Below are 72089 nucleotides of genomic sequence, written 5' to 3' on the forward strand. Positions count from 1 at the left end.
TCAGAAGCTTGGATCATATTTACAGTGAACATGCCAACTGCATTAAATGTCAAATAATGTGTTTAGTTTGTTTAATTTATTTATATTTATTTCTTCAAGTACATGTCGTGACAACATAGTATACAATAACGTTTGTTTAATTGTTTTTAAATTCTAATTTTTAATGTAATTATGTATAATTTGCAACCATAGCACATCTTCTTTTTTATATGGCCAAAAATATGTCACTTTCATCCGGTATCATTATTTTTCAAATTAAAAAAAATGACTTTCAAGACTAGTATAAATTGCTTTTACAGTTTTATGTTATTTTAGATATAAGCAAATTAATGGCAACTGTGGTACAATGAACGTATATTTCATATTGTTTCTGGGATTTTTTGCTTTTATAGAGGTATTTTTAGTTATGATAGTTCAAATTTATTTTAGAATCGGATACTTATTAATTGCAATGATACAGAATATATGTCTACCCGATATCAAAGAAACATGAAAACATTTATTATGATGCAACACAAATAAAACAATACAATTTTATTTTTTTTTTAAATTTCGTTTTGATTTGATTTGCTATTCAATACTAACTATGCAATTAAAATGTGACCACAATGTTTTCATACAATTTCTGTCAATACAAAAACAGCATCAATTTAAATGACTAAAAACATTGTATATTCTACGATAAGATATTTTTCTTATTTAAAATGAAATAGGTTTAACTGTATGTATTAATGAATACGAGTATCCACTACGTAGATACATGTAAGATCGATGTTTTTGTTGAATGATTTACTTTTCCTGTTGGAAATTTATTATGAATTAACAGAAGTTCAGCATCAGGGTTGAGTATTATGATATAGAATTTTTAACACATCTGAAAAAAGTAATGTAGCTGTCTGAAATTGGTGCAAACTTGAATGATATGAGGATAACATTATATCACGATATTAACAAAGACATACATTCTGTTTAAAAAGATATCGCGGCTATTATGATTATACATAAAGGGACACAATTAAGGTGACGTACATTCATAATTATTAATCTGTCCGTGCTTTCGATCAACTTAAGATCATTCATAGTTTTTGATAGAGATCTTGTTAATCAGTTTTAGTTGAGGAGTTTAGTGTGATGTCCATTTTTACTGAACTCATACTTATGCCTCCGGTGCGGGATTGTCTCACTGCGTCGAAGACCCATCGATTCCCTTCGACTATTACTACCCTCCGGTCGGGTTGCTGCCTCTTTGACACATTCTCAATTTTATTTGGTTTCCTATGTTGTGTTTTGTATACTGATTTTTTTTATAGCCATGGCAAATACCTTGCAACGTCCAATCTATATTTTTGTAGATGCGATTTTTTTTGTTTCGATCTGACATGCTGAGCCAATTTCAACTTAATTGTATTGTTTGTTCTTATTTTGTGTTGTATAACACCACTGTCCCATGTTAAAAGCAGGATTGAGCGTTCACAAACATGTTTAACCACGTTACATTCTGAATTTAGTTTAAACATATTTGTTTATAGTGGATTGGGAAACAAGTTTTGCAACTTATGTTAATCCCTTTCCACTTTGCGGGTGCGAGTGCTGCCTTGAATGTTCCTGACCGATGTCAGGAGCATGTAGTTCAGTGGTTGTCGTTGGACTTCTTATGTTTCTTTTTGTAAATTGTTTTGTTTTAAATTATGCTGTTAATTTTTCTCAATTTGATTGTTTCATATTTTTCGTGACGGAGTATTTTATAATTATCTCATTATGAATTATACATGTACCACATCTTATTTTCATAATCAGTCCATTTATTTTCCCACGACCTGTTTTCCTGACGACATCTTTTTATGGACCGTCCTTTTGTTATTATTGTTAGTTTGTTCTCTTCTGGATGAAAATGCATGAAATATTTGCCACTTGACGTTAAGAAACTATCATAATCATTAGAAGTATATTGACTGTGATTAATATTTTTGTTATTAGGTGAACTGTAAAAGCCGTAACAGTAAAAGCCTAGGCACTTGTCCTAAGTTGGACATTAGTTCAGTATGTGTCGTCGATTATAAATTCAATTGTTTGTTCCAAAAACAATGTCCAACGGGTAAGTCTTTCGTTTAATTTCTAGATTTATGAACATATTACATTGCCAAAATTCAATCATGCGTTTTTCTTTATTTTCGTGCGGTACACATTGCAGTAGGGTATGAGTAAAGTCTTATGGCGATGTTTGTTTTTATTGGCTTTATTATTTGTGTGTGCGATATTACTTTTGCGTAGATACATGCAAGTTCAATTAACCGAAATGCATTCCAATCTTATATACACTGAGTTTATGTATGGTAAAGGAACTGCATAACCATTATCATTACTGCAATAGATAATTAAATGTTCGGAAAATATTTCTCAAATAATAATTGCGTTGCAATAACAGTGATGGCAAATTATTTAACCATTAACAAATTCAGCATTTGATTTTTTTGTTACTTAAATACATTTCTATATATAAGAAATACTGTATCGATTCTTTTTGGGGTAATTTGCAAGCTCAAAGTTTTAAATAAACTGACATAAATGGTAACAGTCATCATTTTAATTCTAGAGGCACTAGACTGCTGTTTAGTAACACTAAAATTGAGATAGGAAATGGGATATGGGTATGCCGAACATCATTATAAGCCTAGTATCTATGATACATTTTTATGATTATATTTTCAAATAATATTCAAAACTGAAAATAGAAACCAATTGTAGTATAATTACTACAACATTAGACGTGTATGAGTATATACATATAATATTCAACATATTTTTTAGGATATCGATGTTGTACCTATGGTTGCAATAGACGGTGTGCAGCAGTCACAGTCAATAAAAATCACTTAGGTATGTTTCTTGTAAACCAACTTATCATAGCTTACTATGTGGTACGGGTTTTTTACTTATTGAAGAAAACGGTATGGTTACCTAAAGTTGTTAATTTCCGTGTCATTTGGACCCTGGTGGAGAGTTGTCTCATTGGCAAAGACAAGACAAAAGACAAAATATTTTATTTCCTCAGACACGAACGTGTACAAGAGGTCAAAACATAATAAAGTATACATATAAATCGACAGCAGAGTAGTGTACGATAATAGCACGTGATTTTCATGACATTGAGACGTATATACAATTTATATATTACCTATTGAGTTTAAAGGATTACATATGTACAGAATTCTTTCTTATTTATCAGTGATTGTGAGTACATAAATATATATAAATGTATAAAAATTGCATCTACAAAAAATAAGTAATCTTTCTAAGGAAAGTACATACTTTCCTATACACCTTTATGTTGCAAAATGAGAGTAAACCGATCAATTTTTGCCTTGAGGGATATTGTAGGTAATAATTAGGTACAAGATTTTGTCTAAGAAGTGATATACTAGGATGTGAACAAACACACAAATAGTGATATTCGTCGCCAATATTTTGATTACATAGATGACATATCCTATTTTCTTTTAAAATATTTTTCCATCTTCCCGTTTCAATTGGGAATTTAAGATTTGAGCATCTAAATTTAGCCATATACAATCTATCAGTATTTCCCAATCGAAGTAGATAGGGTTCTAATTCAAATATACTTTTGAATTTACCATAGAATTCTCCTCTGGAAGAATTGTTAATTACAGAAAACCATTGTTGTATAAACTGATCAACAAGTTTTTGTTTGACAAGAGATTTCAATATTTCTCTATTCATAGGTATTTGATCATTCCATATAAAAGTAAGACCACATTCATCAAAAATGGATTTAATGTACGTAACCCATTTAAAATGTGTGGGTTTACTCTGGTGAAGTTGTATCATAAGTCTATATAATGTATTAGATAATTTATTCTCACTTGAGAGCATATCATTCCAAAACATAACCATACGTAGCTTAATAGTAATATCAATGGGATAACGACCCAGTTCCCCGTAAACCATGAAATTTGGCGTACTTTTCCTCACGTGCAGAATATTTTTACAAAACTGCAAGTGCATCCGTTCCAATCCCTGCTTATTTTCAAATCCCCATACTTCACTAGAGTAAATCATTATAGGTAAGATAAGACAATCAAAAAGCTTAAGCTGTATATCTACGGGTATTGCAATATTTCTAATCTTTCTATATAGTGCATACAATGCTTTATTGGACTGTTCCAATAATTTCTTTCTAGCTGAACAAAAAGAGCCGTTATAATTAAATACAATACCCAGATAAGTATATGAGTCTAATACATCAATATTTTTACCATAGATTTCAAAATCTGCTTTAACCTTGAATTTCTTTTTGCTGAAAATTACAATTTTTGTTTTACTTGTATTAACTGTGAGTTTCCACTCATTACAATATTGCTCAAAAACTTTCAATGCATGTTGCAGATCCTCCTCTGACTCAGATAAAATAACTGTGTCATCTGCATATAATATTATAAATATTTTTACATAACATAATAAGGTTTCTTTGCATTTATCAGATATATTTTCAAGGTCTTTAACATCATTATCTAGTAAAAATTTCTCCAGATCATTCAAAAAGAGAGAAAACAGAAAGGGAGATAAATTCTCCCCTTGTTTCACTCCTATATTACAACTAAAAAATGCAGAAATATCCTTTCCCATTCTAATACATGTCTGGATATTCTGATACATATTATGTATACTCTCAATATTTTGCCTTGAATATTATATTGTAGCATCTTTTGCCAAAGTCCAGCTCTCCAAACTGTATCAAATGCACTTTTGAAATCAATGAACGAGCAAAATATTTTTTTACCAAATGAAAAATATAGAGAAATAAGTGAATGTAAAATAAAAATATTATCCATAGTAGAAAACCCTTTTCTGAACCCAGCCTGTGCTCCTGTAATTAAGCCTATTTCATCTGACAATTTATTCAATCTATTGTTGAGCACAGCAGTGAATGTTTTACTAAGACATGAATTGAGAGTAATACCTCTGTAAGAATTCGGGTCAGATTTGGAACCCTTGTTCTTGAAAATTGGAACCATTATTCCTTTGGTCCAACATTCTGGTATAATACCTGTATCTAACACAATGTTAAATAACATTACATACACATTAATCATATCATCTAATGTACATTTAATATATTCATTTAATATATTATCATATCCAGCAGATTTATTATTCTTTAATTTTTTTACAGCACATTTTATTTCTTCTACTGTTATTGGAGAATTTAACAATTCTTCTATATCTGGTGGTAAATTATTAACAGCAATATCTATATCAATTTCATCATGTACATTATTTTCATTCATGGATTTAAAATAATCATGTAATGTTTCTACAGATATTTCAGATTTCTGATCTTTATTTTTAACAAATTTATTCAAAATTTTCCAAAACTCTTTCCCTTGTTTTTTTGATGTATTTCTCAATTTTTGTTCAAAGTCAAATTGATAGTTTTTGTATGCTTGGTTTGTAACCATCTTGTATGATTTACTTGTCTCTAGTAGTTGTTTGCGTGTTATTTCATTTTTATGAATGTTATAACGTTTTCTGGCTTTATGAAAATTTTTTCTCGAAGTGAGACATTTATTTGTGTACCAGGGTTTTGAGTTCGGTTTTTTTTCTTGATTTGTAGTGCGGTTTTGAAAGTGTCGCCTTTGCAGTATTTTGGAAAAGCTCATTTATTTCTCTCAAATTCATATACTAAAGAAAACAATTTGGATGATAAAAGCAAATAATCAATAACACTGATATCTTTACAAGTAGTACGTCCAATACCTATATCAGAACCAAGTCTGGAGTTAGCTATATAAACATTGAGTTTTTTACACATATCCAACAGTTTATGACCATAATTATTAATATTGCAATGACACTCTGACATTCGAGATAACGGTATATTTTGAAGCTTCAATTGTTCATAATCTAACATGTATGACAAAATTTCATCATCACTTTCTAACTCAAAAATACCAATCAATGACTCATCAGGAACAATAAAATCATCTCGTGTTCCCGTTTTTGCATTAAAATCTCCAATAAGAGAGACATATGAATCAAATTTATCAGCAAATGTCAATAATTCAATTTCAATTTCTTCAAATGCATCAGTATTTGCATATTTAGAATTTTCCGGTGGTATATAAACAGCACCAAATAAAACATCTTTTTCACAGTTTAGTAGACATTTTTGGAATTTAAACCAATGTACATATTGACTTTCACTTTCAATAAAACTGATGAACTGTTTCAAAATATTTTTGTATATAATTACAATTCCACCTGACTTTTTAGTTGCACCCTTTCTATTCTTTGTTACATATGAAAAACCATCAGGAAGATCAATTATATCTAAATCATCTAATTTAGTTTCAACAAAAACTAATACATCATATGTTTGAAATATGTTTGAAAATTCAGTAAATTTTAGTTTAGACTGTAAACCACATACATTAAGATAGTAAACATTCAGTCCAGATAAGTGTTTATTTTGATTCAATACAATATTGTTTCGTTTCCTTTGTCCTCTTGTACGCCTGTCCTAGTGTCCTGTGGTGTTCTGTGGTGGTATAGACTTATATAGGGTTGATCGGCATGGTCCTGTTGTTGTTCCCAGGTACAGACATCGGAGTGTGTTGGTCAGATGGTGGCTGTTGAGGTCCATGATCAGATGGTGGTTGTCGGGGTCCTTGTTGATGTTGTTGGTTTATCTGAGGCACACATTGACGTGGATCGAAACGCCTTTTATTGATAAACAATTTATCCTCTACCAATACTGCTTCATGTCCCTTTTCACGAGCATCTTTCAGAATTGGTATAAGTTCACGCCTCCTTTCTATTATTTCTACTGGAAATTGTTCATGAACATAATATTGGGGTTTTTGTTTAAGTTCTTTTTTTGCTGCTTCCAAAACTCTATTTCTGTCTTTTCTCCTTTCAAACTTTGCAAGTATATTGCGTGGACCTCTGTCCTGTCTGGGCCTAAGCCTGTGCACAACATGAAAATTTATATCTTTACTTTCAAGTCCCAGTTCTGTTTTAATAAAGTTTTTTACTGTTTCTTCTGTGTTTTCTGTTGGATCATGATCATCATAAATGCCTTTAAATATAAGATTGTCTCTCATAGACCTTTTTTGCTGATCAATGATTTTTTCCTGTAGTTTATAATTTTCATCAGTTAATGTTATATTTTGTGTTTCAATTTCTTGTAGTTTTGAATGTAGACCACCAAGACCCTTGTCTAATGACACAATATTTGATGTTTGTGCTTTTAAATTAGTTTTGATGCCACAAATTTCACTGTCCAGCTTATTACAATGTTCTTCCATATCTACTAGCCTTGATAGTATATCTTCCAAAATGTCAAGTTTTTGCAATTTTTCTCTAACTTCATGCATAAACATTACTAAATCAGGATGAGGTGGAGTTGATATAGGGTGCATCATAGGGATTGGCATTGACGGTGTCTGATGTCCCATCTGAGCTGGTGTTGTATGTGGGGCTTGTAAGTGATATGGGGTGAATGCATAGCCATTGTCTGCTCCATAAAGAATTTGTCTAGATGTGGAAATTACATTACTAGATAGCGGAGTATCATTTAAGTTCGGTGTTGAATATTGATTATTACATGCTTGCATTAGTGTTGGAGGTAAGGAGTACTGTTTTGAACCTGAGTCGTTCAGGTCGGCCATCTTGTTTGGTTTGTTTGGGGACGTTGTATCTGTTGTTTTTCGTTTATTATGATTCATACCAGATAAAGTTCTTCATAATATAGTTGGATCATTAGTTCGATCAATGTTTCACACAAAATAACTGATCATTGTGTTATAACACCACTTATAACTTCTTTATATTACTTTTAGTCTCTACACAATATTTCACAACTCCTACCCCTGCCGCCATCTTTTCTTTTCTATTATTTGAAATACAATTAGATTCCGTCTTTGACAATTCCAATACTCGTTTAAACAACCAGCTTTTACCGTAAATTGTTCACAAAGGTCTGATCTTTACGAATCTATTTCATGGCAGTAATACTAAGTAACAGTCTATTATTTGAACTTTGAATTATTTTGAATTATCTAATTTGTATAATTTCTTGTGCTTGAAAGTTTTGATAAATTTCATGTTTATTTTGTGTACTTTTATGTTCTGTGCTGCACACAACACTTTCTATTTTAAAGAAGATAGTACCTTTTCAATAGAATGCTCTGTGCCGCGCACAACACTATCTATACAAAATACATTGTATGGAAAGTTTGTTTAACCGCTCAAACCATTTTATTACCAAATAAACATGGAATTTATTACAAAAGTGCAAATTCCATAATCCAAAATAATTCAAAATTCAATTAATAGCCTGTTAAGTATTCTTATCATTTATTACATGGTGCTGAATTTCTTATTTCTATTCAGAATACAACAACAATTTTATCATTACAAGATTTTTTGTTTTATTTAAGTTTTGTATACTTCAGTTTTTATTCAAACACAAATTTAGTCAAATGTTCCCTTTTTAAGTAGAATCAGATTCAAAACAGTGTGGCTGTGGCAATTGATTGACGACCTAAATTAGTCCATTGACTGTGACAGATTAGGTGAACGTTTGTCTGTAACGATCACTGCTCACTATGTACTTGTTAAAGACACTTAAACTGGGGGGGGGCACCGAAGGTTCTCAACACCTAAATAAAGTAATTCGAAAAACTAATCAGGAATAATACAATGTTTTGATTTATATCAATAATATAAATCAAAACTTTAAGGTTATTCCTGATTATTTTTCTCGAATTATTTTATTATTAAATGCGTTATGAACCTTTGGTGATCTCATAGTTTAAATGCTATAATAAGCAAGTAGTGAGCAGTGGTAGTTACAGACAAACGTTCACCTAATCTGTCCGAGTCATTGGACTAATTTAGGTCGTCAATCAATTGCCACAGCCACACTGTTTTGAATCTGATCCTATATAATTCCATAATCTCATTCTGCAACAACATTACCACAATCTGCACACTTACATAATTTATGCTAATCATACATGAGAAAATATTCTTTGGGTTGTTTGATTATTTTGATCTGTATAAACAAAAGTCGAATGTTGTTTTATGGCAATACACAAATGGATAAAAAAAAAATGTTTTCACACAAGTCAACGGTCAATAGCTTATTGAAGTTTTCTACTTAAGTCTATATATAGTTTCTCTTAACTAACATGTTGATATATTATGTTGATTCACATTTTTTGTATTTAACAACGGCATGAACTCAGGACTCTCAACAGTCCTTCCTCTCCATATTATAACTAGATCATAATAATCAGATTCATTTTGAAAATCAGAAATTAAAAGATAGATCTGTCAAAAGAATTTTTGAAAGTTGTAAAAGAGGGGCAGAAGATACCACGGGGACACTCAAACTCATAGATCAAAAATAAACAGACAACGCAATGGCTTAGAAAAGAAAAAGAAAAACATACACATAATAGTACACAAGACACAACATTGAAAACTTAAGACTAGGCAACACGAACCTCATCAAAAACTGGTGGTGATTGCAGATTCTTCAGAAGGGAAAGCAGATTCTGCTCCACATTTGGCACCTGTCGTGCTGTAAAGAGCATTTGAAAGCTTCACTCAACGAAACATCCACGGACATATTCATAACTATAGTGTTTTATTAATGTAGCAAAATTAAGACTATGTCTACCTCAGGAATGAATTACCTTAGCTGTATGTTGATCCTCAATGCTCTTCAACTTCGTACTTTATCTGGCCTTTTTAACTTGTTTGGATTCGATCGTCACTGATGAGTCTTTTGTAGACGAAACGAACGTCTGGCGTAAATACAAATATATATATGCCTTAACTGATGTTCGGTTTTACTTTTTTACTGTACAAATTTAAGATTTAGTAAAAAGTTTAATCTAAGAAGACTTAATTACAAGATGATTCATTTAACATCAGAATCTGACTGACGAAGGATATCTGTTATCCTAAATATTTCTAAATATTTACATTTATGGTTACCTTTTTTTGTATTTGGAGTTGTTGTGTACACTTTGTTAGGCGTTTATATAATTTATTTATTGTGTACATGCATCGTTACTCGTAAAGATCCAGCGCCCTCGTGGGGAAAATCGTTGACTACTATTCAGACGGTTTATATATATGTATGATGAGTTTATTGATACCGAGAAGATATGTCTTATTTTATGATAAAGATCGAATTTGAAGTTCATATTAATTTCGCTTTGTTTAAGTGTTTATTTAGGCTCAAATTTGCCTTCTTTTATTTTACAGGGTCTTGCCGTAATAGTTCTGGTAAAAAGGGAAAAAGATGTAAAAAAGACAAAAGTTGCAAAAGACATGAAAAATGTTGCAATAAAAGATGCAGAAGAGTCAGGAAAAAAATAGCTCCAGTTCGTTATCCTATCAAAAAATAGTTCGAATATTTTTTTGATGTAACGAATAACAATAAATAGGTAACACCATTGTAAATATTACGTCTTTGTATCATTTCAAATTTTGTACCAGGTAACAACTGTTGTCATTTGTGAAATAAAAATGATTCACTTACGTAACTCATCTTTGCGACAACAGATATTATCTTCAATTTTAAACACGTGATGCAGAATTTTAATATTGCAGACTCTTGATTGCATCTGTGGTAGTACTTCATTTATATATAAGCCGGATGGCCATGTTAGACTGTTACTACTGACTTTCCTGCAAAATGTGTTATCGAAAATTCCGAAATAGCATGAGCCTTAATCCATCAATTGGTCTTATAAGTGCACCGGGTAACCTCATTCTAAAGTATCAACATCAATTCTATCAACAATGAAAGCCAGGCTTTAAAGTTCTGGTGAAATGGCTTTCTCCAGGGGCTGTGTGAATCAGATAATATTTGTATGGATACTTTAATTTCAAAAGATCTTTTAGTGTTCATTCAATGTTAGTCTCATTTCCTTTGCATTTGTATTAACACATTCGACCTCTCTACCTTTACACAAGTATTCCTAATTTCAAGTTAAAGGACACATTAAAAGATTCGGTTCTGCTTTGTTTCATAAAAAATGGCCGACGTATATAGAGTATATTGTCTAAAAAATGATAACTCGTACTGTGTTAATACAATTCTTATTCAAACAAATCATTTACTTCTACGGACATAATTAAGATGCTTGATTTGATGATTGGCAACATATTTGTTATGTTTTGGGGATATGCTTTTTAATTATCAATCTCCATTCCAATGGCAACCAATTTTGCCGTCTTGTTTTTATGAGTCTTACTTCATACAGGATCTTCAAAAGAATCTTGCAGTCTTTTTTAAACTTGACATAAAGGATAAAACAGACACAGGGAAGTCTGTCTCATACCATGACACAAGAAATTATTTATATGAGTTGGTTGAGAACAATACTTTATAACAAAAGCAATGATTTCAGCTTTTCAATTGTAAACTTATCAGTTATATGTAGCATTCTATATAAAAATTTCCCAGATTGCAAAAAGACCGATATGTTCGAATTGTCGTTAACACAATCACATCCGTTTTTCCTATACCGTGACCAACCAAATTAGACGTATAATAGAGATGGGACTTACACGAGCAACACGATAGGTGCAACATGTGGAGCAGGACCTGCTCGCCCTTCCTATGCACCTAAGATCACCTGCGGTTTTTTGTGTGGTATTTTATTTTTACCATCTTACCGATATTTATTTGTTGTGCTCTGTGAGCTATTCTTTCGGGGCGGGGGGGGGGGGGGGGGGGGGGGGGGTCAACAGCATTGTCAGTTTGTTTTTATTTATGATTTTGTTGTTAAATAGCAAATATTATAGATCCTAAATCTACCTGATTATTTTTCTCCTAAAACAAGAGTTTGGTTAATTTCAAAATTATTACAAATTTCATTTTCATATCCAAACGAAGCTCTACGTAAATAAAAACTAGAGGCTTTAAAGAGCCTGTGTCGCTCACCTTGGTCTATGTGCATATTAAACAATGGACAAAGATGGATTCATGACAAAATTGTGTTTTGGTGATGGAATTGTAAATTTTACTTTACTAACCATTCTTGCTGCTTACAATTGTCTCTATCTATAACAGTAGTTTCTGTGGAAAATGTGAGTGAAGATCTACAAATTTTATGAAAATTGTTAAAAAATGATTATGAAGGGCAATAACTCCTTGGGGGGTCAATTGACTATTTTGGTCATGTTGACTTATTTTTAGTTCTGACTTTGCTGTACATTATTGCTGTTTACAGTTTATCTCTATCTATAATAATATTCAAGATAATAACAAAAAAAAACAGCAAAATTTCCTCAAAATTACCAAATCAGGGGCAGCAATCTAACAACCGATTATCTGATTCATCTGAAAATTCCAGTGCAGATAGATCTTGACCTGAGCAACAATTTTACTCCCTGTCAGATTTGCTCTTAATGCTTTGGTTTTTGAGTAATAAGCCAAAAACTGCATTTTACCCCTATGTTCTATTTTTAGCCATGGCGGTCATCTTGGTTGGTTGACCGGGTCACGGGACACATTTTTTTAAACTAGATACCCCAATGATGATTGTGGCCAAGTTTGGTTAAATTTGGCCCAGTAGTTTCAGAGGAGAAGATTTTTGTAAAAGTTAACGCAGGACGACGACGGACGACGACGGATGACGGACGCCAAGTGATGAGAAAAGCTCACTTGGCCCTTTGGGCCAGGTGAGCTAAAAAACAAATGTATAGTAAGCAAAGCGGACACTTGTTAAAAGAAGATATTTTGATTTATTGATCGTCGTTTTTTTAGCTCAAATATTTTCATTCTTATCAATATCGGGACGACAAGTTTGTATTGGTGAAGGAAGCTGATGTGTCCAGGGAGAACCACCGACCTTCGGAAGGATAACTGATACTCATACGCACCTGACACTGTTCGAATTATAACCATCCATGTTGACAGGATAGTGGTTGTTAAGATGGATGAACAACTTAAACCACTCGAAAACTTAGGTACAGAATACGAAAGACAATGTGTAGTACTAGTACACACAGAACACATAACCAACAGTACTTTGAACGCCGTCATCAATTTTAAAGTAATTGAAAATTGAAACAATATGTATGACCGTTTAAACAGCCAATACAAGCCCACAACGTCAACGAGAAACTAGAAAAAAACCATGTATGTTGTGTCCATTTGTAAACATTAAAGTCATATGAAACGAGTGAGTGGTGAAAACTAATGTTTGTCCAATTCTTGAACCAATGCATGTATACAACATAAACTAAGTCCTCTGTGCACGATTTTATCATTATTTTCGCAAATATATCATATAATCTTCTTTTTTTCTCTCTCTGTTTGCAACGGTTATGATTAAACAAATATGGCTGCTCATTAAATGCCGTGTTTTGAAGCCGAGTTTTACCGATTGTCACCTTATAGTGAACAAATCACAAAAAGCATGGGTATTAAGCATGTGTTTAACATGTATAATCAGATATTTAGATATAGGAAGATGTGGTGTGAGTGCCAATGAGACACCTCTCCATCCAAATAACAATTTAAAAATTAAACCATTATAGGTTAAAGTACGGCCTTCAACACGGAGCCTTGGCTCACACCGAACAACAAGCTATTTGTTTATTTCAATGACAGATCCATGCGTATTGTGGTCACCGGATTTTTACGAGGAGGGTTACGCTCGAGTCACTATGCATACGAAAAATATATCGGCGAATTGCTTCCTGGAAGCAAGCAATTGAAAATAAGTATACTTCTTCTAAATGTGGACAAATTAAAGAATTTTCCTCAGAAAAAAGTATATGTACTTAATCAATGGCTATTATCTATTTTGAATTTATTGAACCATAAAACTAATTTTTGACTCTTCACATTGAATAATCCGCGAAGCGGATTATGTAAAATGTGAAGAGTCAAAAATTAGTTTTATGGTTCAATAAAATCAAAATAAATAATTGCCATTCATTATAAATAAATTTCTATCAAACTTAAGGCTCAAAGAACTTTTTATATAATTTGTATTAACAAAAACAACGTACACACATGTTGGCGTTTGAATACTCAACGTCAGAGTGGGCGTGTCGCCATCAAAATTGACAACATTGAAAATAAAACTAATAATTTTAACCAATCAGAAGACAGTAAATACACCTAATTTATTTATATTTGTATGAACAAGTTGTATAATGAAAACCATCCATTTAGTTATAAAAACATATGCATATTTTTTTTTAATTTGTGGTTTCTTATTACTTTAACCTAAATGTGAGATCCGTTCAGGTTTATATGCCCTTATCAACATTGCTAATCATTTAACTACACCATACTTAGTATCTAATAGAAATAAGATGTAAGTATGAGTGTCAATTAGTGAACTCACCATCAAAGTCACAATGTGTAAAAAGTAAACAACTATATACCAAAGTACGGCCTTCAACATAGAGCCTTGACTCCTACCAAACAGCAAGCTATAAACTAGTTGCATTCTCAGAGAGATTTAATCATAACTTCATATTATTAATTCTTACATGATTTATCCTTTTCCTGACATGTTGATTATTTTCATTTAATCAACGTGTGGTTCGTTTGATCTCACTACTTCATTGGTCAAATTCGATTATTCAAATTTTCTAGCTTTCCTTTAAACTTCCTTTTGTTGCGACATGAACAAGGCGACAATGTCTAACTACGTCACCTAGAAAGAGCATATCTGCCTTCAGATCATTTAAAAGAAAGGATTAAATGTGTTTACGTATTGTTGAAATCTTGTGAAATACGGTATTTATCCACTCGGCGAGCCTTTTGTTTTAAATTTGTTAATTACAGTCTTGGATGGATAAATATCGTATTACACTCGATATTGTGGTAGAATATTTATCTATAATAAAATTAACGGTACCAATTTTCTTGCACCAGATGCTTATCTCGACAATACATGTCTCTTCAGTGATGCTCGTGGCCAAAATATTTGAAATCCAAAGCTTATATAAAAGATGAAGAGCTATAATTCAAAAGGTCCAAAAAGTATAGCCAATCCGTGAAAGGAATCAGAGCTTTACATGAGGGAGATACATTCCTTAATTTATAATAATTTCTAAAATTTTGTAACAGCAAATTTTAATAGCACAAAAAAATCCGTATTTTCATGCCAGTACCGAAGTACAGATACTGGGCTGGTGATACACTCGAGGACTAATAGTCCACCAGCAGAGGCATCGACCCAGTGGTAGTAATAAAATTAACGGTACCAATTTTCCGGCACCATATGCGCATATCGACAATACAAGTCTCTTTAGTTATGCTCGTGGCCAAAATATTTGAAATCCAAAGCTTATATAAAAGATTAAGAGCTATAATCCAAAAGGTCCAAAAAGTATAGCCAAAACTGTGAAAGGAATCAGAGCTTTGCATGAGGGAGATACATTCCTTAATTTCTAATATTTTGTAACAGCAAATTTTAATAACACAAAAAATCCGTATTTTCATGCCAGCACCGAAGTACTGGCTACTGGGCTGGTGATACCCTCGGGGACTAATAGTCCTCCAGCAGAGGCATCGACCCAGTGGTAGTAATAAAATTAAATGTACCAATATCTATAAAGGTTCAGAGAAATTATTGCATGTACCGATAAATATTTCAAGTTGGAAGGAATGTGTACCCACGCGTTTGTGTCAAACCAGATAGACTGTTTTCCTAACGGAAACTTCCTGCTGTTTAATTGATTTTTTTAGGAAAGCCATCAGCAAATTCATTTGATGTAAAAAGAGAATAAATCTAAAATAGAAAAATTATTTGAGATAAGAAAAAAATATAAGACAGAAAAAACATTATAGAAATTGACTTTTATTACATGCTTCCCCCTTCATACATATCCAGATAGGATTTTTCTTTTTTCTCCTTCTTCTCTTTGCACCTTTCACAACAAAGTCCATCATCATACGCTTCTGATCTCTCACAACCATTACATTCTGTCTGTCCTAATTTAGGGTCTGCTGGACAAAAACGAGGCACATTACATCCGAGCTCTGAAAAAAATAAATGTAAATAATCGTGTATTCATTAATTTTGAGAAGGACAGAACAAACAGGTTCCATCAATTGCGAAAATTACAAAGAATGGGCCAACAAATAAAGAATAGAAAAATTGAGAATAATTGGTTGATAAAATATAAAGATTGAAATAAAAGGGCGCAATAATATAAAAAAAAAGAAAATAATGGGGTGTCAAACAAATAATTGAATCCTTGTCTAAAAATAGGAGAAATCAGAATACAGTACTTTCATAAATAACAGACAGAGAGTAAGAAACTTATAAAAATACAAAATGATGGACATTGTTTCAAAGGGCTAGATAGCTGATTGAAATTTGTTTCCCTAAAATTATCAGCTTATTCTATGAAACGGCTTTACATATTTTCATTACAAATTTACAAAAAAGCAATGTTATCTTTGATGTGGCAACCAAGACTGGACAGATGCTACTCAGACGTAATTTCATAATAACAAATTTTGCGCCAAGTTTTGTGATGTTCTAACACGACATTTTATCGAATGCGCATCTGGTGCAAGAAAATTGGTACCGTTAATTTTATTATCGAAACTGACATTGGTAACAGTACAGGGAATGTTTCCTGTTGCGAGGAACACTGTGCAATTATTCACCGTAGCCTCACAAAACTGTATTGACATCATCATTTAAATTTTAAAATCTTTAATGCAAGAATAGTCACTGTTACATTTTGTCAATATTTACTTACTAAATATCATTATGTTAACATACCTGGCACAACAACTGAAATATATAATATATGAATATAAAACAAAATGTTCAATATTTCGTATTAAAAGTTAATGTTAAAGTGACACTAGCTGTCAAATTCATGTGTACCGATTTGACACTAATGTTCATATTAGATATATCCAAATTAAAAAAAGTATGAAATAAATAGTTAACAGGGCATGAGCTCGATAATATGTAGCTTAGTTATATGGATATTTTAGTCTACACGCCATCTAATTTACTATCAAGATGATAGTCAACAACCGGCGGTCACATAGCTTGATATAAACATAAATATGAATAGATATATGAACCTCGTATCTGTTTGATTTCAATTTTAACATTAAAACTATAAATTAATTTTAGATTTAATCGGTCTAAAAATGATTTTTTTTGTGGATCGAACATTCAATCAAATGATTAACCTTGGTTTCGCTTTCAATGTTGACATTCTTTTATTTTACTAGCTTAACAAGCATAAATCATGCATAACAGATCACTAGCTAAGGGGTCAAATTGAAGTTCACATGAATACGGATTCAATGAGGTCGAATTATTCACTTACAAGTGAATAATTCATCTTCGATGTTTCTTGGCTGATTTTGACAAAATTGAACCATTCTGGCTGCTAATAGCGAATGATTATTTCACTTTTTCACTTTCAAATATGATCGAACAAAAAAGTTATAATTTACTTTTTTTTTATGTATCTCGTATAACGTAGCTAGCTATATACATAGAGTGCCCCTTTAGGAATTGAAAATGAAGTCTGAACATATTAAATGTACCGTTTTAAGCAACAACACAATGACTAGTGCTTAGCCCTTATAACCATAATAATGTTTTACCCTTGAATCATTTATTTTCGGCTTTGCTAAGAGTTCCTAGTATCACAGTGTAGACACTACTCTGTACGCTATCCGGAAGTCGTGATTTTCGAAGCGAGAACTTTTTGGATCGCATTTTAAATTTGATGGATATACTGAATAAAACGGTAAGGTTGATCATCTCTACATTGCTTAATGATTAATTCAGCTGACATCAATATTCTCAAATGGTTTAGAATTAAATTCAGCACATTCGTTTTTCGTATCTTTGCCTTAATCAAGAGATTTTTAAGTGCATCACTTAGGCAAATCAGTCGGTGAACCTAAAAACAATCGTTTTACCCTCTTAGTGGACAAATTAACGTATGACCAGATATAACTAACTAAATGAAGTATATTTCAAGTGGGGGTAAAAGTTTCAACCAGATCTTTGAAGCCATAAATAAGAAAATAACACTTGTTTGAATTTCTCACTGTACGATCAGTCTCGCTTGTATATTTTGAAACTGTATGATCAGTCTTTATTTCACTGTATTCTAGTGGTGATTTCAAAGTTATATATACGATATATTTGAATGTGGCAGTTTCTAAATAACACAAATACATTTCAATAAATTCACATCCTGAAACATGTGTTAGCTTGATAGGGGATACTCGACTTACTACATTTAGTATAATGATGTTTTAATAATGTTGCTAAAATAAGAGGAAGGTTTGTTGTATATATAAGTTTCAGAAATGTCCTCCGTTATACTTCAATTTGTACGAACACACAGATTTAATTGTTATATAAAAATGCATGTATTTACACACATTCGAGGCCGTACTGTAGCCTATAATTGGTCCCTTCACTTATTTTTATGTAGAGCTGTCTCTTTGAAACTCAATTGTACTTCTGTTCCACATTTCTTTTTAACAAGTAACAACAGTTCCGACGAAGTATTACATACATTAAGTGTGCATGATTCACATTGTGGAATAATGATTTTAGTGTCCTTCTAATTTCAGAAGGTATCAGTTTGAAGTTTTTTTCCAGACATTTGTAATAGACGGAGAAACATGTGTTTCAACTTTAATTCTTCCGAATCATGACGAATTATAGCATAATGCAATGATCTACAAGTTCTGCAAAATCCTTTGACCGTAAAATTTGTGCAATTATAACAACAACGAAACTCTGTCATTGGATTATCTTGAAAAAGAAATATATTTCTTTCGTTTACTTGAATTCATTACAGTATTTATTATGATTTGAATTTAACATGTACATTTCATACGTAGTTTTCACATAACAAAGTCAGTGGAATAAATATTAATGATTTGCTCCCTTTACTCCATCCCAAAGTTTTCTTCAGGGTCGACTAGTACCAATTTTAAGTCTAAATGTTTCTATAATGGGGAAGATCTAAATGAAAAATAAAGATAAAAAAATCATAGCCGACTCCCATGAAAGATCAAAACAAGAGTCTTTCAGAAGGCAGCTATCCAGATTGTTTAGAATTTATATTTATATCTTGCATTTTTCAATCTTTCAAGAATCATCTCTCTTAGACGTTGAATGTGAAAATCATCAATATCATACTTGACCTCTGACGTGTTATCATCAGTAACAACATGAAAAAGTTTGAAAAGTTGTATGATTGAACGATTCATGAGTTAACGCACGGACACGACTGCAAACACCATTTGGGAATCTATCAAGAAGCATACCTTATGATCAGAAACAGTTAAAATCGTCAATATCAAACTTGACCTCCATTTTGGCATCAGTAACGACCAATCAAAATTTCAAAACTTTGATTGAACGGTTCATGAGTAAAGGTCATGGAAAATGTTTGGCAGCTTTCTAACATCCCCAAAATAATATAAATAAGAAGATGTGGTATGAGTGCGATTCATGAGTTAACGCACGGACACGACTGCAAACATCATTTTTAAATCTTTCAAGAAGCATACCTTATGATCAGAAACAGTAAAAATCGTCAATATCAAACTTGACCTCCATTTTGGCATCAGTAACGACAAATCAAAATTTCAAAAGCTTTGATTGAACGGTTCATGAGTAAAGGCCATGGATAATGTTTGCAACATTCTAACTTCACCAAAATAATATAAATAAGAAGATGTGGTATGAGTGCCCGAGACAACTCTCAATCCAAGTCCAATTTATTTTAAAATTGTAGTACATCGGGTTTCATCGTTTAATGGTCGCACCAACCTTCAACATACCAACCGATTTTTCTGTGGAAAATCCTGTTAAAAAGCGTGAAAGTACATAGACAAATTATTATTATTTTACAAGTTGCCACACAATTAACAAATGCAATCAGTACAATGACATATATATATATATATATATAAGAAAAAGTTACGTAAAGTCCGTATACTGGTAACATATAAGAAAATTATTAAAAGATAATAACGGTTTCAATGCATCACTTTTTTACTAGTACTTTCACTGCTTCCGCAGATCTTCAGGTAATGTGACTTGTATATAAATAAAACAATTGATTGACGTTAACAATAGTATGACGTTAACAAATACAAGGGAGACTACTTATGTCATAATGTCATTTTAAGATTTTAAAATGTTATGTTAAAATTAGAATATCATTTATCATTTAATCCCGGGTTGAGAATGTTTATGAATAATTCTTCCTTCTTCCTCCGGAGAAAATCATTTTGACGATTGACCATATACAATGGAAATATTTTAAATCGTCCATTAGAACAACGATGGAAATGGTCGTTTGCCCTGATGAGTGTTAAATCTTCATGGTTGGTTTGCTGTCTATGTAAAGTCATTCTAGTCCGCAGTTCATTTTTTGTCTCTCCAACATAGAATTCCTCACAATTTGAACATATGAGAGAATAGATGACGTTTGAACTTTTACAAGACATATTTTGCTTAACAGTAAAATGCTTTCCATTTTTGAAATAAATTGAACTTTCTTCTATTAAATTTGGACAAGTCATACATCGTTTATCGGTACATTTTTTTACAATTGGCACAGTTTCATTGAAGTCAAATTTCGAAGATGTTAAATATCGTTTCAGACTTTTTGACTGTCTTTTGCTGTTGATAATCTTCTTTTTCTGTAAAACTTTGTCCATTCTTTCACCTTTGTGTAAATTTGTTTCAATTTGTCGCATGAAACTAAATATGTCATAATCTCGCGGATTATAAGTTGTGACAAACGGAATAATTTTGTTTAAATTGTTGGATGATTCCTCGGTAGTTTCGGATCGCCGTGATTCTGTAGTAATTGGTCCTTTTGTCAGTGCCTTTTGAATTCCGTAATTTATTACTTGTTCTGGGTAGTGTTGCTTCTTTAAATACGCTTTTAATTCTTCCAGTCTTTTATTGCGTAATATGTCTGTACTTGTAATAGTGATTATTCTAGAAGCTAGATTAAAAGGTATATTTAATTTTACATGTTTTGGATGATTTGAGTAAAAATTTAAATACATATGTGTATCAGTGTCTTTTGAGAAGATATCTGTGACAATTTCATTGTCTTCCGTTATAATAACCAAAATATCCAAAAACGGCATTTCCCTGACATTTCTGTTAATAGTGAAACTAATATATGGATTTAAAGAATTTAAATCAGAATGAAAATCTGAGACAGATATATCCGAATTCCAAATTATAAAACAATCGTCAAGAAATCGTTTCCAGTTTTGACGTATGTAAATGGCAAATCCATTTCCGTACTTGTGACTCATTTTTTCGTATAATAATTGTTCCAAATATCCAAGTACCAAAGTGGCATATGAAGGCGCCATTTTAGTACCCATAGCTGTTCCTTTTTTCTGATGATAGTATGTTCCGTTAAAGTAAAAAATATTTCTATCTAGTATAATTTTCAACGATGCAAGGATAAATTCTTTTGTTAATCTGTTTTCAATGATGTTTTCCGTATTTTCTAACCAATATTTGACGGCTGTAATTCCTAAATCATGAGGGATATTTGTGTATAGGCTGACAATATCAAAAGTAATGAGTTCGGAATTCGGGTTAACAGTCTTTGGTAGATGATTTAAAAATTCCAAATCGTCTCGTATAAAACTTGGAACTTCTCGACATAAAGGTTTAAGCACAATGTCTATAAAATGGCTTAAATTCTGTGTTACGCTGTTGGGTCCGCCCACAATTGGTCGAAATTTTAAATCATTTGGTCTTAAAAGTTCGATGTATTCACTGTTTTGTTCTGATATCGCATTTGAAATTTCCTCACTTATAATCCGCGAGATTATGACATATTTAGTTTCATGCGACAAATTGAAACAAATTTACACAAAAGTGAAAGAATGGACAAAGTTTTACAGAAAAAGAAGATTATCAACAGCAAAAGACAGTCAAAAAGTCTGAAACGATATTTAACATCTTCGAAATTTGACTTCAATGAAACTGTGCCAATTGTAAAAAAATGTACCGATAAACGATGTATGACTTGTCCAAATTTAATAGAAGAAAGTTCAATTTATTTCAAAAATGGAAAGCATTTTACTGTTAAGCAAAATATGTCTTGTAAAAGTTCAAACGTCATCTATTCTCTCATATGTTCAAATTGTGAGGAATTCTATGTTGGAGAGACAAAAAATGAACTGCGGACTAGAATGACTTTACATAGACAGCAAACCAACCATGAAGATTTAACACTCATCAGGGCAAACGACCATTTCCATCGTTGTTCTAATGGACGATTTAAAATATTTCCATTGTATATGGTCAATCGTCAAAATGATTTTCTCCGGAGGAAGAAGGAAGAATTATTCATAAACATTCTCAACCCGGGATTAAATGATAAATGATATTCTAATTTTAACATAACATTTTAAAATCTTAAAATGACATTATGACATAAGTAGTCTCCCTTGTATTTGTTAACGTCATACTATTGTTAACGTCAATCAATTGTTTTATTTATATACAAGTCACATTACCTGAAGATCTGCGGAAGCAGTGAAAGTACTAGTAAAAAAGTGATGCATTGAAACCGTTATTATCTTTTAATAATTTTCTTATATATATATATATATATATACGAGTCTAAATTGAAAACTACGTTCAAACCTATGACTGCGTTGGATAAAAACCGCAATTTTTATACGTGTGCATGTCAAACAAATTTCGTTGTAGAAGGGTCTAAAAACAGCACAAACAACATTTTCCAAAAGACCAAAAGAGTGAAAAAGTATATTTAAACAAAACGCATTTGACTAACAGGTCGAACAACTGATGTTCTTTAACCCTGCTGACTGCCATTGGCGATTGCCAAATAAAATTGATCACAGGTTGTAACAAAATGGATCTTATTATAAATTTAATACGTCACAGAAAAAAAAAATTGTTAACTTGTGGACAGGATGTTGTGCCACAAACATTCGGTGTCAATATTTCTTTAGTACACCATATCCGGATTTCGACAATAAATGTCTCTTCAGTGATGTTAGGGATCGAAACGGTATTTGGAAGGCCATATAAAAAGCACCCTCATTTTTAGAGAAAGTACCCTCATTTTTAGATTAACTCTTGAATTTTAAGAGTCAAAATATAGGATGAACGGATCATATAAACCGGAGGGAAAATATGATACATGCCCAAACAAAAAATATAAACGAGTCTAAATTGAAAACTACGTTCAAACCTATGACTGCGTTGGATAAAAACCGCAATTTTTATACGTGTGCATGTCAAACAAATTTCGTTGTAGAAGGGTCTAAAAACAGTTATATATATATATCCAACGCAGTCATAGGTTTGAACGTAGTTTTCAATTTAGACTCGTTTATATTTTTTGTTTGGGCATGTATCATATTTTCCCTCCGGTTTATATGATCCGTTCATCCTATATATTGACTCTTAAAATTCAAGAGTTAATCTAAAAATGAGGGTACTTTCTCTAAAAATGAGGGTACTTTTTATATGGCCTTCCAAATACCGTTTCGATCCTTAACATCACTGAAGAGACATTTATTGTCGAAATCCGGATATGGTGTACAAAAGAAATATTGACACCAAATGTTTGTGGCACAACATCCTGTCCACAAGTTAACAATTTTTTTTTTCTGTGACGTATTAAATTTATATTAGGATCCATTTTGTTACATCTTGTGATAAATTTTATTTGGCAATCGCCAATGGCAGTCAGCAGGGTTAAAGAACATCAGTTGTTCGACCTGTTAGTCAAATGCGTTTTGTTTAAATATACTTTTTCACTCTTTTGGTCTTTTGGAAAATGTTGTTTGTGCTGTTTTTAGACCCTTCTACAACGAAATTTGTTTGACATGCACACGTATAAAAACTGCGGTTTTTATCCAACGCAGTCATAGGTTTGAACGTAGTTTTCAATTTAGACTCGTTTATATTTTTTGTTTGGGCATGTATCATATTTTCCCTCCGGTTTATATGATCCGTTCATCCTATATATTGACTCTTAAAATTCAAGAGTTAATCTTAAAATGAGGGTACTTTCTCTAAAAATGAGGGTACTTTTTATATGGCCTTCCAAATACCGTTTCGATCCCTAACATCACTGAAGAGACATTTATTGTCGAAATCTGGATATGGTGTACTAAAGAAATATTGACACCGAATGTTTGTGGCACAACATCCTGTCCACAAGTTAACCCTTTTTTTTCTGTGACGTATTAAATTTATATTAGGATCCATTTTGTTTCATCTTGTGATCAATTTTATTTGGCAATCGCCAATGGCAGTCAGCAGGGTTAAAGAACATCAGTTGTTCGACCTGTTAGTCAAATGCGTTTTGTTTAAATATACTTTTTCACTCTTTTGGTCTTTTGGAAAATGTTGTTTGTGCTGTTTTTAGACCCTTCTACAACGAAATTTGTTTGACATGCACACGTATAAAAACTGCGGTTTTTATCCAACGCAGTCATAGGTTTGAACGTAGTTTTCAATTTAGACTCGTTTATATATATATATGGATTAACCCAGAAATCGATTAAAGTAAACTGTTAAAATCCTTTTCATTTTAAATAAATTCATTATTGATACAGGTAATGATTTCTGTAGACTTACCAAAATTATATCACATGAAATACCCCCCTCAACAGCGGACGGTGTAAATAGTCTTTAAAAATGTAATAGCTAAACAGATAACTGCAACGATACACTAGTACAAAGTCCACAAGCGAATCATGTATTGCTTTTGAGGCATTTGATTTTAAATAAGACTGACGGAACAAAAATACAACTATTTTGCCGTCTACAAAAATCATAAGAAATATATTTGTATTGTCTGATGAAAGAAATTACACGTTATAGTTCCCTGGAGAGTTAATGATATCACATAGACACGTATATACCTACAAATTGTCGTTTTGTTTCTCAAAATCACGACTGGTCATACAGTCAAAAAATCTGAAATCGCTTCTAGAATACTGTCAGTTGTAGACTGTTCGTACAGTAATTTATTTTGGGATCCTCAAGGAAAACATATTTTATTATGGGAAATACGAACATTCTACTGAAATACGAAAAGAATATTGAAACATCATATATTTAACTGTAAACTGATGCAAATATTTGCAACGAAAGACCATTTGCTTTGTACTACGAGGGCAAAATTATCCATCGATTTCACTTTTTTTCTATCAAGTTGGTGTGATGCACACGTATATTTTATATTCTAATGCATGTTTTTGTTACAGTTACTAATATTTATGATGCTAAATATATCATGAAGATGTTCAAAGCACTTTATAGATATAGGAGTAAACAAATGATGAGAAAAGTCACCGTAGGCAAAACCGTCCTGTTAGCCAGTTGGAAATCATCGCTTCGAAAATCGTGACTTCCAGATAGCGTACAGAATAGTATCTACACTGTGAGTATAAGTTATTCTAGAAAAGCTTGTTATGAACATGACATTCCTTTATCTGTCTTTTTAACTATAATTGCTGGCATTTGTTTTCCATCACATAGCATACTATTAACAAACACAAACAAACAAATAAATTGCTGCTTTAGAATGATTTGGCCTTCTTCGGAATGTTAAGCATGTTGAATTTCATGTTTGATTTTGAAGTCCACAAACACTGTGATATACGAAGTTACCTTAAAGTTTACCATCATGTATAATTCGAGATGGTGATACGGAATATTTATCAACAAGGTCTTGGTATCTTCCGATGAACATTTTTTTTACCAAAAGCAAGGAACCTTCTTTGGCACACCCCTGGTTCATCAACTCTCCTCTCAGTCACGAGTGATTGAGTAACAGCTTCAAGGTCCTGAATACCGAATGAGTTGGGAAATGAATATCTGAAATGCAGGTGCAGTTTATATTTCACCACTAAGGTTGGGAAAATTGAAAATCAAAATCGTCTCGTTTGTCATAGACTCTGGTACTGAGATCACTACTCATGACAAATTCGAGATACAAGTCTATCAAGAGCCTGAATTACTCGCCTGTATCTTTTTGTTTCAATCTTTCATCAATTAAATTGAGAAAGGAAATGGGGAATGTATCAATGCGACAACAACCCGACCATCAACAACCGGAGCAAACAACAGTTGAAGACCACCAATGAGTCTTCAACGTAGCGAGAAACTCCCGCACCCGTAGACGTCCTTCAGCTGACCCCTTAAACAATTATGTATACTAGTACAGTGATAATAGACGTCATACTAAACTCCGATTATTTTTGTTTTTCAAAGCTATTAATAAGTATAATAAGTGATGTAAAAATTCCATTTAATAGTTATCAAAGGTATCAGGATTATAATTAAGTACGTTAGTCACGCGTTTCGTCTACATAAGACTCATCACTGACGTTCATATCAAAATATTTATAAAGCCAAACAAGTACAAAGTTGAAGAGCATTGAGGATCCAAAATTCCAAAAAGTTGAGTCAAATACGGCTTAGTATAATATATGCCTGGGATAATAAAGTCAATAGTTTTTCGACAAATTCAAAATTTTGTAAACAGGAAATTTACAAAACATGACCACATTATTGATATTCATGTCAACACCGCAGTGTTGACTATATATTGGACTGGTGATACTCTCGGGGACGAAACGTCCATCAACAGTGGCATCAACCAAATTTTCTTGATATCTGTCAAACTTTTTTTCAAAAGCAAACAAATGCATTTCCCCCTATATTCCACTTAAGCCGTAGTGACTATGTTTCTTGACCGAAATTAAGACTTGTGGATATAGTCTTTGTCACTTGTAACTTGTGTATTTCAAGAGACTTGTGGATATAGTCTTCGTCACCGGGAACTTGTATATTTCAAGAGAATTGTGGATATAGTTTTTGTCAATGGGAACTCGTATATTTCAAGAGACTTGTGGATATAGTCTTTGCCACTTGCAACTTGTGTATTTCAAGAGAATTGTGGATATAGTTTTTGTCAATGGGAACTCGTATATTTCAAGAGACTTGTGGATATAGTCTTTGCCACTTGTAACTTGTGTATTTCAAGAGACTTGTGGATATAGTCTTTGTCACTTGTAACTTGTGTATTTCAAGAGACTTGTGGATATAGTCTTTGCCACTGGGAACTTGTATATTTCAAGAGACTTGTGGATATGGTCTTTGCCACTTGTAACTTGTGTATTTCGAGAGACTTGTTGCTATGGTCTTTGTCACTTGTAACTTGTGTATTTCAAGAGACTTGTGGATATAGTTTTTGTCAATGGGAACTCGTATATTTCAAGAGACTTGTGGATATAGTCTTTGCCACTTGTAACTTGTGTATTTCAAGAGACTTGTGGATATAGTCTTTGTCACTTGTAACTTGTGTATTTCAAGAGACTTGTGGATATAGTCTTTGCCACTTGGAACTTGTATATTTCAAGAGACTTGTGGATATAGTCTTTGCCACTTGCAACTTGTGTATTTCTAATCAAAACTGAGTGGAAAACCACGGCGAGTAGTCCGATATTACTCAGACGTCCAACGTCTGTTTTGCCAGACAAGCTTGGGCCGTGGGACGTTAGAGCTCATCCCATATCAAAATGTTTCCAAAATAGATGCACAGCTTCGTTGCTCGTGGAGCCGACTGACGGTCTTGGGTCTATATAAATCATGCATCAATTTGTTCATTTCATTTATCTCTTCATTTATGTAAGTTTCATCTACCTGCCACCCTTTATTTTCTTATATTTGTACAGTTTTCACTGATTTGACGACGTTAATCCCAATCTTTTAGAAAGGAACGCTAGCCAACCAACACGTTAAAACTTTTTGAACTAGTAGTAAATAAGTATTCCGCTATCTATTAATGTAAAGTAGCTGCATACGATAGGTCTATATTTGTTTTTAATCAGATTGCAACTTACTAATTTTTTCCTAATACTACATAACTTGATTTTTTTTAATGTATATGTAATGTTATATCGCGTTTCTCAAGATTTTTTTAAAATGAAATGCCAAATTGTTTCATGCGCGTGTTACACTGTCAAATTGTCCTTAAGTTATATATCTGTTTTCGTTTGTACAAAAAACTTGATTCATTTAGCGCTTTTTAGCTTGACTTTCTGTTGCATAATCTATTTTGGATATTCCATGATTCAGATAAAAATATAAATTTGTTAAGGAGTACCGCGGGATAAAAGGTAAATGTAGCACCCCTGAAATTAAAAATATCAAAGTATCGAATAAATTTGGAGAAAATTTAGAAAATGAACACATAAAGCAAAAATTCAATATCCAGTCAAGTACTTGCATAAACAGATCATTCCCAATCATTTAATCAAAGTCATGAAGTTGCTCTCCTTAATGATGGTAATATCGAATGGATATCATTCATCCAGCAAAATTAAATGCATTTTAAGGATGAGAACGTCTTGTTAATGCGATATGAATTTAAACCCTAACTTGTATACTTGACCGACACGTTGAGTCGGAAATTTATCGCGCTTGTTCATGGTACAAAGGAATACAAATCACACAAAATGATTCCGAGACGATCAGTTTAGTGTATGGCGAATTTTGTCAATGTGCTTCAATATCGAAACAGTAATTATACAGAACAAAATGAACAAGATGAACTTGTCATTTTGTACATATGGTCCGAGACCACCACAAATATAGTCCCTAGTGTTGACAGTGGGTTACTTGCCATTAATTTTTATACCCCTTCCAAATTTATTTCTCCATGTTCACTGCCTCAAATTGCAAGAAGGGGGATGAAATTACACTGTAAAAAAATTTGGGTCCAGAATTTTAAAGGAAAGTAGTGATTTGGTCCAGCTGAAAAAGGTTGAAAATGAGCACTTCGGAAGCTGTCAAAAGATTTCAAGACGCCCTAAACATAAAATTGTCCATATTTTGAGTTAGAGACGATGAAGTTTTCTATAAATTTGATATAATTTGTCCCAAAAGTAGTACAACTCACTGTAAAAGTTTCTTTGAGAAAGCGCAGGTGGGATTTTTTTTATTTTCATTTATGTTCTAAAAGAAATGCACTACGAATTAATTGTGTTCTCGGACCTAATATACCAAAGGGAAACGATGTTTGAATCAATAGTGTTTATTGTTTTCATTGCATTTAATAGAAAATGGAATTTTGAGGCAAATAAAGCCAACATTAAACAACAAAAACAAAAAACTAAAGGCTTTATTACAAAGATTTTTTGGTTATAAATTTTTAAACATAAATTACTAACTCACTTGTTTGTCCATTATGTGTTAAACTGGGGTCACACATTCATGATTTTTACTGCCGTCCTGACAGGACCATTACCGATTAAAAGTTATCAAAAGTCTAATGCGGGGTTCACACCATGCCGATTATTGCTCCCGTTTGAGATCAGACAGCGATACGAAACGAAAAGTGAAAAAAGTCGGATTACTATTCTCAATTATCTGGAATGTCCTATCATTGTCTGAACGCAGTCGTTTAATTTCGGAACAGATGCCTACGGGTCGAGAAGGGTCCAAATAGTTCTGCGAAGCACCCCGACCGTTAGGTGCGTCCCGTAACATTCGGGGAAACTCAGCCGATTTAGTCTAGTCGGATTACAATCGTGCCTATGTCGTGACAGATTCTGCTGTATCGGATCAAAATTCTAACAATGTTCTGTGTATTCTGGACGGTGTCCTGTGGAACAGGAATGATCTGGAGAAATTTTTCATTGCTGTTTTTCTGCCGATTGAGTCCAGATTGCATCCAGATCTTGTGAGGATCGCAACCGTTTTTTCCGAAACCGTTCCGGAACAGTCCGGTTATTAATACGAAATTCGTCAATAATATACCCACGTCAGAGTCCCGACACTTACAGAATACAATACGACTGAGACCAGACAAAGCCGTTTGCAATTGCGATAGAGCGGACCTTTATAGGATAACGTTCCGACAGTACCTGTTCAACCAAATTATGTCGACAGTTTTCGAACGGATAACTTCCGTCAGCGTCGGTTCACTGTCTGGTCACTGTCTGATCTCTGTCGGATTACATGCGGTAGAATCGGGAAGCAGTCGTAACATACTCGGTCGAATTTTACCTGGCGAAAGATAAAAATTGGATTAGAAGCGGATTGAGAACGGGATTAACGGGATAAATTCGCTTGGAAACGGTTGAATATCGATGCTTCCTGAACAATATCTGATTGTTGTCGTGATCAAATTATTTGTTTTACAAATTTCACAAAGTCCTTTACGTTTTTAACAATTCAATAAGCTTCGTGGTGAGTCACTTAAGTCAAGCGCACCCTTGAAGTCTATATCATTCTTTTTTTAACCAACATTGTTATTTTATACTTGTCTAATTATGCCCGTGTCCCGCTGTCCCGATTTTTACGTCGAAGGCAACACGATTATGGAAATTTTCAAAATCGGGACTGATCGTATCCAGATCGGGCTATTCGTAGTGCCATCTTTAACCATCGTAAAAACATCAGCCACTTTTTCTAGCCTTCGGGGACAACTTCGGGAAGCGTTCTAAATTTTTTAACATGTTAAAAAATCCCCGAAGGTGCGTCCGATGTTGAGGGTTCGTATTGAGTTCGTATCACCATCCTCACCATCGTAATTTTACCGGGAATGCACCTTTGAACATCGTATTGCATTCGTGTTTCCATCGTTTCCATCGGGCAGTTTTGACATTACGATGTCTACACGAATTAATCACGAAGCTACCCGAAGGTCTTACGATGGCAACACGACTTCGTGAAGACCTCGTAATCCCGTCGTGTTGCCATCGAATAAAACAAGATGGAACTACGACGGCAATAAATCCAGCAAAATGTAAGTTCATTTTCGCGCTAAAATACATTTAAAGTGCCATGCGCGATATGGACTGGTCAGTCTAATACGACAGTTAGGAAAAACGTTCACAAAACATGGAGCTCATATCATATGATTGTATGAGAACAAGAAAGGCGACAGCGTTGTTTCTATTTTAAATTCAAATGGAACAAAAAGAGCAGCTTTTACAGGCTCAGGATTTACTTTTACAAGTAAAATATTATTTTTTGTCAATTTTTCATATCAAGTAACATAATGAAAATCATAAACGCGCCTCGTATACAAACACCGCAGGAACACGTATATAGGGAAACCAACTTTTTCTTCATTATTCTGATTTTTTATGTATCGTCTGAGTTATTGTCACACTAATGTTTACTCCATAACCATTTTGTTTTCTATATGTCATATTTTGCTGCATTTGTTGCTTTCCCCACATCCTTCCTTTTGTCTATATTATTATGATATTCTCCTGGAAAGAGCTCTTTTTGAATTAAAGGGATCGACGAACCCATTGCCTTACCTTTAAGATAGATCAGTATACATGGGTATAATTATAAGTGATTATTCAGACTAGTGCACACTTTATTCAGTTCAAACACGGCAATGCCGAATGTGGCATCCCCTCGTACGTAACATATTGGGGACAAATATATGGACACTATATTTGTATATATGACACATGCAGAAAATGGTAAATTGAATATGCATATTTGATACACAAACTTTCTGTTTTAGAAATCAACCAAAACATTCAGTAACTGGAAATACCTTTAATACTGTCTTTAGAACCAGCAGGTAAAAAAAATGAGCAACCAATTTCCTGTGTATTATGCTATTTCAAGGAGAAAAAACAACTTCATCTGCATGACCTTGACCTTTGGCATTGAACGTAAAAAATGTCAGATCTTTACAAGGAGGAACAATATCCCAACTGTGGTTAAAATCTTTTGAAGCATATTGGTTTTAGAGTGTCTACAAGGGTGATATTGCCTTGTATAACAACTGCCACTGTGACCTCGACCTTTGAACTTTAAAGTCAATAGCGCTTAAGATATTCTTACCGAGTAACACCATACCAAGTTTTGAGCATTTTGTTTCTAGAACCAGAAATATAATGTACAATATAATATATATTCAATATTGATCAAGCAATTTAAAACGCGTGATGCCTTCGGCATATAATTTAAATGCATCGTAAGCTGTACACGACGTCTTTTATACATCGTATGGCAAGCGCGCCATCATAGTAATCCATCGTGTAGCCTTCGTAATCCATCGTGCAGGCTTCAGCTGAGATATGAAGCTTATATACCTGTTTCGGTTAGCCTTCGTATGTCCATCTTTTGCTACCGTATATAATTTCGGCACCATCGTATAGACTTCGTTATTCATCGTCCTTGCTTCGGTCACTTTTTGGTATTTGAACGAGATCGAGACCAACTTCGTACGAACTTACAATTTTCGCATTCGGGTGTCCATCGTATATAAAAATCGGGTCAGTCTGACGCGGGCATAATGGAATTCGTTGCTATCACTAAATGCAATAACCCTTTTTTAATTGAACACCGAATTGTCAAATAAGAAGGGAAAAGCTGTGGATTTTTTTATAAAATTTTAGAGAAGCAGCAAATAACATTTTGAAAGTCTTCGGTTTTACTCGGTTGGGGTTCGAACCCACGAACCTCCCCGAATAGAAGCAAATACGATACCACAAGACCATCGAGTAGGTTTTTGCTCATTTAGAGATAAGTAACTTACCATAATCAAACGTCACAAGTAACAAAATGAAAACACTTTTAACATTGTTCATTGTTGTAATCATATTTCCAGACTAAATGTCACTTTGATTCCCAAAGTATTATGACAAATAACAATTGAATCAATTATTATAAAATGTGTTACTTTTAGCATAAATTTGAATTGGAAACACGTGTTAACCTACAAAGGGTGTTGCAGTTCACCAAACTTGAAGGGCATTACGATGGTAAACTTTAATGTATTCGTTCTACCGCCCAATAGTTTCTATATAAGAGATTCAAATAATATCAAGGACTCCCTGCCCTCAGTCTAAGTGGTTTTTTTTAAGGAGCATAATTTGTTAGTGTCTTATCCTTTGTTTAAGGATTGACGATAATTTTATGTTTTGATATATCTTTATCGTGTAAGTTATTATATTTTCAATTACAAATTTTTTTCTTAATTTTTCATTTATTTTACATTTAAAAAAATGAAATGGAACTCACCATCTAGTAAATCACAATATGAACACAGTCTTAAATCTCTTAGAATTTTCATGTATCTACCCGTTTTTTAACCGCGCTGAAGGACGTCCATTATTCTTGGTTCATTATTCAATATTCAATAATGAATAATGAAATACTTCACTATTCACTATTCAATATAATAAATTAAAAAATCAATAATGAATAATGAAATAACTTCAGCGCGGTCGTTTTTGATTTAAAATTAAGAAATAAAAGAAAGGCATTATAATAAGATTTTGTGTTTTTGTTTGTTTTCATTTTAGTTAAAAAGCTTTTGAAATGTATTCTGCATAAAAATGGATAAAAACTCAAATGGTCGGGTTGTGCAAACTGGAGTTTACTAAAAATCGAAACGTATATGTAAATTGAAAACAAAAATCGGGGTTCAACACAAAGTTGATACCATCACAATTCGAAACGAATTTAGTAAAGACATTTCAGAAGTCGTGAAAAAGGCATACAAACATCAAACAATTTAGTCATACATTTATCATGTGAATCATTTAAATATGTGTGCAATCGTTCTGTGTTTCGATGGTGTGGATTGAATTTAATGAAGGGGTGATTACATATAACTGGTAATATCAGTTAAAAATTGTAAATTTGGCAGGAAAAGTTACCACGTCTGGAGAATTGGAAAAAAATCTTCAAATATACCATATAATTAGGTGCACAGCACAATGCATGAATTCGATTGTTCTATAAAGTTTTGGAGATCTGGGTTAAAAGTGTAAGCGGAGTTTATTGTACAAATTGGGCACCCTCATTTTCAATAAAATTGCAGGTTCACAACATCAACATGCATAAGTAGTTGTTCTTTGACTTTTATGGATCTAGATTAAAACATTAGGATGAGTAACAATGTAATAACACAAAACTGGAACCTTTTTTTTTTAAATTGCTGCGGAAAAATAACTTAAGTATTTAGTTCCTACGTCAGGTAAGAGGAGAAAAATCATGTAATGATTCCATAGCTCAGGTGCACAACAACAACATGAGGACGATCTGTTTGCGAAGTTCAGGTGTCAGGAGAGAACATCATACGCTCAATCGTTCTTGGAGATGACAGTATCCCGTTTACAAACTATAGAATGCAGTGCACAACTTCATCATACGCTCAATCGTCCTTGGAGATAACAGGATCCTGTTTACAAACTATAGACTGCAGAAAACTTCACCATAAGCTCAATCGTCCTTGGAGATTACACGATCCCAATTACAAACTATAAAATGCAGTGCACAACTTCACCATACGCTCAATCGTCCTTTGAGATTACATGATACCAAATACAAACTATAGAATGCGGTGCACAACTTCACCATACGCTGAATCGTCCTTGGAGATTACATGATACCAAATACAAACTATAGAATGCAGTGCACAACTTCACCATACGCTCAATCGTCCTTGAGGATTAGAGGATGCCAATTTCAAACTATAGAATGCAGTGCACAACTTCACCATACGCTCCATCGTCCTTGGAGATTACAGGATCCCAATTACAAACTATAGAATGCAGTACACAACTTCACCATACGCTCAATCGTCCTTGAGGATTAGAGGATGCCAATTTCAAACTATAGAATGCAGTGCACAACTTCAACATACGCTCAATCGTCCTTGTAGATTCCAGAAACCGTTAATAAACTATAGAATGCAGTGCAGAACTTCACCATACGCTCAAGCGTCCTTGAGGATTACAGGATCCCAAATACAAACTATAGTATGCAGTGCACAACTTCACCATACGCTCAGTCGTCCTTGGAGATTACAGGATCCCAATTACAAACTATAGAATGCGGTGCACAACTTCACCATACGCTCAGTCATCCTTGGAGATTACAGGATCCCAATTACAAACTATAGTATGCAGTGCACAACTTCACCATACGCTCAGTCGTCCTTGGAGATTACAGGATCCCAATTACAAACTATAGAATGCAGTGCATAACTTCACCATACGCTCAATCGTCCTTGGAGATGACAGGATCCCAATTACAAAGTATAAAATGCAGTGCAGGTAATCATACATGTTATAATTTAGTCGGCTCAGGTTCCTTTTTCTTACGTCCCCATTTCGAACAGACGTAGATGGGAGAATTTGTTCTATCAGTTTTGAACAAGGCAGTGGCTATTTGACCGGCACCGGCAAAATAGCAAATTTGCTATTAAGCCGGCTCTTATTAACTTATATCTTACTGTAATTAAAATGGAAGAATAATAATTAAATATCAAAATTTTATATGTAAAGAACTTTTGTTACTGATACTCATATCAACACTTACATTTTTAATTATCAAATTAAATATATTCTATGTGTTCTATCATATATACACCAAAAAAAGTGAGGAAATTGTCTCAAATATAAAAAAAGGAGATGTGGTATGATTGCCAATGAGACAACTCTTCACAAGAGACCAAAATGGCACAGACATTAACAACTATATAACACCGTACGGCCTTCAACAATGAACAAAGCCCATACCGCATAGTCAGCTTTAAAAGGCCCCGATATGACAATGTAAAACAATTTAAACGAGAAAACTAACGGCCTTATTTATATTAAAAAAAATGAACGAAAACAAATATGTAACACACGACAACCACTGAATTACAGGCTCCTGACTTGGGACAGGCACATACATAAATAATGTGGCGGGGTTAAACATGTTAGCGGTATCCCTATCCACCCCCTAACCTGGGACAGTGGTATAACAGTACAACATAAGAACGGACTATAAAAATCAAAGCACAAAATACAGGGAGACAAAAATACTGTTACAGCAAATTGCAAATCTTGCATCCGAAGCTACTGGTGGCGAATATCAACAGAGATTAGATGTTATTCAGAGCGAGAGTGGAGTGTTCATATAGCTGCTAAAAGTTAACTCATAACAACAGAGATAGTCTAGGCAACACTTATATACTGTTCAAGGCAGCTACCCAATTTACATAAGTTCTTACTACAGAAGACCTTCAAGGAAAACCGATATGATAGAGGAACTGGATAAGTCAATCGAACAAATAACATCAAGTGTATTGTTTTACATTATCATTTCGGGGCATTTCATAGCTGACTATGCGGTATGGGCTTTGCTCATTGTTGAAGCCGTACGGTGACCTATCGTTGTCATTTTAGGGTCTTGTGGAGAGTTTTCTCATTTGCAATCATACCACATCTTCTTTTTAATACATACAAACATATATACAAATCATAAGGATTGACATTTGTATAGAAAAGTGGTCATTCCTGGGCTTCTCCCAACCAAGCAAATGTTCTATTTAGCCGGCACTGAATAAAACTGTTCATTGGTGGGATTAGTAGATAATATAAAAGCTTAATAATAATTTTTAATAATTCTATCACCGAATATCAAGCATTAAATATACAGTACAATCAAAAATAAAATATTGAAGATGTTCATAAATAAATAAAAATAAATAAAGTATGAAAACACATTTGGATGTACATTATTAAATTATTATTTTTTAAGTTATTTATTAAAAAGATGATTTTGTAAAATATATATGGTTTAATATCCTGCCATGTGATAAAAAATTGGTATGTAAAACTACATCGTAAAACAGACATGACAGAAAATATTAAAAGTCTTTTGATATGAATTTCAAATGGACAAATGATTTAACGTTTGAAATTGTTACAAAACAAATTCTTTGCCCCTGCCCTTTGGAATAACTACACAATGCATCATGTATGCATATGTTACATATGTAGATAGGTATAATTATATAAAAAAAAAAGTAAAAAAGAAGATGTGGTATGATTGCCAATGAGTTAGCTATAAAAGGCCCCAAAATGACAATGTAAAACAATTCAAACGAGAAAACTAATGGCCTTATTTATTCTAAAAAATGAACGAAAAACAAATGTTTAACACATAAACAAACGACAATCACTGAATTACAGGCTCCTGACTTGGGACAGACCCATACATACATTGTACATAATGCGGCGGGGTTGTGCATGTTTATATGACAGTTATGTATACATGTACGATGCTTGCATGTATGAATGTACCTGGTACACGGCCGACACTCGGCTAACCGAGAGATTGGTCAGTTAATCTTTATTGAGTATGCGGCTATATGGGCGAATGGTCTGTTAATCGGGTTGGTTATACGTCTGTTAAGAGTAAAACGCACAATTTAATGTTAAACTCTATAAACAGATTTTTAGCTTATTATGAACCGAATCAAAAAAAGAAAAGTGTCTGACAAAATAATGTCTATCATAGAACATTTTCCACCTGTTAAAACATTTCTTAGTTCGTGTAGTTTTCAGTAAAAATAAAAGGCGTCGTGCAAGTATGTAGTATATATGCTTATAAGCATAGCAATTTTTTTAAATAGAAGGCGAAACAAACAATTTTTAGATATCATTTAAAGGACACAAAATGACACTTTGGTTCTAAAAAATAGATTGACATTAGTAAATATTTCATAATTGTGAATATAACGTTAATAGTACCACGTTTTAGTGAAAATTATGGGAGTAAATGGAAAGGAGCGAATGCAGCTACATTTGGTTATCTTAAATTTTAACTCATTTTATTCCGTTTAGTTCCTTTTACATAATTGCAGAGGAGAACTCCAGTCGTCCGCATGTAAACGTCTAGCATTTGTCACCAATATGAGTACATCGCAATCCATTACTGTTTCAACACCCAGGGGTGTTTTAAATCTGTATTCTTAAACAATTATTATGTTTCTCTTTTTTTTCTAGCAATGTATCACTCTTTACTGTCCTTATCCATTATTCTATATTCTGCGTCTCCGTCCAGATGAAGGTCCGGATTGTGGGAATATATTTTACTTACTGATGTGTAGTTACATTACGACGTTTATCTCAGATTTATATACTAGTTACCAAATTGAATGTAGATGACAAATTGGTGTCATTCATCACAACGAAACAGAATCACATGATATATGCGACCATTCTTGGATGAAATTAATATTACTTTAATATTACGCTTTTTGAAACCATTTTTATCAATTTTCGAAATTGGTTTTAATAATTCATTAATATTGGTATGAAAATTAACAATTATATTTAAATTCCATTCCAACCCAAAACTACATGTTTCAACGTATTAGCAAACATAATAAATTGACAACATGAATTAAATCAAATCAAATATCTAAAAAATGTACATGTATAAAAATAATACATGGCAATTATAACCTATGATAGGTTACAATGCAAAAAATTATTATGTTTCGAACCAATATCACCGTGACAATACTAACTGAAGTAGCATGAGTTTCATGACGAAGCATAAAACATAAAAATAACATTTAATTCGCCCCCCTTTCCTAATTTTATTTGTTCCCCATTGGGTCTTGTACCGAAAAAAGAAGCAGGTCAATACCGTGTTATACATGATTTGTCATTTCCTAAAGGAAATTCTGTCAATTCGTCAATCCCTGCTGAATATACTTCGGTATCTTATGAAAATATTGAAAATGTCATTCATTTAGTTCAAAGTCACGGTCATAAAGCCCTGATGGCACGTGCAGACGTTGAAAATGCATTCCGTTTATTGCCCATAAATCCAGAAGATTACCATTTTTTAGGCTTTACATGAAATGGTAAATTCTACTATGAACTTGTCTTCAAATGGGCCTTTCTTCATCGTGTCAGTTATTTGAAAAATTTTCAACTGCCCTTCATTGGTTATTAACCAGTTCATTCGGTATTTCTAACGTTTCCCATCTTCTGGATGATTTTGTCTTTGTTAGTAAAGCAAGTAGTATATCTTGTGACTATGCACTGCATTTCTTTTTGAAGTTATGTAAAACGATTGGAGTGCCAATCAAACATGAAAAAACCCGATTTCCCACCACGGTTTTAACCATTTATGGCATCGAAATTGATTCTAATGAAATGATAGCCAGGTTGCCTTCTGATAAATTTGAGAAAATATATGTTATGCTAGTTTCCGTCAAACGACGGCGAAGTGTGACTCTAAGAGATTTGCAATCTTTAATTGGCTTATTAAATTTGCATGCAGTGTTATCATACCGGGTCGAGCTTTTTTGCGAAGATTAATAAATCTCACTTTACATTTGTAGGTCACACTAATCCTCATTTCCGTATCACCTTAAATGCAGAAGCAAGAGCGGATCTGAGGACTTGGTTCGAGTTTATAGAACATTTTAATGGAAAATTATGCTTTCTATTCGACAACTGGGTGTCCTCCGATACTTTAAGACTTTATTCCGATGCCGCAGGAGTGCATGGAGGCTTTGCAGCTGTATTTGGTAATGACTGGTTCACAGGTAGTTGGCCTCATGAAATTGAACCTGAACATATAACTGTTAAAGAACCTTTTCCTATTGTGCAAGCTGTCGAAATATGGGGCAAATGTTTAGAAAATCGTAAGGTTTTGTTTTTCACTGACAATTCTGCAGTAGTTGAAATTATCATTAAAACTTCTTCGAAGGTCAGCGTGATTATGAGACTTGTAAGACGTTTAGTCCTAGCATCTTTAAAGCATAATATATACTTTCGAGCTAAGCATATCCCAGGAAATCATAATGTCGTTTGTGATCTCCTCTCTCGATTTTCTTTTCAGAAAGTGCGCCTGATTGCCCCATGGTTGTCTCCAAAACAGACAATAGTTCCAGTGCAATTTTTAACTTTGTAGTTGCTAAGTTATTCACAGCATCTTTATCAGATGCTACACACAAATCTTACTCTAGAATGATAAATAATTATTTAGAATTTTGTGAGACGAATTATGCTAAATGCAGACCATTTCCATCTTCCCACATACTCCTATCTCATTTCATTGTTAATTTGTTCTTACGAAATTATAGTCCATCAACTATCGCCACCCATATATCAGCTTTGAGTTTTGTGCACAAATCAAATAGTTGGCCTGATTCAACAGATATGTTTGTTATTCATAAAAATTGGAAAGGTGTACAGAATTTGAAAGGCAAGAATGACCCTAGACTACCAATAACTAAGGACATTTTGATCAAATTAATTGACTCTTTGCCGTGTTATTGTTAATGTAGACAACCAATTAGCCCTTAAGGCTATGTTTCTGCTTGCTTTTAATGCCTTTCTACGAGTAGGTGAGATATCAACCAAAAGCGGCTCCGATACAAAGCAGGTGCTTCAGGTTGGCGACATATCATTTGAACGTGAAAATAGTACTTTGAAAGGTATCTCTATAACCATGACACATTACAAACACAGTGATCTGCATCCAAAAACCATTTATATCCCGATTTGTGCAGATAATATTACGTGTCCAATCACTCATGTACATCACTATCTGTCTCAATTTGGCCATTCAAGTGGACCTTTGTTCCAATTTAAGTCTGGAGCTCCAGTTACTAGGTCCTATTTCACCACCTCTTTAAATTCGGCTCTCTCATTCATCGGTTTAGATACTCGGCACTATAAAGCACACAGTTTCAGAATAGGGGCTGCGACTTCTGCTGCTGCTAGGGGAATTCCCCACTCCGTGATTCAAGGAATGGGAAGATGGAAATCGAGTGCTTTTATGAAATATATAAGGATGCAAAATTTTTAAGTTATTTATTGCACAGTTTTGGGCCTGCCAAAACATTTGCCACTTAAATATTTAATATCTGTTATTAATAACCAGTGTTTGTTGTATTAATCTTCTGATTAATCATTGCCATAAGAAATGCTAATTTCAATTTTGATTGTACAGTTGTGTACATTATTATATGTTTTGTGATTTGTTTTGAGAGCATGTTATGGATGTCAGCATTGCCTGGTCTGTAGCTGCAATCTGTAATTATTTTTTTCTTAATATTCTTTATATTTACATAATTGATTTTTATAACATGAATTTTATGTACATAGACTGGATTCACGTCGCCAGAGCCCTCGGGTGGGGGATCCACTCTTAATGTAAGAGTGTATTTGTGGCAGATTTTTCTCCCCACCTTTGCTATTATTTGTCATTTATTCAATTGATATGATTTTAGTTGATGTAATTTCGTATTAATTATGTATTATAATTGCATATTAATTATGAACTTTTATGTCAAATGTTTTATTTACAAATTGTAATTTTTTGCATTTAATGATTTTGAATAAATGACCTTTTTTCGTCAATTTTGTTTTTATAGATATAGCAAAACAAGCTCAAACTCTGGCTGACATGTTTATATGTCAATAAGTTTATGGTATCTGTCTGTCTGTCTTAAAAAATAATACTATTATTGCCATTGATAACTCTTAACAGACCAATTAACAGACCGGGTTTTATACATCCGACCCATTAACAGATTAGGTTTTAAACAAAGATTGATTAACGTCACCAAAATACCGATTTTCGTGTAGATTTTTCACAAAATGATATCAATTTGGTTAACAAACATAATGCCTGTCTTTTTTCGATGTTCAAAATATTGTATGCAAGTAAATTCAACCAACGTGTCATTTTGTGGACTTTTTGTGTGTGTAAAATGTGTATAAATTTATTGATGAGTAACACGCCTTTTCATTTTATAGATCGCACATCGAAGCTAGAAAAATAATAATTACACCACTGGATTCGGTACATTGAATTGTTTTGTTAGACATGAATATTTTTTTTATCATAAACATATATTTAAAAAGTTATACAATGAAACATGTTAAACTTTCAATGATTTTCGCGATAACACCTGATTAACAGACTTTAGCCAACCCTATTAACAGACCCACCGCCGATATAGCCGCATACTCAATATAGATTAACCGACCAACCTCTCGGTTAGCCGAGTGTCGGCCGTGTGGTATTAAATTAATAAAATAAGGCCTTTGAAAATAATGCAATCAATAACTTTTGAATTTTTAAAAGTTCCTTGGAAGTGTTTGATAGATTGCATGCTTATAATACATTTTGTGATACTCTTGCATTAGCAGAAAAATATCCCTTTGAGAAGGTTCATTCTAAATTTTGTAAAGCAGTATTAGGACTGAAAAAGACAGCCACTAACATAGGTGCTAGATCAGAATTAGGTAGATTTACTTTGGACTCCTATATAAAAACTCAAACACTCATGTATTTTTATAGAATAAATTGTAATGATAATAATTATATTCTTGGTTCTCATTTGCAGATAAAATTTTTAAAGAAATCAAAATAAACCCAGAAAATTACTCTAATAATAATGTACCATTTAAACAATCAAAAACATGTTAAAATGTAATATAAACTAGAGTCTCTAAAGAGCCTGTGTCGCTCACCTTGGCATATGTGAATTAATCAAAGGAAGCAGACAGTTCTTGACAAAATTTTGTTTAGGTGATTGTGATGTGTTTGTACATTCTTGCTGCTCACAATGATCTCTATCTATAATGAACTTGTCCATGTAGTTTCAGTGAAAATGTTAGTAAAAATTTACAAATTTTATGAAAATTGTTAAAAATTAATTATAAAGGACATTAACTTCTTAGGGGGTCAATTGACCATTTTGGTCATTTTGACTTATTTTTGAGTCTTAAATTGCTACATATTATTCAAGATAATAACCCAAAACAGCAAAATTTTCTTAAAATACCAATTTAGGGGCAGCAACCTAACAACCAGTTGTCCAATTCATCTAAAAATTTCAGGGAAGATAGATCTTGACCAGATAAACAATTTTACCCCTAGACAGATTTGCTCTAAATGCTTTGGTTTTTGAGTTATAAGCCAAAAACTGCATTTTACCCCTATGTTCTATTTTTAGTCGTAGCGGCCATCTTGGCTGGTTTGCCTGGTCACAAAACACAATTTTTTAACTAGATAGCCTAATAATGATTCTGGCTATGTTTGGTAAAATTTGGCCCATTAGTTTCAGAGGAGAAGATTTTTGTAAAAGTTAACTAAGATTTACGAAAAATGGATAAAAATTGACTATAAAGGGCAATAACTCCTAAAGGGGTCAACTGACCATTTTGGTCCTGTTGACGTATTTGTAAATCTTACTTTGCTGAACATTTTTGCTGTTTACAGTTTATCTCTATCCATAATAATATTCTAGATAATATAAAAAAAACAGCAAAATTTCCTTAAAATTACCAATTCAGGGGCAGCAACCCATTAACGGGTTGTCCCATTCATCTTAAAATTTCAGGGCAGATAGATCTTGACCAGATAAACAATTTTACCCACGTCAGATTTGCTCTAAATGCTTTGGTTTTTGAGTAATAACCAAAAACTGCATTTTACCTCCATGTTCTATTTTTAGCCGTGGCGGCCATCTTGGTTGGTTGGCCGGGTAAAAAAAACACAAATTTTAAACTAGATACATAAATGATTATTGTGGCCAAGTTTGGATTAATTTGGCCTGGAAGTTTCAGAGGAGAAGATTTTTGTAAAAGTTAACTAAGATTTACGAAAAATGGATAAAAATTGACTATAAAGGGCAATTACTCCTAAAGGAGTCAACTGACCATTTTGGTCATTCTGACTTATTTGTAAATCTTACTTTGCTGAACATTATTGCTGTTTACAGTTTATCTCCATCTATAATAATATTCAAGATAATAACTAAAAACAGTAAAATTTCCTTAAAATTTCCAATTTAGGAGCAGCAACCCAACAACGGTGTATCCCATTCATCTTTATATTTCAGGGCAGATAGATTTTGACCAGACAAACAATTTGACCCCACGTCAGATTTGCTCTAAATGCTTTGGTTTTTGAGTAATAAGCAAAAAATGCATTTAACCTCCATGTTCTATTTTTAGCCGTGGCGGCCATCTTGGTTTGTTGGCCGGGTAAAAAAACACAAACTTTAAACTAGATACATCAATGATGATTGTGGCCAAGTTTGGATTAATATGGCCTGGTAGTTTCAGAGAAGAAGATTTTTGTAAAAGATCACAGAGATTTACGAAAAATGGTTAAAAATTGACTATAAAGGGCAATAACTCCTAAAGGGGTCAACTGACCATTTTGGTCTTTTTGACTTATTTGTAAATCTTACTTTGCTGAACATTATTGCTGTTTACAGTTTATCTCCATCTATAATAATATTCAAGATAGTAACCAAAAACAGTAAAATTTCCTTTAAATTACCTATTTAGGGGCAGCAACCCAACAATGGGTTGTCTGACTCATCTGAAAATTTCGGGGTAGATAGATCTTTACCTGATAAACAATTTTACCCCATGTCAGATTTGTTCTAAATGCTTTGGTTTTTGAATTATAAGCCAAAAACTGCATTTTACCCCTATGTTCTATTTTTAGCCATGGCGGCCATCTTGGTTGGTTGGCCAGGTAAAAAAACACAAATTTAAACTAGATACATCAATGATGATTGTAGCCAAGTTTGGTTAAATTTGGCCCAGTAGTTTCAGAGGAGAAGATTTTTGTAAAAGTTAACGACGGACGACGGACGACAGACGACGGATGCCGGACGCCAAGGGATGAGAAAAGCTCACTTGGCCCTTCGGACCCGGTGAGCTAAAAAGTGTGTTTCAGAGGAATATGAAAAAAAATACTTTTAATAAACTTTCAAAAAAATGGATTCCTAATCCAAACTTTGTCTTTATGGGAATTTAAAAAATAATTGTCAGTCTGAGGAATATTTAAATTGTTATAATTTTATACATAGGCAGTTACTCTCAGACTTAGCGATCATTCCCTAGGCATTGAATTGGGAAGGTACAGAAACATTCCAAGAGCACAAAGATTATTTAAAAAATGTGAAGTCCTAGATGATGAATTTCATTTCTTTTTGTATTGTGACATTAACATATCTTTGCGTTCTAATCTTTTAGCTTATCTAAAAGACTATGTACCATTAATTCAACATCTTGATGCATTCAATAAGCTTAAACGCATTCTAAACCCCATCCCTGAACTGGTTTGTCATATTGTAGTCTTCATTAAACAGTCTTTAGAACTGAGGGAGTCAGACCTGTGTCAGGCAAGGTTATGATGGTGTTTTTTACATACATTTATAATTGAACTATAATGTTCTATTATTCTATATATTGTATTGTGTTACATGTATATTGTATGTCATTGTATTGGATCAAAGAAGCCAGATTATTTAATTTCACTTTCAGATATATTGATGATGTTCTTTCCATAAACAATCCGAACTTTTCTGATTAGGTTCCATTGATATATCCCCCAGAACTAGAGATTAAAGAAACAACAGACACCGCTTCCTCCGCCTCGTTTTAGACTTATATCTCGAATTTGACTTACACAGTCATCTCAGTACCAGAATCTATGACAAACGAGACGATTTTAATTTTGAAATTATAAATTTCCCCCACCTAAGTAGCAACATACCAACTTCACCTGCATATGGGATATATATTTCTCAACTTATTCGATATTCAAGAGCTTGCAGCTCCTACTCAGACTTTGTTAAACGTCATCAGTGTCTGAGTAGAAAGTTGATGAACCAGGGGTATGTCAACGAACGTCTCGTCCTTTTTCTAAAAAAGTTCATCGGAAGATACCAAGACCTTGTTGATAAATATTCCGTATCAACTTCTCAAATAATACACGATGGTCTTGATGTATAGATTCTGCGTACTGATGTTGTTTATCATCTTAACAACATGTTTTACTGTTCTTTCATTTGTCTTCGTTCTATTATTAATATTACTTTTACTGTTGAATGGTTTTATGTGATATCCGTTTGACGTGGCTCGGTACTTAAACATCTCGTCAACGTGTGTGTATTGGCTTTCATTTTTTGGTGGTTTGTTTTGTATATGCGACTCTTTGCATTTCTTTTGTTCTTATTACGTGACTCTGTACTTTAAAAGATCCTGTCAGTATTATTTTGGTCTATTATATGTCATTATGATATATTTATATTATGAACAAGTGTGGACACAGATGAGTGTGGATAGTATGTTTGGATGTTTGACAGTGTCTTATGACAATAAAGTTTTATGTTTTTCCTATATGGTGTTAATAACTGTGTTGCACGGTGACAACCGATCTGAGCATTAGGAGTGTTATTTATTTGATATTTTTTTATGTTCAATACAGACATGGGGAGACAGTAATTACATTAGTTACCAAATGATTATGATAGAACATGTTCTACATCTTTGGTTTTGGATACATTTTGTAGCTGGGAGAGCAATTGTTAATTTCTGTGTCGATTTGGTCTCTTGTGGAGAATTGTCTTGTTGGCAATCATACCTCATCTTTTTTATATGTATTTGCTTACTATTGGTATGGTTCTATTTACATTACTTTGTGGTGGATCGTCAGTATCATTAGTACATTTTTTTGTTAAAATGACGAATTTCTTCCTCATATTAGAATACATTTATTGGTTTTAAGTAATGACAATGGCTTATGTCTGACATGATTATTGGGGCTAAATAAGATAGGAAGTAAACCTCTGTGCTGATTTATATCAATTCTTTATATCTCCTCCAAAGCTGGTCGAAGCAAAGACAAATTTTGACCAATATAAAAATGATTTCACCAAAATAACCTTTGTGAGCATGTTTCAAAGACTCATAACTGCTCCAAAAGAAATCTGATTGAATTTGAAGCATGTCAAGCAGATATCATCAACATCTACTTAATAAGTCTTAATATGTCTAAATACCTAAAAATCTATTTAGTACTCAAAAGGTATTGCAAAATTATTCCTTTTCATTTTTTGTTTTGTTATATGGATACAAATATAAGTGATACATGTACCAATACAGCATTTGTTGTGGTATGCAAGTGTATTAATTAACATTTACTGTAACAATGTTAATTCACACAAATTAAGAAATAACAAATGAATGGAACAGATACTCCACAGGGTGCTGCTTTATACGACTGCAGAGGTGGAAACCTGAACGGTTGGGGCTAGTATGGACACAACATTCAAGCTGAATACAGCTCTGAATTTGGATTGTGGTTAAATAGTTGACACAACATAGGTTTCTGACACAGATTGAATGTGGTCTTTAATTAAATTTATTAAATTGGACATTTACCTATTTTGGTCCAATATCCAAAATCTAAATACATGGTTAAATTCAGAATATCATAGAACTCGAATAATTCAATTTTTGATGAAATCAAATAATGTTTAATTTTTGACCCTTTAGACCTCCATGTGGACCAATTTGATAACCAGGCCCAAATATTAAAAATCTAAATACACGGTTAGATTCGGCATATTGAAGAACCCCATATATTCATTTTTTGTTGAAATGAAACAAAGTTCAATTTTTGTCCCTTTGAATCTTAATGTAGACCAATTTGAAAACGGGACAATACTGTGCAATTGAATATTCCTGGCTATTGGCAATACTGTGCAATTGAAAATTTCTTGCTATTGTGCAATATTGTGCAATTAGATATTTCTTGCTATTGTGCAATACAGTGCAATTAAAAATTTCTTGCTATTGCACAATACTGTGCAATTGGAGATTTCATGCTATTGTGCAATACTGTGCAATTGAACATTTCTTGCTATTGAACAATACTGTGCAATTAAAGATTTCTTGCTATTGCAGAATACTGTGCAATTAAAAATTTCTTGCTATTGCACAATATTTAGTATAATAATTTTTGACCCCGATTGGGACCAACATGAAAACTGGGCCCATAATCAAAAATCTAAGTACATGTTAAGACTCGCCATATCAAAGAACCTCAAAAATTCAATTTTTGTTAAAATCAAGCTTATTTTAATTTTGGACCCTTTTAAATGTAGATCAATTTAAAAACAGGACCAAAAATTAAGAATCTTAACATTGTTAGATTTGGCATATCAAAGAAGCACGATAATTCATTTTTTGATGAAAGCAAACAAAGTTTAATTTTGGCCCCTTAATCCTTGGGACCAAAACTCCCAAAAATAATCCAAACCTTCCTTTTGTGGTCATAAACCTTTATAGATTTCTATTAACTTATATGCTAAAGGTATTGTTAAAAAAACCAAGAAAAATGCTTATTTGGGACCTGTTTTTGGTTCCTAAATCCTACACTGTTGGGACTAAAACTACCAAAATATATTCCAACCCTCCTTGTGTGGCCATAGACCTTATGTTTAAATATCATAGATTTCTGTTTACTAATACTTGAGTTATAGAGCAAAAACCAAGAACAATGCTAATTTGGACCCTTATTCCTAAACTGTTGAGACCAAAATACCCAAAATCAATCCCAGCCTTCTTTTCATGGTAATAAACCTTGTGTCTAAATTTCATATATTTCTATTGACTTTTACTTAAGTTAGAGTTCGAAAACCAAATGCCTTTGGATGAAGACGATGACGCCAACGTGATACCAATGTACAACCAAAAAAATTTCAATTTTTGCGGTCGTATAAAAATGATCTCAAATCAAATTTCTAATGTGGTTTGCAACAATAATTATTCAACTACTCATTTTAATAAAACAAAGTATTAAAATATAAATGTCATACAGTCATGGTGATGATGCCCCCTCTAGCATAAAACATTAAAAAGGTACATAAAGTAAACTTAAACTGATTTTAGAGGTAATAAGCATTATATACACATTTCACTAAATTTAGTTGAGACAAAGTTCGAGAAATTTTTCCATTTGTGAAGGGCATAACCCTAGAATGATAATCAAAGTGCTTGTAATCACTGAAAGGCTATTAAAGACTGCTTAAATTAATCAGTTGGTAGTAAAGTGAATTTTGCATTGTATATTGTATATACATGTATATAGCATTATTCTAAGTTGATTCAACTACTATTCTGGACAGAGAAAACTAAACTCCAATTTTTAAAGAAGATTTCATAAAGCATTGGTTTTAGGTAATTCAAAAACCATTCTGGACAAAGAAATAACTCCAATATATTGTCTGGAATCTACAACATTGTTTGTTTATGGCCCTTAATTCCTAGACTGTTTGCCCCATAACCCACAAAATAGACCTCAACCTTCTACTTATGGTATTCAATATTATGGTACAATTTCAGAACAATTGAAATACTTATACACGACTTTTTGTAAAAATTAAAGATTAATGCTTGTTTTGGTCACCTTTGGAACCCTTATTCCTAAACCTTAGGGACTATATATATACCCCCCCCCCCCAAAAAAAAAACCCCAATTTTTGTGGCTTTCGTGGGTAGAGTCTAACCACGAAATTAAATGTTCAACCATTAACAAATTTTCTATAGGCTTGTATGCAGACTTCGGCAAAACCACAAAATTAAATATCCACGAAAATGCAAATTTTCTTTAATCCACGAAAATTGGTACCCACGAAAATAAATGAATCCATTATGAATGTTATAATTTTAAGGCTTCCTTTTTACTTATACTGAAGTTATTATCTGGAAACCATCCATCTTGGGAAGACGACGACAGGATACCTACATGTATTTCAACTGCAAAAATTTGTGTGGTTGTTTAAAAATTTCAAACATGTACAATGAAATATTGTTTTAGAAATTGATAAGCCTAGATATGCCTTATAATTTTTCCCCGCAGAGTTGAAGGACCATTTACACTCAGAACCAAGTCATCAGAAGCCAGCTAGTACAGATGTATTATAACAACCTAGCATCATATTGCTAGAAGTGGTAGTAGCATTCTCGGGTAAATTTGTTCCTTTTTTTATAATATGTTTGGTTCAAATCAAAATAGAATGCTTTTATCTCCCTAATATATATACTTACATTGTAAATAGAGGTGATACTACTTTGACAAATCCTTGTACATGAGAGTTTTCTGTCAAATCTTTATTTCACAAAGAATGATTTGCATAACAATGAACTGAGCTCAAAGCAAAGTATTCAATAATACACTTAGACAAAGAGCTAAATTCAGTGATATACTTTGTACTACAGGTCCTTCATTAACATCCATCGACCAAAACCACATCTCAAAAACATTCCATACTACATGGTTGGATTCAGAAGTCCTGAAAAAGACATGATTTTCTTTATCATATTTTTTTTAAGTATAGAAACACAGGTTAAAACTTTCTTGTGGTACAATCATTCCGTACCTAGCAACTATCAATTTGCTTCATGCACATATTGATATGTGTTGAGTTTATTACCTCTGTTGGAAATAACAACACACAAACCATCACCTAATTTTAGTCAACGACAAAAGATTCAAAAATATAAAATATTATCTAAGACTTGTCAGTGTCTATTTACCATTGTCACTGAATATATGTACACATAATTATATACATGCAAGACTAAAATTATAAAGTACATATATAAGACTAAAACTGACATTCAGTCTTTACGATATCTTCATTCCCAAAGTCATTTTCAAATTTGACTTCATGGTAAAATAAGATTCCATATCTACAACCAATGAAAAGGAAATATCCCTCTAATAGACTAGCATTTAAATCACAGTTTTCGAAAATGGAAGCTAGGTCACCGTGGAACCTAGAACTAAAAAAATCGAAACAATATATCTTAAATATTTCAAATGCATGTACATGAAAAAATATTAATCTCTAAAATTCACCATATTGTTCCCTTTTTTATCTTCTGTTCGATACTGTATATCCAGTGGCAGATCCAGAAATTTTCTTAAGTGGGGGCCCACTGACTGACCTAAGAGGGGGATCGCTCCAGTCACGATTCAGTGATTCCCTATATAAGCAACCAAATTTTTTTCTCAAAAAGCAGGGCCCCCCCCTTAATCCGCCTCTGATATCAACCTCTAGACGTCTTTCAATTACATTCAGTTTAGTGTGGGTTGATGTTTGATTGTTGTACATGTTACAATGAGCAAAGCCCATACCGCAGTCAGCTATAAAAGGCCCTGATAAGACAATGTAAAACAATTCAAACGAAAAAACTTACATGTACATGTCTGTTTAAGGTTACATCATCAAAATATGTAGGGTAGGTAGGTAGGTCGGTATTTTCTTTTTATTATTTTGTCCATTTTATTTTTTGCGCCATGATTTTGAATTGTGTGGTCCGTCTTGCATGCCATGGTCCGAGTAATGTCCATGGGGCGAGAGTTCCCCTATTTATAATGATTGGATTATTTCTTACGATGGCAATAAAATGGCTAAGGGTGGGTGCTCAAAATAGGATCGGTCAGGTACCCGTAAACAAACATAATTTTTTGGCCTTACCGAGAGCACCATTGAAATATATACAAATCACGGATGGGATACGCATCAACTATGTAAGACCTAATTTCAACACCCCTAAACAGTGAATATTTTTTTATTGCAAACAGTAGAATTTCATTACATACATGTAATCTGAAAGATGAAACCTTGAACTTCACAGGAAAAATACTCCCATTGCTGGGGAAAATCATTTAAAAAAGTATCAGTTCAATATGTAAAGCCATTATTATAGCATTTTTTCAACTATAATAGAATTTTCAGCTAAATGATAGCATCAAAGGCATACACCTTGCTACTTAAAAGTAGCAAAAATGTTTTTGTCTTTTAAATGTACATGTACTTAATAAAAGATATCATTTAAATCTATTTGTTTTAAGTTTTGAAAAACTACATAATCCCAATTTGTGACTAAACCTTGGAAATTGAATTTTCTACTAAAAAAAGTGATTTAAAAATCACTGATTTCAGTAAGTCCCCTGCAATACTGAACATACAAAAAACTTATGATAATGTCATGTTTCTGTATACCAATTTATCTGTTTCCTTCAACATATATTTAGAAATTATGTACATCGTTTTCATTAAGACACCAGATACGACTAAACATGTAAACAACCCCTGTTCTACAATGTTATATGGAATCGTCCATAATGTAAACCCCAACATACAATGTTGTACGGAATCGTACATAGCAGGCGAAAGACAGAATTCGCGAATACACGGTTTCCGCTGTTAAGGTTCATCATAACCTTTTGGCTAAAATGGCCGTATTTACACCCCAAATTTTACTCTGAGTACAGACTAACCTATACACCTGCAACAGTTTTAAGGGATGGCAGGAACTAGATATATAAATTTTAAATGCATTTTATGTTTCAGAAAATTATAAACTTTTCTAGATTTTGCTATCCATTTTTTTTCGTTCCTGCAGAAGGTGCAAAAATTAACTAAGTAGTGAAAACGATTGAGAATCTCCCCTCATATAATCAATGTTGTGAGTAGTATTGAATTAAATGGACAATAGATGGACAATAGACACCTGTAAACAAAAGGTGATTTAACAGGTTTAAACTGTGTAACTGAGTGGACCGTATCAAATGAAACTCGGGTGTTTGTTTATTTTGCTATCTTCTGCAAACTGGAAAAAAATGCACATCAAAATGCAGGTAAGTTTTTAATTTTCTGAAACGTAGACTTCATATAACTTTTATATATCTAGTTCCTGCCATGCCTTAAAACTTTCCTGGATGTACCAGTTTGTCTGTACTCATAGTAATTTTTGAGGTGTAAAAACGGCCATATTTTTCAATTACTTATGATGAACCTTAAGGTTCATGTGGACCCTATAGCTAAAATGGGCGTATTTTCACCTCAAATTTTTCTCTGAGTACCGGCAAACCTGTGCACATGGAAAAGTTTTAAGGCATAGCATGCCCTAGATAAATAGAATTCAAATGCATTGTATGATTTAGAAAATTCATAACTTAACTGGATTTTGCCGTACACTTTTTTTCGTCTCTGCAGAAGATGATAAAATTAACAAACAGTTGAGTTTACCTTGATATGGTCCACTCAGGTACACAGTTTAAATAACCAATTATTGTCAGGTATCTATTGTCCATCTAATGTCCATGTCAATTAAAAATGCTCACTTTAATTTTTACCTGTGGGGAAGTTTTCAAACCAGTTTCCCAACTTAGTTTATTACGGCACCTTCTGTAGGAATGAAAGAAGTGCACGGCAAAATCCTGGTAAGTTTTTATTTTTCTAAAACATAAAACATACTTAAAATTCATTTATCTAGGGCATGCTATGTCTGAATTTTTTTACAGATGCGCTGATTTGTCTGTACTCAGAGTAAATTTTGAGGTGATAATACGGCCATTTTAGCCATAGGGTCGACATGAACCTTAATGCCAGTGGTATCATGACTGACATTAGGGGATGAAATGCATATAGATGTCTATAAACAGCTGATAAAGTCTATTCAATAGTAACTTTTTTGTTCGTTGAAATGTGTACATGTGGGGTTGTGCAGCACGTGTCATCATAACATGTGTCCCTTCGCGGCCTTCAGTTTAGATTATAGACTAGAGAAGAGACTAAATGCGTACAAACCTGATGTAAAATGAAGATATACGGAATTTAAATAACGTTGATCCTTTAAATGTACGAAACACAAACGCATATGACAATTGTTCATATAAAATAATAGAATTTTTTTCCAAATGAACGTCCATTAAAATTAAGTCTCTGATGAATATTTCCCGCGCAAATGTCATGGAATAGGCCAAAACGAATTGTAGGTGTGTGTTGTCATTAAAACATTCGGGTCAATGAACACAGTTAGATTGAATATATAAATATGTTAACTATATTTATATTGGTTTTTCAGAAAAGTGACTTTACCAGATTTTTTTTTGTGGCAAACAACGGTAAATAGCCTATATCATCTTGACATGACATATGAAAACCCCTTAAGCATAATGGTGTGTGTATGGAATAGTCCATGGAATTGTCCAAACCGATACAGGTGAAATACGTAGAATAATATTGCTGTGTCTATTGTGGACACAGCAATAAAATCAGATTTAAGATCCTCATGAGCCCGTAGTAAAGTAAAAAAACCTGTAAAAAGCCTTATTTAATAAAATTTGCTCGATTAACCTGGAAGTGAAGACTAATAAAAATTTGCGTGTATAGTGAACCCCCTAAATAAAATAATACTGTGTTCTAGACCACTTCCCCTTTCGGTGATCTACAGAAATGATTTTTTACTATATAGTATGTTAATTACCATATACGTTGAACCACAAACGGCAAAATCATTCAATCGCGTAGTGGAATTAACTATTTTTGGATTCTCATAAATTCTACCTATAACTTTTGGATTTAGTTTAAATCTCGGTCTATTTCTGTAATTTGTTCTTACATACTTTTGATTTTTTAACTCTGTATGCTTACATTGCCTATGTAAATTTTAAAACTGTTTGTATGCACATTGAACGACAAATTTATGTGACGTGTAAAAAAATTTATGACGTCAGACACTCAAGTCAATCCATGTGTTCGTAGATAGATGTTTTTGTGTTCTGTTAAATTGTCCCTTTTAAAATTGTTATGCGATGATGACTGATGTACCCATATTTTGACTATTATATTTATTGTGACTGTTTATTTAACGCATCATGTAAATATAACGGAATTTGATGAGACTGTTATTAAAGAGAGAGGGTTAGCGCTATAGAACCAGGTTTAATCCACCATTTTCTACATTTGAAAATGCCTGTACCAAGTCAGGAATATGACAGTTCTTGTCTATTCGTTTTTGATGCGTTTTGTTATTTGATTTTGCCATGTGATTATGGACTTTCCGTATTGATTTTCCTCTGAGTTCAGTATTTTTGTGATTTTACTTTTTGCATTGTATTACATTGTATTTCATTGTATTGCATTGTATTGTATAACATTAATTTAAACATATTTATTTATAGTGGATTGGGAAACAAGTTTTGCAACTTATATTAATCCCTTTCCACTTTGCGGGTGCGAGTGCTGCCTTGTAGCGGCATTAGCCTACTCTTTTTCGAAATCTACAAGGGTGTCTTTAACGTGCAAGAGATGTGGCTCTCTCTTAACACAGGCCAGCCATTTATCGTCCCCGTCCGACGGACTATCATCGTTTCCTCAAGACCATACTTGCAAATGGTGTCAAGGGAGAGCCGAAAATTGGGTTCCTGAAATTTTCATCCCAAACGGGAATCGAACCAGGAACCTTTGTGTTAGTAGTCCGATGCACTAACCACTACACCACGGCTTTGTATAACATTGTTGTTTGATTGTATTGCTTGACCCTTATGGGTGTAATTTTGCAATAAAGATTGATTGGTTATTCCGAATTTGTGCAAAGTTTTTATTTCCTACACTATAAATTATATTGCCTTATAATCATATTTATAAACAAATCACACACCTAATTAAATGGTCAGAATGCGAATATTTATTTTCAAACTCTTTTATGTCACTTTTAGTTACCACAAACAAAATAACCAATGTCAATTTGACCTGTTTTGATTTGTTATAATTACTAGATACCATTTTTGGTCGCTATGGAGATTCTTTATATCATCAAGTTGTGGAAATTTCAATGGCACGGTGTAGAATGGTAACGGAATTACCGGAATTTCTGTGTTTCCGCACTAATCGGGTTCGGCAACGGACTTATCGCGTTTTCAGATGACAACATTTGGCGTAAGAGGTTATATCTTTCAACTTGTATTAAAGCAGAATTGATATATTCAAATATATTCAAATAAGCTTGATGTCATGGAATTGGGAAATTATTTATTTTGCTTGATATCTAATCATATATTCACGGGAAGATACAATTTATTTTAAATTGTTTCCACCAACGTGGTACCCGAAGTTCGGAACTTGAAAACAAAAATTTTTCATGAAAAGATGTCCAATTGAAGCGTGCTGTACGCATGCTGTTTTCTTTTCCAAGTAAGTTATTGGTTATTACCCATTTAATGTAGACATTTTCCCTTTCTGAACTGTTTCATGCACTATTAATGATGGTTAATTTGGAAAATTTGTGGCACCGGACTTTTTGTGTTATAGGCACCGGACTTTTAATGAGTTGTGCGCAAATGAATAAAGAGAATCATATTTTATTAGTCAGTCTATGTGTTTATTCCGCCTGGGTTGTTCAACACTCTTACTTTATACATTAATCACACAACACACAATAATATACTGTATAAATCCACAAACAAATGTGTTGGATTCCATTAGTTTCTCGTCCTAATAGCAGGAAGGGTTCTAGTCCAAATAATTATGACGTCTAGGAAGGCTTTTCTAAATTTTTGCTTTGGCGCCCTTCTGCGACGATGTAATGGGGACTAATTGTGCATCATTTATTAAAGACTTTTTTCTGTCTTGTTATGAGTAACACTTTATGACTAAAATAAGCAAAGAAACATCGAAAAAACATCTGTTACAAAAATTTAATAACACTTTTAAATATTTCACTGATATATTAGCTCTCAATAATGACGACTTCAGTATGTACATGTTCACAAAAGAGATTTATCCTGCTAAACTCACTGGGGTAAAGCTGATGACCGTAACTGCATTCACGGTCATCCCAAGATGTCGGATGAAAAATTAGGTCAGTATTTTTATTGTCTGTTAAGGTGTTTCTACATCATTTTCTTTACAAAGCATACTTTGAAACGATGTAAATTTATAAAAGATTCACACGGAAGTCACAAATTTCTACCGAGGAACGTGTATAAAACGGGAATTTGGATTTGAAAAATTCGCTAGGATGACCGTAAATCGTAATCGAGATGACCGTAACAGGATTAGCTATTCATAACAAGGCTGACCGTAATTGGTTAAAAGATGACCGTAAATTGTTAAGGATGACCGTAATTTACTTAGTATAAAGAATGGCTAAATTTAAAAGGATTACCGTCAACTGAAAGAAATATCCATATGTGTATGCATTGTTTTTTGTTGAGTTTGTCGCAATAGGGGCTCGGTTAGTTCTTTTTAACTATTTGGCGTATTTTGAGTTTATATGGAAATGATAGTAAATAGTATAATCGATGGTGTGAGTAGTTTTGATTTAAATGGACACTATATATATATATATATATATAGACAATAGACACCTGCAAACAATAGGTGATTTTAACTGTGTAACTGAGTGGACCGTATCAAATGAAACTCGTATGTCTGTTTATTTTGCTGTCTTCTGCATATTTAAAAAAAATGCAACTCAAAAACCAGGTAAGTTATGTTTTTTATAGACTTTATATAACTTTTACATATCTAAAGGTCCTGCCATGCGTTAAGGTTTATGTACCCTTCTGTTGCCATTTTTGTACGAATTGTTTAAACATCAATTGTATCAAAACTACAGATTTAATGAATAATAGATACAGTCCATTTTAAACATATACTAGGGGAAAACTTGATGCAAAGCATTATTATTTACTGTTGCCTAGCATTTAATAGAAAAAGAGTACTTTGTGGCAAATAAACCAAGATTTTTATAGAAAATCCACAGCCTTTAATAAAGAGATTTTTGTTATAAAATTTGAAACATAGATTACTCACTTGCTTTTCTATGATGTGCTAGTGGGTTTTTTTTACATAAAGTTTTAACCAACCTGTAAATTTCAAAATACCTCGTGCAGAGTAACTTAAGTCGAGCGCACCCTAAAAGGTGTACTTGATTTGGTCCATATTTTTATTTGTTCTAACCAATAACTACAGTAATAAACTTGTTTTAAGGAAATCAATGCTAGCACTGCATGCAATAAGCCTAAATAATATATCCATCGGTCATCAAATTGCCAAAGATAGAACAAGGATTAAGGCTGTGGATTTTCTATAAAATTTCCATATGTTTAGCATTGAAGCAACACAAGGCCCTTGAAACGATATAATATAAATGGCTGTACATCCATTGCCTTTTTGGCATTTTTAAAAAGCTTTATTTATTATATAAAATTAATAGGAATCTCAGAAATAAAAAAATCTTTTGGCCTGTAGTTGGATGCTACATATGAAGAACCATGTATTTGAAGCACGTCTTATTTTTGTCTACCTTTATGATAATGTTGTCTTATAAATACTTCTTACACCGACACGATTAATTATTTGATACAAAAAAGGTAATACAAATACGGATATTTCTTAGAAATGACGGTTATACTATAAAAGTTACAGTCATCCTTTATAAATTACGGTCATCCTTTCGAAATTACGGTCATCATTTTACCAATCACGGTCGTCCTTATTATATGTTACGGTCATCTTGAAAATATTTTTAAGATGATTTACGGTCATCTTAGCGAATTTTTCAAATCCAATTTCCCGTTCTATACACGTTCCTCGGTAGAGATTTGTGACTTCCATGTGAATCTTTTATAAATCTACATCGTACCAATGTATACTTTGTAAAGAAAATGATGTAGAAACACCTAAACAGACAACACAAATACTGACCTAATTTTTCGTCTGACATCTTGGGATGACCGTGAATGCAGTTACGGTCATCAGCTTTACCCCAGTGAAACTGACGTTAAATAAAACGAATACTAACAATGAACATGATGAACACTGTCCTTTATATCTTGATATCTCTATCTTTAACGGGTAGCTTAATACCAAATTTTGCAATTAAAGAGACGATTTTTCATTTCTTATTGTTAATTATTCATTTTAAGAGGGTGATATTCTTTTCTTCCTGAGGAATAGATAACCTTAGCTGTATTTGGCAAAACTTTTAGGAATTTTTGGTCCTCAGTGCTCTTCAACTTCGTACTTTATTTGCCCTTTTTAACATTATTTGATTCGAGCGGCACTGATAAGTCTTTTGTAGACGAAAAGCGCGTCTGACGTAAATGTAAAATTTTATTCCTGGTATCTATAAGTTTATTCTGTTGTCTCCATCTTATGGTGTTGAAGTTTCTCAACTTGTTCGATTTGCTCGTATATGTACAAACTTATTTGATTTTAACGGAAGACACCTGAACTCCGCGGGAAATTTAAAAAGGAAAGTCCCTGATCAAATGGCAAATCAAAAGCTCAAACATATCAAACGAATGGATAACAACTATCATATTCCTGATCTTGAATTCCTGTTTATGAATGAATGTTATCATCGGTATAAGGACATCATTTTCATATATAAATTAGCATGTAGACATTTTACACCAGTTGTTGGCATAATATGGGTTATGTTCTTCTCATATATACTTCTGATGGTATGATACTAAACCCATAACAGGAAGAATTGTACTTGATTTTCTTATGCTGAAGACATAAAACTCAAACAGTCAAATTGGGGTCTGGAGATGGCATGTCAGTAACTGATAGTAGTCACTTGTTAATGTTTGTATCATTGTCATTTTATTAAGTTTCTTTTGTTACGTTTTCTGACATCAGACTCGACCATTTATTAAACTGAGTTTTACTGTGCGTATTGCTGGGTGTTTATTCTACATTGGCTATAGATATAGGGGAGGGTTTGAGATCTCACAAAACATGTTTAACCCCGCCGAATTTTTGTGCCTGTCCCAAGTCAGCTTTGGCCTTTGTTAGTCTTGTATTTTTATAAAATTTTAATTCATTTAATATATGTTTTGGAGTTAAGTATTACGTCCATTAGGAACATCCTGACGCCTGCCCCCGGGTCCGGTTTTTATCTCTTTGACATGTTCCCCATTTCCATTGTTAATTTAAGTTTTTTTTATATTGACATATTGTTGTTAAATTCTGTGTCATATGGTGTCTGGTGGAGAATTGTCTCATTCATGGCAATCATCCTTTTGTTTTTACATGCATTCATCTTTTTAATTTTATAAGACTGCGGTTAGGCAAACGCGGATCCTTTTTCAAAGTTCATTTAGGTTTCCTTTTTTTCGTGACATATTAAGACATAACCTGGCTACCCTTGTTTGACATTCTTTACTCGTAAAAATTAATGTTTATAAAAACCGCAATCAGGTTTATGAAGATTACAATGATAATCTTAATGTTATTTGAAAACAATTCTAAAGATTCATGTCTTTCACCTTGTTCTAATTCTTAAAAATTATTGTTATTGTCTACTTATGTACATATTCTACAGCTGTCTACATTTTGTTGCTGTGTATATATATGTAACTAGAATCATTTGGAGCTATATCGTGTTCCTTACTTGATACTTCATCATGAAAGTCACTGTAGCTCTTGGTATTTTTGTTGCTGTTTTTGCTTCCATTGGTAAGTTTTGTTTTAATTATCAATTTGAATGTAGTTGTAGTTGTATATTTCAGTTTATGTATATTCCAATTTGCTGAATGCATAAACAGCTTTTATCATATTTTTTTTAATATGATTTCGCTTTTGATTTAAACTGGGTACACTTTGTTTACAAAGTTCTGATTTAATTGAAATCATATTGATATAGTAAATAGTATTCAGATTAATATGCATTTCATTAATAGGCAACGACAACACTCATGAGGCACTCGATATCAAGTGTTATTTCCAAGGCAACTAAATCTACACGTTTGACTGCACTTGCTATCCTTGACAATGTTTAAACAATGCATCAAAAATTAAATAGAAAAGCTGAAAATGTAATTATATGATCCTATTGAGATGTAATAAGGTTGACCTAAGCATTTTTTGAATAAAGTACGGATTCCAAAGCGTTTCATTTGTTGTGCGCACGTAAAATTCTTAGATAAAATAAGAATTCATACAGGCATTCAAATAAAGTAACAATTCATACAGGCATTCAAATAAAGTAACAATTCATACAGGCATTCACATAAAGTAACAATTTATACAGGAATTCAAATAAAGTAACAATTCATACAGGCATTCAAATAAAGTAACAATTCATTCAGGCATTAAATTAAAGTAACAATTCATACAGGCATTCAAATAAATAACAATTCATACAGGAATTCAAATAAAGTAACAATTCATACAGGCATTCAAATAAAGTAACAATTCATTCAGGCATTAAATTAAAGTAACAATCCATACAGGCATTCAAATAAATAACAATTCATACAGGAATTCAAATAAAGTAACAATTCATACAGGCATTCAAATAAAGTAACAATCCATACAGGCATTCAAATAAATAACAATTCATACAGGCATTCAAATAAAGTAACACTCCATACAGGCATTCAAATAAAGTAACACTCCATACAGGCATTCAAATAAAGTAACACTCCATACAGGCATTCAAATAAAGTAACAATTCATACAGGAATTCAAATAAAGTAACAATCCATACAGGCATTCAAATAAAGTAACAATTCATACAGGCATTCAAATGAGGTAACAATTCATAGAGGCATTCAAATAAAGTAACAATTCATTCAGGCATTCAAATCAAGTAACAATTTATACAGGCATTCAAATGAGGTAAAAATTCATAGAGGCATTCAAATAAAGTAACAATTCATTCAGGCATTCAAATAAAGTAACAATTCATTCAGGCATTCAAATAAAGTAACAATTCATACATGCATTCAAATAAAGTAACAATTCATTCAGACATTCAAATAAAGTAACAATTCATAGAGGCATTCAAATAAAGTAACAATTCATTCAGGCATTCAAATAAAGTAACAATTCATAGAGGCATTCAAATAAAGTAACAATTCATACAGGCATTCAAATAAAGTAACAATTCATAGAGGCATTCAAATAAAGTAACAATTCATAGAGGCATTCAAATAAAGTAACAATTCATAGAGGCATTCAAATAAAGTAACAATCCATACAGGTATTCAAATAAAGTAACAATCCATACAGGCATTCAAATGAGGTAACAATTCATAGAGGCATTCAAATAAAGTAACAATTCATACAGGCATTCAACTAAAGTAACAATTCATTGAGGCATTCAAATAAAGTTACAATCCATACTGGCATTTAAATAAAGTAACAATCCATACAGGCATTCAAATCAACTAACTTTTCTTTTCAAAAACAAAAAAAATAAAATATTAACATTCATGCAGTACATTCCTGGAAATGTTCTACTTTTTCACAATATCCGAAATACAACAAATATAGTCTTTCTTCTTTTCCTCCTTGATATATCTCGGTGCTACCAACATTCAGTGAACCAAGTTCTGGATCATCTTGTCGATAAATGAATTGCTAATGAAACCAAATCAGAAACCTAAGACCTGCAGTTGAAATCCACATCAATTTCTGTTTAATAGTATATACGCCTTTAATTAAGAGAAAGATATAACTGCTGCCGAACTTCTTGATGTTAAAACATGTAGGGAAATAATATAAGACCTTAGGAGATACAAACACCAGAACTCACTTTACATCAGGGTGTTTCTCTTTAATACGACTCTGGGGTTTTATTCTTTCCGTTTTTTGTTTAAAATTGATTATCGACCTAATGGTAGCATGGCTTTTTATTAATACACACAAATAAATATATAGAGCGAAAAATCTTTTCTCGCTGCATTAAAGACCTATCTGTTCTATGGTCGGAATGTTGTCTCTTTGTCACATTGCCAAATTTCCATTCTCAATTTTATTTATAAAGCATCGCAAAATATAATCTGCGTTGAAATTCTAGTTGAAGGTGTTTGTTCGAACAAAGAGTACGTAAATAAATGTTCATTTGTATATGAATCTACAGTTTTTCTTTTGCATTTGCATTAACAGATTGTTATTTCTTTCTTTTATTTCAGAAGCATATGGTGCGTATAATGACTATGATGGTGACAGTTATGGTGGCAAAGGTCATGTCGTAAGTTTTCTTAAATTTTTAATATAATATAATACCGTTAATAGTATCAGTTCACGTGTTTCATGCTGTTTGGAAAATATTGTCTGTTCGAACAACACACACCAGCAAAAATGAATGCTTCCGTTTATTATGTACGGTAGAACATATTTTTTTTTTTTATATATGTCTTTAATCTGTTTCAAACATTTTTATTCAGTTTTTCTTACGAAAGGAGATGAAATTACAACATCATTGCATGGTCATGTTTCAAGTTCAAACTTTCTATATGTATTAATGAAAAATTGTATATTGAGCTGTTTATATTCAAATCATTTAAACATTTAATTTCTTAGTTGTTCGAAATTAACCTTTTTTTACGTTTAAGTCCCTTTGTTTATTGTGCTTTAAAACGTTTTATAGCTTTGTGCTTTTACAAATATTTGTCTCGAGTATACATAACCTAAGAAGGATATTTCAGAAAACACGCAGAAATAACAGTGTATGGGTTTACCGACTTCTTTAGCACATTCTCTGCAAAAATTACAGATAAGGAATTACCGTTTAATCCTTTTCCATTAAATTGCTTTCCTTTCATGAACTTAATCAACATTTTACAGTTGACCAGTATTGTTCATGGTGTACACCACGGAGTTGTCGGAGGTCACCACGGAGTTCTTGGCGGACACCACGTTATTGGCGTTCCTAGCGTTTATGCTGGACCATCAGTTGTTGTTCATCACCATCATCATCACAGTGGCGCCTCCTATTACGGTGGGCATCACCATCGTCATCATAGACGTCACAGGAAACATAAAGGGTCTGGAAGTTCATCCAATAAAGGATACGGGCATGGAAAATCAAGTTAAATATGTTCATATATTGAGTAAAATAAACCACTTTAAATTATTACGTTGTTTCATTGTTTATTATTATTGATAGTCGGTGCACTGATTTATTATAGGATACCACTTTTCGTGGATTTCATTGATAAAGGTAATTCACGAAATGAAATATTCAACTAGGTATACATTTTCTCTATGTCTGTAGAGTCTTTTTGATACAACCACAAAAACATAGTTTTCCTCAATCCGCGAAAATTGGTTTCCAATTGAATGCATAAATTAATCCGGTTCACTGTTAGCCATAATGTTGAATTAAATATAAAAAAACGCAGGGTTAAAGGATCTCAATTATCATCATCTATTTCTATGGTAGGATTCATTTGACGTAACATATATATTCACATACAGAGGATATGAATAACAAGTGAAATTGTGAGCTACTGCGCATGCTCACTGATAATAAATCCCCGCCCCATTTCGGTACACAGGACGTTGTTGAGAATCTGAAAACGTACCACACGGTGTATCTGATCATCCCTGATACCAATTTTCAGAATCCATTTTATTTTAGTTCTTGAATAAATGTGACGAAAATGTGCAGATCGGCTGTCATGTGTAAAAGGATGAAAGTGTTCGTTAAAAAAGAAGTTGTTGAGTGATGAATCTGAAAACGCGTAACACGGTATAGCGGACTTTATAAACCCTGAAATCAAATTTCAGAAATCCTGATGATGTTCCTGAGAAAGATACGACGACAAAATATTTATTTGACGGACTGACTGACGAACGGATGGACGGACAGACGGATTGATGAATGGACAGACAGATGAAAAACAGTATACCTCCACTTTTTGAAAGGATGGGTATATAAATAGATATGAGATTAAATAAGACAGCAACCTAACAACACATATAATAACAGATATCATAAGGATCAAAATGCAGTCGCCAATAATAAATAAAGAGCCCTAAAATCTTCCCATGTTTGCGTTGTGAAAAGTAAATTCACAAAAAAATACTGAACTCCGAGAAAAACTCAAAACGGAAAGCCCCTAATCAAATGGCAAACTCAAATGACAAAACACATCAAACGAATGGACAACAACTGTCATATTCCTGACTTTGTACAGGCATTTTCAAATGTAGAAAATAGTATATTGAAACTTCTCACTTGTATGACAGTCGCATCAAATTCCATTATATTTACAACGATGTGTGAACAAAACAGACATAAAAGGTAAAATAGTCATAATATGGTTAAAGCAGTCATAATGGTGTCACAATCTCAAAACAAGCAAATATTTAAATAAAAGCACAAAAAGCATCTATCAAATTTAAAAACACATGCATTGCTTTGCGTGTATGACGTCAGAAAATATAAACATCACATAGGAAGAAATATGAAATAGTTTTGTCGTTCAAAGTATTTAAAAAAAAGTATAGTTTTACATTTGGAATGATGGTATTCAGGGCTAAAAAAAAATCTAAAGTTATGTAAGAACCACAGGCACTTGTCTCAATTTTTTTCCCCCTATATACCTTAATATAACACAAGGTACCTAACTAATTTTTTTGAAAAACGACACCCAGTCCCGAAAACCCGTTATTTTTTTATTTCTCGGTTGTCAAACCTACTTAAACTTAATATGCCGTAAACTTAAATTGATTTATCTACACAATGGTATATGAAACGACTATCATTGTTGTCGGGATCATTAGTATCAGGCCTCAGAAGTCGGTCAACGGAATGTTTTTTTGCATTCGTCTCAAGCTTTGGCAACACCCAGTCCGCATGTAATTTTATACTTGTTTTTCATTGGTCAATCGTCTGACTAAAAATAAATTTGGGAAATTTTGGTCAATTTATAACTCTACATTAGTGTCGTTGTGTACACGTGTGTTTCATAACAAACTTATTAGGGTTTGTTTCGCATAATCTGTAAAGAATTTACAATAAAGATAATAATTCATATTCAGAGGGAAGCTGACAGTTTTTATTTTAATATTTTTTATAATAATTCCATTACTGCGGGCTGGGTGTTGCCAAAGCTTGAAACGAATGCAAAAAACATCCCGTTGACCGACTTCTGAGGCCTGCTACTAAAGATTCCGACAGCAATGATAGTCGTGTCATATTTATTTTTGAGACAAGTGCCTGTGGTTAGAACTAATTCCAGAAACAGACTGAGATTTAAAATTAACCAGAATCCACTTATTATTATTACCACTACGAGAGTAAAATAATTTTGTCGTTCAAACTTTTTCAAATTTATAAAAGAATAATAACATTATGACATATAGTAGACAACACCATAATGAAGGGATCTTTAAAAGTTCAGAGTCACGTCATATGAACCAATTAAAACACTTAAAGTCGCACATACAAAACCTACCATCAAAAATGAAAGAATATACAAACACATTGACAAGATGTACAAAAATGTATAAGTACCGAGCAACGTCAAATGAATATCAGAGAAAACAGACCAAACGGTAAAAGTATTAGTAATAATAGAACAAAGACAAATAAAAGAACATTATAACACATTGTAAAGATGATAAACGACGTTAGTACGCATAATCTATACACCAAGACCATAGTGTATTATTTGTGAAGTCGATACGGAATATTTATCAACAAGGTCTTGGTACCTTCCGATTAACTTTTTTTTTAAAAGGACTAGACGTGCTTTGGCATACCCCTGGTTCATCAACTTTCTGCTCAGACACTGTTTACTTTTTACAAAGTCTGAGTAGGAAATGAAAGCTCTTGAATATCGAATAATTTGGGAAATGTATATCCCATATGCAGGTGAAGTTGGTAAATTGCTACTAAGGTGGGGGATAGGGGATTGATAATTTTAAAATTAAAATCTTCTAGTTTGTCATAAATTCTGGTTCTGAGATGGCTGTGTATGTCCAATGAAATAGTTTAACAGATGAAATACACAAAATGTACCAAATAATCTTTTAAAAAAAAAACACGTCAAGATTCCTAAAAGAAACACCACTAAGACCTTAGTAAAAAGTAAAATCACAAAAAATACTGAACTCAGAGGAAAATCAATACGGAAAGTCCATAATCACATGGCAAAATCGAATAAAAAAACGCATCAAAAACGAATAGACAAGAACTGTCATATTCCTGACTTGGTACAGGCATTTTCAAATGTAGAAAATGGTGGATTATAGCGCTAACCCTCTCTCTTTAATAACAGTCTCATCAAAATTCATATTATATTTACATGATGCGTTAAATATACAGTCACAATTAATAAAATAGTCAAAATATGGGTACATCAGTCATCATCGCATAACAATTTTAAAAGGGACAATTTAACAGAACACAAAAACATCTATCTACGAACACATGGATTGACTTGAGTGTCTGATGTCATAAAATTTGTAAAAATTACGTCACATAAATTTGTTGTGCATACAAACAGTTTTAAAATTTACATAGGCAATGTAAGCATACAGAGTTAAAAAATCAAAAGTATGTAAGAACAAATTACAGAAATAGACCGAGATTTAAACTAGTCCAAAAGTTATAGGTAGAATTTATGAGAATCCAAAAATAGTTAATTCCACTAATGAGATTCCACTAATGAGATTTGAATGTGTGGCAGGGTGGAACAATTATTTAGACCAAATATAAAAAAGAAGATTTGGTATGATTGCCATTGAGACAACTCGCCACAAGAGAACAAATGACACAGATTAACAAATATAGGTCACCGTACTGCCTTCACAATGAGCATAGCACACATCGCATAGTCAGCTAGAAAAGACCCCGAAATAGCAAATGTAAAACAATTCTAACGAGAAAACTAACGGCCTAATTTATGTACAAAAGATGAACGAAAATACATATTATGTAACACGTCAAGAATTACAGGCTCCTGACTAGGGACAGGCACATACATACATGATATGGCTGGGTTTAACATATTAGGGTGTCAAACCCTCCCCATAACCTGGGACAGTGGTGTTACAGTACAACACAAGAACTATATTAAAAGATAAGTTGAAAAGTTGTCATTTTGCTTAGTTTCTTTTGTTATCTTTTCTGACATTGGTTAAGAAGGATTCAAGATAACCCTCTTTAATAGCTCTTTCTGAGGCCTTATCATCTTGTCATGAGCTTGTACATTGTAAACGTAAGAAAGGATGTCGCGTTCGTTGTAAATGTGGAAAATCGGGTCTCCTGTGCACTGCTTTATGTGCTTGTGGTGGTGTTTGTGAATAATTAGATAAAGGAAGATGTGGTATGAGTGCCAACTCTCCATCCAAGTAACAATTTATAAAGGTATTTTTTCATTATAGATCAAGGTACGGCTTTCAACATGGAGCCATGGCTCACACCGAATAGCAAGCTATAAAGAGCATCAAACCTTACTAGTGTAAAACCATTCAAGCGGGAAAACCAACGATCTAATCTATATAAAAACGAGAAACGAGAAACACTTATGAAGCAAATAAACAGACGACAACCGTGTATGTGTATCCAAGAAGTAGTATTTTTAAAAATGTTTGTGAACTTTAGTGACTTTTTGTTGTTTTACAATTTATCCAATCTTTACATTGAGGCTGGGGCAAAATAAATAATAGGTTTGTTTGCCCAAACGCTACCTACCCAGAAAAAAGCTGCCTACTCAAATTCTTTTATTGTCCTAATTTGAAGATTTTTTTTTAATCAAATAGGCATGAAGACTAATAGACATCTGATACTACAATTTCCTTAAAAAAAAATTAAAAAAAGAAAATGCCTACCTACCTACCCATTGTCTCAACCTTGGGTAGGGTTTGGGCAAATCAAAATATTTTTAAGTGTGGCCCTATGGATTGAGGATTCATCTTTGATAGAAAAATATTTGCTTAATACATAAACAGTTTTAATCGATTTTTTTTTATATGATTTCGCTTTTGATCAAACTGGGTACACTTTTTACAAAGTTCTGATATAATTGAAATTATTTTATTACAAATAGTATCCAGATTATACAGGGTATTTCATCAGGCAACGTAATTTTGATTGGCTGAAAACAATCATGAGGCACTCGCTCGATATCAAATGGTATTTCCTATGCAGCTACATGTATGAGCGCCTGTGTTATTCGTGGCAATGTTTAAACGATGCATAAAAAGAAAGGCCAAAAATGTAATTGAATGAGTTGAATGCTTCTTTTTATAATCATATTGAGATTTGATAAGGTTGAACAAAGCACATTTTGAATAAAGTACGGATTATTATTCCGAAGCCTTTCTTTTTTTTGTGCACACATTCAATTCTTAAATAAAATAACAATGCATACTTTACTTTTTAAAAGCCAAACATGATAAAAATAAAATTTTGATTTTTGAAAAATATTAACATTCAGTACCTTCTAAAAATGTTCTACTTTATTTCGCAATATCGGTAATACAACAAATATCGCCATTCTGCTTTTCCTCCTTGACATATCTCGGTGCTACAAACGTTAAGTGAACCAAGTTCTGAATCATCTTGTCGAGAAATAAATGGCTAATGAAACCAAATCAGAAACCTTAGATTTGCAGGTGAAATTTATATCGATTTCTGTCAATATACGCCTTAAATTAAGAGATAGATATAACTGCTCCTGAACTCCTTGATGCTAAAACATGTAGGGATATACTATCTTTTGTAAGTTTTAGACCTTAGGAGATACAAACACCAGAAATCAATTTACCAGACATATCCGGGCGTTTCGCTTTAATGCGACTTTCGGATTTTGTAATTCAGTTTTTTGTTTAAAAATGATTTGCGAATTTGATAGCAAAAAAAATATAAAGCAAAAAGATATTGTCTTAAAACATTGCAAAATATCATTTGCGTTGAACTCCAAGTTCAAGGTGTTTGTTTGATCAAAGCGTATACATAAATAAATGTTTATTCGTATATCAAACTACAGTTTTTGTTGCATTTGCGAAATGTAAGCATTAACAGATTCAATTTGGTTTTTATTATTTTTTATTTCAGAAGCATATAGTGCGTATAATGACTATGATTGTGACAGTGATGGTGGCAAAGATCATGTCGTAAGTTTTCATAATACTTGAGTATAATATTATATCATTAATAGTAATAAAACAAGTGTCCCATGATTTATGGAAACGTCGCAAATATATCTGTACGAGCAACATACACGAGCAAAAATGAAAGCTTCCGTTAATTTAATTAAAGCCAAGTAGAAAATATTCTTTTACTTTTATGTGTCTTTAATCGGTTTCAAACATTTTAATTAAGTTTTTCTTACAAAAGAAGATGCCATTACAACACCATTGCATGGTTATATTTCAAGTCCAAACTTGATGTATTTATTAAAAAATGTACACATTGTTTACATTCAAATCATTTAAATATTTAATATTTTAGTTGTTCCAAACTAACCTTTTTTACGTTTACATCCCTTTGGTTTTTGTGCTTTTATAACAGGGGTTTTCGTCGTTCCTGGTATATTTAGAATTCGGGGGAAAAGTCACTGGATATTGATGAAACAAAACTAAGTTTAGCTTTACGATGGTTTATATACAACTTCTTCAACAGTGCAATACATTAATTACAATCAAAGTTCAACTGTAAATATTCCGAAAAGACAAAACAAATGGTAATTTCAATAAATGTTCTATACTAAACACAATGAATGTCACTGTAAATACACGCCGTCCGTACAACTTGACAGCTGGTATCCAACTGCCCTTTCACATAGAAACGATATAAAATGTATTACGTAATCTTACTTAATCATAACTACATGTAATAATGAAATTTGTCACATAATGCTATAAACGAATAATACAATTAAAAAAACATATAAACGATAAACAGAAATAGACAACGCTAGGATTAAAATGGATTAACTTCTTAACGTGTATGCTAACAATTTTGAGAACAATAGTCGCTTGCGTTTAGATAAAGTTTGAATTGTTACAAAATAAAATAAAAAGGAAAATATCGCTGTCACACTTTACAACGTTTTATAGGTTTAATTTTTTACAAATATTGGTCTTGAGTATAAATAACCTAAAGAAGGGTATTTCAGAAATCACGTGGAAATAACAGTATGTTGGTTTTCCCACTTCTTAAGCAAGTTCTCTGCAATAATAACAGATCAAGATTTACCGTTTAATCCTTTTCCGTTATTTTGCTTTCCGTTCATGAACTTAACTTACCTTTTACAGTTGATCAGTATAATTCATGGTGTACATCACGGAGTTATTGGAGGACACCACGTTATTGGCGTTCCTAGCGTTTATGTTGGGTCATCAGTTGTTATTCATCACCAGCATCCTCATAGTGGCGCCTCCCACTACGGCAGGCATCACCATCGTCATCATAGACGTCACAGAAAACATAAAGGGTCTGGATGTTCATCTAATAAAGGATACGGGCATGGAAAATCAAGTTAAATATGTTCATATATTGAATGAAATATATTGAGTAAAATAAATCTCTTAAAACTATAGCGTTGTTACATTGTTAATTATTATTTGAAGTCGGTGCACTGATTCATCATTGTTCGTAGGATACGATACCACTTTTCTTGTATTTCATGAGTAAAGGTATACAAGTATATATTTTCTTTATGTCTGTATTGAGTCTTTGATACAACCACAAAAACGCAATTTTCCTCAATCCGCGACGATTGGTTTTCAATTGAATACATCAATTAATCCGGTTCACTGTTAGCCATAATGTTAAATTAAATATAAAAAAAACGCAAGGTAAAATGATCTTATTCATCATCATCTATAAAGTGTCTATAGTAGGATTCATTTGACGTAACCTATATATTTACATACAGAGGATATGAATAACAAGTGAAAGAGTGAGCTACTGTATTCCAACATTCCCCATGTGAAATTATAAGATTGTTTTAAAAAAAAAAAATCTTCCTATGTGACGTATAAATTTTCTGACGTCAGACACGCGAAGCAATGAATATGTTATTAATTTGATATTTTTTTTGTGCTTTTTTGTAAAATTGTTTTTTTTTTAATTTTAACAAAGTAATGACTGCTGTACCCATATTTTGACTATTTTATTTATTATGTTTGATTTGTTTACACATCGTAATAAATATAACGGAATTTTATTAGACCTTCATACAAGTGAGAGGTTTAGCGCTATAAAAAATTGCATTCCACCATTTTCTACATTTGAAAATGCCTGTACCAAATCAGGAATATGACAGTTGTTGTCCAATCGTTTTTGGTGTGTTTTGTCATTTGATTTTGCCATGTGATTAGGGACTTTCCGAACGAATTTCCCTGGGAGTTTATCGTTTATAGCGGGGGTATACAAATAGATATGGACTTCAATAAGTAGGCAACATAACAACACAAATAATCACAGATATCAAAAGGATCAAAATAAAGTCACCAATAATAAACAAGAGCTCTAAATCGTCCCATGTATACGTTGCAAACTAGTTAAAACAGATTAAATGCACAAAATATTCCTAATAATCTTAAACAACAACTCGTCAAGATTCATAAAAAAACACACCGCTAAGACCTTGTAAAGATACTTGAACTTGTGAAGGGGTTAAACAACTGTTCAGACCAAATATAAAAAGAAGATGTGGTATTTTTGCCAATGAGTCAACTCTCCACAAGAGACCAAATGACACAGATTAACAACTATAGGTCACCGTACGGCCTTCAACAATGAGAAAATCCCATACCGCATAGTCAGCTAGAAGAGGCCCCGAAATGATAAATGTTAAACAATTCAAACG

General features: G+C 32.8%; 2 protein-coding genes across 2 annotated transcripts; both read left to right on the top strand.

Moving 5' to 3' along the window:
• Positions 1 to 283: 283 nt before the first annotated feature.
• On the top strand, positions 284 to 10575 carry LOC134705408 (perlwapin-like protein). Its single transcript, XM_063564146.1, has 4 exons — positions 284 to 394; positions 1978 to 2095; positions 2809 to 2877; positions 10300 to 10575. Exons 1-4 carry the CDS (start codon positions 347 to 349, stop codon positions 10440 to 10442), a joined length of 378 nt encoding a protein of 125 aa, XP_063420216.1. The 5' UTR covers positions 284 to 346; the 3' UTR covers positions 10443 to 10575.
• Positions 10576 to 59864: 49289 nt separating this feature from the next.
• Positions 59865 to 63399, top strand: LOC134705410 (protein kreg-1-like). Its single transcript, XM_063564147.1, has 3 exons — positions 59865 to 59985; positions 62448 to 62506; positions 63103 to 63399. Exons 1-3 carry the CDS (start codon positions 59934 to 59936, stop codon positions 63349 to 63351), a joined length of 360 nt encoding a protein of 119 aa, XP_063420217.1. The 5' UTR covers positions 59865 to 59933; the 3' UTR covers positions 63352 to 63399.
• Positions 63400 to 72089: the final 8690 nt, after the last annotated feature.

Source organism: Mytilus trossulus, chromosome 2 (assembly GCF_036588685.1).
Source record: "Mytilus trossulus isolate FHL-02 chromosome 2, PNRI_Mtr1.1.1.hap1, whole genome shotgun sequence".
NCBI classification, from domain to species: Eukaryota; Metazoa; Mollusca; class Bivalvia; order Mytilida; family Mytilidae; genus Mytilus; species Mytilus trossulus.

What these genes read in the sequence shown, in the direction of transcription:
- LOC134705408 (XM_063564146.1), top strand. Translation starts at nt 347, where the DNA reads ATGAACGTATATTTCATATTGTTTCTGGGATTTTTTGCTTTTATAGAG. An exon ending in CCAAAAACAATGTCCAACGG is followed by an intron (nt 2,096 to 2,808) that starts GTAAGTCTTTCG and finishes CATATTTTTTAG; the next exon opens with GATATCGATGTTGTACCTAT. An exon ending in AGTCAATAAAAATCACTTAG is followed by an intron (nt 2,878 to 10,299) that starts GTATGTTTCTTG and finishes TTTATTTTACAG; the next exon opens with GGTCTTGCCGTAATAGTTCT.
- LOC134705410 (XM_063564147.1), top strand. Translation starts at nt 59,934, where the DNA reads ATGAAAGTCACTGTAGCTCTTGGTATTTTTGTTGCTGTTTTTGCTTCC. An exon ending in TGCTGTTTTTGCTTCCATTG is followed by an intron (nt 59,986 to 62,447) that starts GTAAGTTTTGTT and finishes CTTTTATTTCAG; the next exon opens with AAGCATATGGTGCGTATAAT. An exon ending in ATGGTGGCAAAGGTCATGTC is followed by an intron (nt 62,507 to 63,102) that starts GTAAGTTTTCTT and finishes AACATTTTACAG; the next exon opens with TTGACCAGTATTGTTCATGG.